The sequence below is a fragment of the Triticum dicoccoides genome, chromosome 6B, assembly GCF_002162155.2.
Source record: "Triticum dicoccoides isolate Atlit2015 ecotype Zavitan chromosome 6B, WEW_v2.0, whole genome shotgun sequence".
Taxonomy (NCBI): domain Eukaryota; kingdom Viridiplantae; phylum Streptophyta; class Magnoliopsida; order Poales; family Poaceae; genus Triticum; species Triticum dicoccoides.
This window is the reverse complement of record NC_041391.1, coordinates 75,392,564-75,455,549: the sequence shown is the minus strand read 5'-3', so window position 1 is coordinate 75,455,549 and position 62,986 is coordinate 75,392,564. Positions and strand designations below refer to the sequence as shown.

Sequence of the window (62,986 nt, the reverse complement as noted above, 5' to 3'; positions counted from 1 at the left end):
TAGCAACCAACAGGGAGGGGTTCCAGTTCAAATCCAAATGCAAATTAGACTCAACCTTCTTGGAGGCAAATAACTCAAGAGCCTTGTCTAGAGATTCCACAACCGTCTCCTTGTATGCAACCCAACGTTGCTCAGAGTTCACATGCATTGCCTTCCAACGGATGTGCATTCCAAAACCAACATTATGCCTTCCCTCAAACTCAACAACGTCACTTGGGTCCATCCAATTCAAATCCTTCCTCACTTGTTCCAAGACATCCGCATAGCTAGGACTACTCTCAAACACCATGTCAAGCTCATCCAGGTCCGGCTCAACATTGCCTTTCAAAAAGGCCTCTTTATCCACATGATGAACATAAACACATGTTCTTCCCATCCCTACAGTAATCAAAAACACACATATATCAAGTAAGTGCTTAACAAAATATTTGCACAAAATACATAAGTCCTAACATATATATGAAGCAATAACCCTAACCCCCACTTAACAATAACCACAACCCTAACCATAGCGTAACCCTAACACCAACATCAAACACACATAACCCTAACCCTAGCATAGTTTGAAGCCTAACCATACCAAATTAGCAAAGAAACATAACATGATTAAACACAAATTTCCAAATCCAAGCCAAAACTAGGGTTTCCCCAAACTAGCCAGATTTGAGCAAATGTGACAATTCCTATGGATTAAAAATGAGGGGATAGGAGGAGATTACCTTAAGGGAGGGGTTGGCTTCGAAATCCACGGTTAAATACTCCGGATTTGCAAGACTTGAGAGGGACTTGAGAGGGGGGAAGAGAGGAGGGCCGCAAGGCTCAGGGTTTGGGTGGGGTGGGGGTGTGTGGGGTGGGGTGGGAAGAGAGTGGGTGGGGCCAGCCTGAGTGACAAACAGACTATGCAGCGCCTAAGCAAAAGGCGCTGCACATTACAAGTGTGATGCCTAAGCGCTAGGCGCTGCATATTACAAGTGTGGCGCCTATGCGTTGGGCGCTGCACGATTGGTTGTGAGGCCGCCCCTACCCCTAGGCTGCCACGCTGGCCGGGCATGCGACACCCCAGAAAATGGCACTGCATAGTGCCATGCAGTGCCCGGCTATCGGGCGCCACACAAAACGGTCTATTATGTGAAAAAATTTCAAAATCAGGTCAGATCGTGAAACATACTCCCTCCGTCCGAAAATACTTGTCCGAGGAATTGATGTATCTAGATGTATTTTAGTTCTAAATACATTTATTTGTATCCATTTCTACGACAAGTATTTCCGGACGGAAGGAGTTTATATAAAAGGCAATTATAGACGTCTTTTAGATGTATATCACCGGGATCAAATTGCAATGACATATATTCCGTAATTCAAAAGAAAATGACACTTTTATTAGTATAAATATAACTCTAGACGGCAAAACATATCAAACAAAACAAGAATACCACTCTTGGAATATATAGCAAACTGAAAAGTAAATATTAGAACTTTTAGTTATTATCTTGATGTATAGTTGTTATATAACTTTAAAAATTGTAGTAAGCAATGTAACAATAACATTATCTAGTAATTTGCATAGTCTAGTTGTATGTTCGATATACCTTCAGATTTGGTCTAGCTATGACAATATGAGCCGTGGGACTGGATAGTATAGGATTTGATAGAAGCAACAAGTGCTTCATTGGGATGAGCCGGTGATGACGGTTGAAGGAGACACAAGAACGAAAGGGCAGAGCTTCCTTATGTGGCTGATGGCAACACGGCAATGCCCTAGCGCGCGCAGGCGATCAATCCCAGAAATCAGAACAGAAATACTAACAATCAGACTAAGGTTTGGATTCATGAAAGGAAATTACTGCTAATAGCTACAATCAGACAGCAGCTAAGGTGTGGAGTATTATTTATATAGACTGCTACCTGCTTGTATCCATAGGCCGGCCCCCCCATGCCTAGCTATATAGCGTCGTGGACTCGTGGTGAGCGACGGCGGCAGCGGCAGCGGCAGCGGCAGCAGCCATCTACAGTCAGGCACACGTAGATAGGATCAATCGATTGATCTGATCGGTAGCATTAGGGCTAGGACCTGGCCTCGACCAGCAAAACAATTACACACAGTAGGGCTAGGACCTGGCCCCTGCTCAACCCCCATGTCCCCGCCCCTGGTAGGAGCGTGCTATATTATTTCAAAAATGCAAAATAGAGCTCGAGCTCTATGGAGCTCTTTTTTCAAAAAAAAATGCCTCAGTTCCTATATATGTTTCATTATTCGAATTTAAATTTAAATTCATTTCAATTACTCTGCGATAGACTCTCTAAAATTTTAAAACATCTTATTTGGTACATAATTTGTATTTTCAGAATATCTTTGTCTGATGATGACTACCATGTAATTAAACCGCCAGTGGATAGCACACCCGACCACTATGGAAACCCATACATGGGAAGGAGCTGGATAAATAACTCTTACCTCGATAAATCAGAAAAAGGAGCGTACCTTCTTTCAGTTGACTACAGGATTCGAATTTGGATCCTTGGTGAATCATGTGGTCAGATGGACTGGACCATGAAGCAGGACATTGAGCTTAAGCATGTGCTATCACATTTTCGATTTGATCAACACGTTCATGGACCCTGGGTCGACATCAATTGTGAATTCTTCCGGTCCAGTCTTGCAAAATTCAAGGAGGAGGCTGAACAGAGCTTTGAGTGGAACTCTGACAACGATGATACTATTGACACTGGGTACGAGCCTGAGGAGTCTTACCCATTTCGATAGCTCCAAGGTTGAAGTCATAGGCAATATGTACCCAGCTTGTTATGATGATTTCGCCTATATATCTTGTGCACATCACGGAATCACTTCTTGTTTTCCATATACACCTTGTTGGATTGAAAAGTTCCCTCGAGACAGTTAGCTTAGAAGCTCGGTGCCAAACATTAATGTTTGTTCCAATATATTTGAGTAACTGAATAATTGTCTTGTACACGACGTTTAGTCATCTCTTCAGTTTTATACAGACATAATTGTTTCGCGGCCTGCATTCAATGTAAACCAACATTCTAGGCTCGAGGTGAAAACGCAGCGACGCGATATGTGTCAGGTATGTGATGTCTGGCTCTCTTGTTAAACCAACATTTAATGTAAACTTCGTGGAACTCCTTAACAGAAACCACGTTTAAAAGTTTCAAAAAAAATCAGAAAAAATGTGGAACATTAAGAGGATGATGTTCTATTTCATGTAAAATTTTAAGTAAAAACACATTACAGGATGTGAGCTATGGAAAAGACAAATTCAGCAATGAATAGTGACGTTACTGTTCAGCACTATTCAATGTTGATTTTATATTTTTCATAGCTCACATCTCGTAATGTATTTCAACTTGAATTTTTGCATGGCAATAGAACATCATCTTCTTAACATCCCTTTTTTTTCAGATTTTTTTGGAACTTCAAAACACCGTTTTGGCGTGGTTTTCACCGGTTTTCATCAAATGTTGGTTTCCGTATGATATTCTTCTCCTCTTGGGAATGCATCTCGGGAGCACTCTTTTTAGTCTTCTGCTGGGTGTTTCCATTCATAAAAAGACTGTTGGTATCATGATTGATTTCACCTGCTAGATGGATCACACTCATTCTTAATAAGCTCAGTGCAATATTTTCTAATCTCCTTAAAGTTGTAGTTCACGAAACAAATATATCAGCTGCTGGGCCACCATCCCAGTTGGGCTACAGAGCAGCCAGGAGGCCCTCCAACGTGGCAGGAGACACGAATAGATCTTCTACACAGTGGCACTGCTCTTTCATATATCTCATATGCAAATCCATGGCCTCCATCCTAGGTGGGGGTATTTTGGCAAAAACGCAGGGTAGGCTGAAGTCTAACGAAGCCTGCCTGGTGTATTCACCTTTGTTGACATGGCATGACTGTTTTTTGGTTTGGTTCTCACTTTGAGCTTCATGCTTGGCTCAAACTTCAGCTTCCCTGGCTGGACCTATTTCCTTTGATAATGGAACCTGACTTCACAAGCTTTGGGGAAGTTTTTTTTTTTGAAAAGGGGGATCGCCCCGACCTCTGCATCACAGCGATGCATACGGCCATCTTATTAAACCAAACAAAAAGATTCCAACAATGTCTCAAAGTCTCGAACTGAAAATAAAGAGATAAAAGCTCACACAGAGCCAAACTGGGCTAGAAACACAAACTAGCCAACAAAAGGACGCCACAACCGGCTGACTAAAGAGAGATAGGTAAACTAATTTCCTATCCTATTACATGGCCGCCATCCAAACCGGTTGAAGATATCTCGAGCTACCATTTCCCAGCAGATAGATCCAATAACCAAATGCTCCCTGGCCTCCATCTGAGTGAGTAGCGACCACGAACGGATCAACGCCGTGGTACGTAAGATAACCTGCAAAAAATGGATATGTGATGTTCTGTTAAAAACCAAATCATTTCTGCAAGTCCAGATAGTCCACAGCAAAGCGCATACTCCTACACGAATATGTCTCGCTAAGTCGGGCTCAATCCCATTAAGCCACGTCCCAAATAACGTGTTGACAAAATTTGGTGGAGTAATATTAAAAGCAATGTGGACCGTCCGCCAAAGAACTTTGGCTAGCGGGCAATCAAGAAATAGGTGCTTGATCGTCTCATCCCGATCACAGAAACTACACCTAGTAGGTCATGTCCAGTTACGCTTCGTCAGATTATCCTTGGTTAAAATAACTTGTTTATGGACAAACCACATAAACACTTTTATTTTCAAAGAAACTTTGACAGCCCAAACATGCTTGGAGGTAGGAATGAAGCTCGAATTGATAACATCAATATACATTGATTTAACTGTGAATACTTCAAACCTAGTAAGCTTCCAGCGTAATTCATCTGATTGTTGAGAAAGCTGAACCTCCATTAATCTCCCAACTAGATGGAGCCATTCTTCCCAACGATTACCCGCTAGCGACCGTCTGAACTGAATATTAAGGGGGTCGATTGAAAAACCGTTGCAACGAACACCTCTCATCGTTGAACAATGCGATATAAAGACGGGTATTGAATGGCCAAGGGTTCCTCTCCGAGCCAAGTATCCTCCCAGAACCGTGTACCAGCCTCGTTGCCAATACTAAACTTTGTCCTATTAAATAAGGATTGTTTGACTTTCATCAGTCCCTTCCAAAAAGGCGAATCGGTCGGCCTGACTGTCACCTGGGACAAAGTTTTAGTCTGAAGGTACTTGCTACGAAGGATTTGCGCCCACGTGGCATCCGTCTCACTGGACAGCTTCCACAGCCACTTACTGAGAAGGCATATGTTCTTAACCTCAAGATTCTCAATACCAAGACCCCCTTGGTCTTTCGGTCTACAGATGATATCCCATTTGGCTAGGCAGTATTTTCTTTTTAGTTCATCACGCTGCCAGAAGAAACGCGATCGATAGAAGTCCAGTCTTTTCCTGACTCCAACTGGGACTTCAAAGAATGACAGGAGAAACATAGGCATACTCGTGAGCACCGAATTTATGAGAATTAATCGGCCTCCGTATGACATGAGCTTGCCTTTCCAGCAACTCAGTTTCTTTTCAAATCGGTCTTCGATGCATTTCCATTCTCTATTTGTCAGCTTACGATGGTGGATTGGTATACCTAGGTAAGAAAAAGGTAAAGTCCCCAAATCGCACCCAAACAATTGCCTATAAGCCTCTTGTTCATCCTTGGCTCTACCAAAGCAGAACAACTCGCTCTTGTGAAAGTTAATCTTTAAGCCGGTCAATTGTTCGAAGAGGCATAACACCAGCTTCATATTTCTCGCCTTGGCCAAGTCATGCTCCATAAAGATGATTATATCATCAGCGTACTGAAGGATGGATACACCTCCATCAACAAGATGAAGTACCAAGCCACCTACTTGACCATCCTCCTTAGCCCTTCCTATCATGATTGCTAACACATCAACCACAATGTTAAATAGGATAGGGGACATCGGATCTTCTTGCCTTAGGCCTTTATGTGTCTGGAAGTAATGATCAATATCCTCATTCACTTTAATTCCAACACTCCCTTTTTGCGTAAACGATTCGACCGAACACCTCCTTCTCAGTGAACGGGGCAACCAGAATATCATTATCAGCAGCCGATAGTTGAGGCACATCCTCAGTCCTGGACTCATCGAGGGACACACAACTATCCTCCGGAGGTCCAAATAACTGCTTATAATATTCGATTATATAAGTTTTGAGATTGTCCTGCCCTAAAATAGTTCCTTCATATTGTTCAAGCTGAAAAATTCTCTTCTTTCTGTGCTTACCATTAGCAATCAAGTGGAAGAATTGAGTATTCGCGTCCCCCTGGACAACTTTGCATACCTTAGCCCGCAAAGCCCACTTCAATTCTTCTTTGTGGAGAAGTTCTTTCAACCTCTTCTCCGCCTCAAGTTTAACCTGAAGCTCTGCTGGTTGCAAGATCGTAGTTTCAGCTTTAACGTCAAGAGCCTGAATAAGAGAAAGGAGCCTATCCTTTTCAATCTTGTACACCCCACTAAGGTGCTTAGCCCACCCCCATAAGAAACTTCTCAAATGCCTTATCTTATGCTGCCACCGCTCGACCGAAGTCCTACCTCCTGCACCCTTAGCCCACTCCCGGGCAATTAGGTCCAGGAAACCTTCGCGTTCAAACCAGGCCATCTCAAAGGAAAAGGTATTTTTCTTTCCCACATGATTCGGCTCCCCTGAGTCCACAAACAAGGGTGTGTGATCAGATATTCCACGCGAGAGGGCTTGTATCGTTATGAGAGGGAACTTCTGCTCCCACTCAATGCTCGCGAGAACTCGATCAAGCTTTTCATATGTCGGGTTCGGCATAGCATTAGCCCAGTTAAACTTTTTGCCAGAAAGCTCAATCTCCCTCAGATCCAAGCTTTCAATAATGGTATTGAACATAAACGACCACCTGCCATCAAAATTATCATTATTCTTCCCCTCTCTCCTCCTAATGATATTGAAATTGCCCCCAACTAAAATTGGAAGTTGCTCGGATCCACGGATTCGCACAAGGTCCGCCAAAAACTCTGGTTTAAGCTCAGGCTGTGCGGCACCATATACTGCCACCAAAGCCCAGTTGAAACCATCAGCTTTAGACCTGACTCGGAACTTAACCGCGAAGTCGCCCATCACTACACTTCGGACTTCTAGCGAATCACATCTCACACCAAGCAGGATCCCATCCGATCTTCCTCGCGGAGGCAGACAATGCCAATCAAACTCAACACCGCCCGCAAGAGAAGAAAGAAACTGGGGCGCAAAGTTCTCTTGACCAGTTTCCGAGAGAGCAATAAAATCTATTCGATTCTCTAGAGATGCCTCAGCAAGGAACCTTTTTTTAGCCAAGTCTTTCAGACCTCTGCTATTCCAAAAGATTCCTTTCATAATTCATCATGAAATTTTTTGGTAGTCCGGATCCTAGCACTCCTACGAACCGCAGAATCGGGATAAATCTTCCGTTTCCACTTGCGCTTTGGTTTGCTAGGTTCTTCCACCCGGTCCTCATAACCGGGCTCAGCGTTACTAACCACTGCATTATCTAGAGGTACATCATCATCCTCAGACTCCTGGTTGGATGGTGCAAGATCCGCACACAAATTATCTAGCACTTTGACTCCTAACGCATCAATCTCAGCATCATTCATGGGTCTTACCGCTGCCAGATTACGAATAGTCTCTAAGGCACGCTCCGCCTCCAAATCTAAAAGATCATTCACCGTTTTGGAAATTTCACTATCAATTAGCCCCTAGCGAAACTCCTAATTGGTTTGCATTATTAATACTCTCCTCATCAGAAAAATGCAATAAAGAATTAGATATGTTGACGGACATACCAGTAGAAATCTCAGCATCACAAAGTTTGGCTGCCCTCATAGCGCACCTCTGCTGAATGTCATCAACCTTGGGAAGATCCAGGATGCGAGCACTCATCCGTCTCCCCAACGATACCGGGTCAGGGATCCTGCCGAACGCAACAACCTCCTCCTTAGTAAAACCTCGCGCTGAATCCTGCAAAGGGTCAACCAAGGTTACCGGAGAAGGCGGCAGCAAAGCAGGACCCACACCGAGGCCCTGGGCTACGGGCGAGTCGGGTGAGAGGAGTGCAGGGGCCTCCTGCCCGAGCCCTCCTCCCGCTCCACCCCTCAGCCCAGAGGAAGCGTCGGTGCCGTAGGAGACGCGGTCGTCCCGATCGTCGAAGAAGAAGGAAGAACCGAGGCCACCTGCCCCAGCTCCCCCCTCCCCAGCGCCACTGGAAGCATGGGCGCCGTCGCCACGACCGGAGAAGAAGTGGCCAAGGCCACCTCCCTCGGACCACCTCTCCCAGAACCAGTCAACGTCCTCGTATCCGGCGTCGCCGGCAGCTAGATATGGAGAAGAGGAGTCGGGGCCACCTGCCCCGGGCCCCCTCCCCCAAGCACCACCTCGGCAGCAGTCATCATCTCCGGAGCCTCAACCGCAGGTAAAGCGAGAGAAGGAGAAGCAACCACAGGCTCCCCCTAAGTCGTACGGAAAAAAAAACTTTGTGTTATATCATCATTTTTTGTAGGTAGAGTGTTATAACATCATTGTCCAAGCTAGCAGGCCACCGTTTGTAATCTATGAGGTGATTAGTTCGAGCAAGCAATGCCATGGCTGACGCTGCAACCACCATGTGAGAACGTGTAAATTGTCGCTAGTCCTTTGAAAAAATAGATATTGTTATGGTATCGTTATCGTTTCTGTAATAAAGATAACGGGAGGAGGCCTCGTGATTAAACTTTGATCTACAAAGACCGTCTTATAACAATAAATAAACCACCTGAATTACTCTATCATTTAGCTAAGCTCCCCCATTAGTAATGACCTTCTTTATCACAGTTCAAAAAAATTAGCTTCTCTCACACCACCAGGCCTTTTTCTCTACTATTAAAGTGGGATCGAACGTCGTGATGGTTCGACCTCCTTCGATGCCCCGCTTCAGAACCATCGCTCGAGCAGGCCAAAATCCAATGCAACTCAGCCCACATACGGGATCCACAGCCAAAAAACACAGGCGTTTCCTATTTGGCGCTGCAGGCGCCAGTTATAGCTCATTTTGCAAACTGGCGCCTGCAGCGCTGGGAGCTGGGCCGGCCCATCTAATAATTTCTGTTTTTCAAAACGAAAAGAAGTATGTAGTGCGACTCGAACCGGCGACCTCTTCCTACGAGCTAGCATCGACATACCACCGCGCCACCACACCTCACGTGAAAACATTCATCTTTCCGCTATTTTTATCTTTCCTCTTTTCTTCTCCTTCTTCTTTTTTTCCTTTTTATTCTTCCTGGTTCGCACTTTTTTGTTAAAATGGATGAACTTTTTAAAAATTTGTGCACTTATTTCTAAATTTGATGAACTAATTTTTTAATTTTGATGAACTTTTTTATAAAACTGATGAACTTTATTTCAAATTCGATGAACTTTATTTCAATTTTGATTAACTATTTCCAAATCGGTGAACTTATTTTCCTTTTTTGGTGAACTTTTTTCAAAATCAATGAACTTTTTCCAAAATCAATGAACTATTTTGCAAATTTGATGAACTTTTTTCAAAATCAATGAACTTTTTCGTCAAAATTGGTGAACTCTTTTCAAAATCGATGAACTTTTTTCAAATTTGTGAACTTTTTGTCAAACTTTTATGTATTTTATCCTAAATTTTGTGAACTTTTTTCAAATTCACGATTTACTTCAGTTTGTACGCACCTTTTTTAATTTTATGAGTTTTCTCGAAATTCACGTTTTTATATGGTGCATTCATTTTTTATTTTAGCATAAAATAATACGCATAATAGGCTGAGTATATAATAAAGCTCGTTTGTCCTCAAAATGATCGACGAAGGAAGTATGGCCTAGTGGCTGTGTTCGAAGATTTGGCTGCTGGGAGGTGCGGGTTCGAATCCCGGTTCTACCACATTTTTTGCTATCCGCGCTCGTCGCTCCGTTTCCTGGGCTGGCCCATTACGCGAGGCGTGTGAGCGCCAGTATCGCTAGCCAGCGCCTGCAGCGCCGAACAGGAGCTCCCAAAAACACAGCGGCTCAACCCACGAAACGAGGTCACCCAACAAAAAAACGGTTCGGCAATCGACCAAAAAACAAACCACCTACGAGCTCCATCGACCGGCGAACGCACGTCGCCAGGGAGAGAAACGCCAGTTATTCATCGCGTACGAGCTCCATCGACTCGCGAACGCACGACGCCGAGGAGATCAAATGCCAGCGCACGGGAGCTCCATCGACTCGCGAATGCACGCCGCCACGAAGTCGCCGTCCGGCCACGTCCTACGACGCCGAGGCACGGGACCTCCATCGACCCGCCCGCGCACGCCACCAGGAAGTCGCTGTTCGGCCACGTCGTACGCACGCGAGCTGTGCGAGCTGCAGCCTGCGCCGCTGCCACCGCCGGGAAGTCACCTCTGCTGTTGCCATCAACCTCTGATCGTCCTCATCATCCAAAATCCAAGAGCCCACCGTCCCAAGGTAACCCAGTCGCACAGCCCACCGTCGGAAGCCAACTCACGCATACCCATCTCCCCCACCACCGTACTTCTTCCCAATCACAGCCGCCGATCCAGGCAGACCAAGCTTCTTGACTTGGTTTAGTTTTTTTGGGCCAATTTGGTTTACTTGCATGGACGAAATCCCTTCCTCTCTTTACTTAACTCACTCATGATCCAACCCTTGTATAAAATAGGGTACAAGACATAGGTAAAGATTGTTGAAGGTAGAATACATAGGTACACATCGTATGGTGCTGAATATTCTGTACTTTTTTCTATAAATACAAAAACGATGTACATGATGTGCATATATAAGAAGGTCTTCTTAGATGTAGTTATATGGCATACAAATGAGTCTTGCATGTGATTGTGATAGGATGCTGGGTTTGTGAAGTGTGAGCAGTGGCCAACACATATATTCCTCATGTGATTTTGATAGCTTGGTGAGGAGCACCATGTGGGAGGGCGACCTGCAGGAGCGTCAAGTCGGTGGCAGCGACAGACGACGACGAGCCAGGTAATCTCCCTTACACTTGCACCCCATCTTCTCCCTATATCATGCACTCCCGCACCGGACCAAAGGAAAAGTGTAACAGAAATTAGAGAGTTGGAGGGTTCTCAGATTATCAGAGATTCAAAAGCCCCAAGGATAAATTTGGAGCTGCAAATGTGACATATATTTCTTGAAATATTCACATCATTTATTGTGACTGATTTTTCTTTTTGAAGGAACCAGGGACTAATTACAATTGTATGTAATCTTGATATATAGGTACGCCGACAGAGGTTGTTGGATGTGAACTGCTAATCACAACATCTTTGTATTTATTACAAACTCTATTTTTCTTCGATTAACTAGCATTTTGATGGAAAAGACAATACAGTATTTGGTTTCCAATGGTATCAATTTGTATCTCTGTTGTTGTATTCCATCTTGACTAGAGATTATGCTAGAATGAGTGAACTGCTACCATCCGACAATGTGAAGGTGAGACTTGTTTCTTTCCATTTTAGGTGTTATGTAAAAATTATTATGACATGCAAAATCTGAAACTGGACAGTCTTTTATTCGTGCAACTGAAATATGTGTGTATGGTGCCTTTTTGAATTGCCATGAAACTTGTACTAAGCGTCTATGAAAAAATGCCTTTTCTGCTGAGTAGTATCAACCAAATCCAAAAATAGTCATTGGAAATTATAAGTACTTCAGGAATTCTCAAGTGTGGAACAAACTGTATCAAGTAGGAAATCGATGCTTGATTTGCAAAATTATCAAGTTTGTTCCATAAATGTAGATTGTGTTGAAGGTTTCTTGTTTGTGGCTTAGATTTTTGAATTTTTCACAAGTTCAGTAGCAAACATGCGTGTACAAAAGTGTTTAGATGGCTGTTTGGATCAGTGCACATGTCCATGTAGATGTATCACTTACCTTTGTGGTTTTAAATGCACGTGTGGAATGAGTTGTTTAGATATGAAGACCAATTTTAATTAACATGTTTATTTAGAAGTTCTCCTGTAATTTGAGAAATCTTCAGAAGAATTGGTTTGACTATGTAATTAGAGACGCCATAATGAGCCGATGTTACACACAAGATATTGAGGTAGTAGGCATGGAAATTTTATTGTTACTAAGCACTGACGTGTTACAAAATGCTATTTTTCCTGATTGTTATGCATTATTTCTCAATAACTGTACCAAGCATACTTAGTGGTTGAGAAAGTAGTTGCGTTTTGGATTATCTACACTTTTTTCTCTGAAAGTGTGGAAATATATTACTATTTGATAAGAAAAAACAGGGCATAGTTTAAATAGGCTAAACTCATCTTACTGATTGTAGTTATCAAGCATATTGTGCAAGATTTCAGGTAAACAAACTTGGGCCATTGGACATAGGAGGGGTTAATTCTTATTGATTTGTGTTAAATGTCGTGTGAGCATATTTGACTTTGTGATCACTATGTCAACTTATGCCTGCCACAATTCCTCATGTTATAAATCTAATTTATGCTTCTTGAGTATGCTGGGATCAGATTTAAAGCGGATAACAACTACTTTATTGGTTGTCTCTCGCTTCAATGTTGGTTCCTCTGCTCAGACTAGCATGGCTGGTGTTGTACCCGTTGAGATGCACAATGCTCCATCGCAGCTACACAAGTGACCACACATTCTGTTTTCCTTGATGCTGATATAACGAAGGGAAAGGTTGCTAGAATTAACAAAGAATGAAACAGACGAACCAGGCCTCCGGTCAGATTGAGGGAAGGTGTTGCAGGTTTCAAAACACATTGAGAAGTGTAGAGGAGATAAAGAGAATTAGGCTCGTGGAGAAAGCCGAAGGAAGGGTAGAGGCGATGGGTACAACGGGACTAATGGAGGAATGAGTTGGATGACGAGTACAACAAAGAGGAATGGAGCTGAAGGTGGCATGACAACCAGATTGCAAAGGAGAGCAACATGATATTGGTGTTTGCTGAGTCAATAATGTGTACATAACTATCCCGTAGTATTACTATTTTGTTAAATTTGTAAGTGAGACTGAAAATTCAATTTAGCCCTCGGGCACCTATGCTCTTGCTTCCAATTTTCAAAATTCCCATTCATAAAAAAGCGCTAGAAAATTCACACTATAGTAATCTACATGTTTATCGAGCCTATAAATCTTCATAAAATAATTGAAATTAATGTAGTTTGTGCAAAAATAAAGGGTTGATCGTATTTCTACATATTTCTATTTGCATTCCGTTCACTGGTGCTTGTTATTTTTGCACATTATGCATATCTCTTTGTTATTATTTTTAACCTTTTGATTCTCCGGATGAGTATTTGTGGCCTGCATCGGGAGTGCCCTAAGACCAAAAAGGTTGGGTTTGTACAAGATAATATTTGTTTGAACACTCATAACCCGTGTGCGACATACATGATGTAACTTATAGTGATGATTCGACAAATATCTCTTTGTCTAAGTTTGTTACATATCCCGTGGCAACGCACGGGCATTCGACTAGTACGAACTAACGTCACAATAGGAATCATCACTCGAACCGGGCATCAATCAAATACCAGCTGGAATCTAACGCTAGAGACATATAATTCGTAAAATGGAGCAATGAGTGCTACAAAATGCCACAAAACATTTGCTGTAAAAAAAAACAGTGCCACAAAACATTACCTGGCTCAGTGAACGGTATAACCACATTAATGTTTTGTGGCACTGTTTTTTTTTGTAAGCGCCCCCTCAAAAAAAAAAGGTAACCAAGTCGCCAGCGTTACAGGCGTTTTGGCAAATGGGCGCGTACACCCTCCTCGCTGGGCCGGCCCGTCTAACTTTGCTTTCTCTATTTTTCAACAATAGAAAAAACTGTGGGTGTGCGCGCTCGCGACTCGAACCGGCGACCTCCTGTTTCGACCAAGGTTGCACTAACTGCCCCGCTACCAATCTTCACGCATCTACTTCCGTCCTTTTATGCGGCGTTTCGGTGCCCAGGCTCATCTGCACCCGGTCAGAAAAAATCAAAATAAATACTAAAAAAATTCAAAAAAAATTAAAAAAAATTGTGGTAGATAAATTGATGCGTGAGTTCTGCATCAATTTTCAACTCCTTTGGATATCGGAAAAGCTCTCAGCAAAAAAGATAAATCGGGTCAGAACAATGCATGAACAGTAAACTTATTAAAGACCCCAAATTTGTCATTTTTGCCGAGAGCTGCTCAGATGTTCTATGAGTTGAAAATTGGAGCGGGCCTCACGCATTAATTTATCTACCACACAAAAAACTTTTGGGATTTTTTGAATTTTTTTAGTATTTGTGTTGATTTTTTTCGTCAGTGTAGGTGCAACTGAGCCTGGGCTCAGAAGTGGATTATCGCATCTTTTTCTCCTTTTCTTCTTCCTTTTTCTTTCTTCTTTTCACTTTTTCCTTTTTCCTTTTTTATTTTTTCATCTTCCTAGTTCTGTGCGCTGTGTTTCAAATTCGTGATATTTTTTCTTCAAAATTTATTTATTTATTTCAAATTTGATGAACTATTTTTAGAATTTGACGAATTTTTTTTCAAATTCTGCGGACTTTTTTTTAAATCAGTGAACTCTTTTTCAAGTTTAAAAAAAATAATTCGAAATTCTAAGCTATAAAAGTAAACCAGACAGTATTTTGTGCAATAAATAGCACGGCTGCAATCGTTCTTATAATACTCGCAATGAATTCAATCACTAGAGCTAAGTAGGTGATGCGGAGCATCCCACGTTCATCTCCATGTACACTCTAACTACTCTTCAAGCTCCAAGTGGACATATGACGAGACCTCGAATATTCATCATTGGACACAAGGTGAACTCGCTCCTCTCCGAACCTTCACTTTCTACATGTGAGACATGGCTACTACCTCATGCATGGATCTTGCATATACTCAGGTACGACCGAGACGACCATGGAGAATCCAAGGACCGAGGCCAAGCATGGAAGAGAAGGAGGAAGAGAACCTGGCCGCTCCAGAACGAGCGGTACAACCGGTCAACAACCGCCCGAGCGGTACAACCGGCCGACTACCACCCAACAACCGGCCGCCTTTCTGTGATCAAGCGGTGCAAGGCCGGTACTGCACCAGATGTACCGGTAATTACCAAATGACCGGTACTACCGCCCCGACAACCGGTAAAACCGCTGGCCCCTCCGACGCCCATCTCCAGAAGCCAGCGCCTGACCTCCCAGCGGTAGTACTGCCCTCCTCGTCCGGTACTTCCGCCCTGCATGAGTTACCAACGGTACAACCGCCCACATGACCGGTACAACCGGCCTGTCTGCGCATAGTGTATTGGGCCGAGCCCGTGTACCCCTTCGCCCTCACTTACCCCTTCGTGGCTCTAGACTATATATACTCCTCCACCTCCTCCTAGTTAGGGTTAGCGTTGATTTAGCTCAATTAGAGATAGAGCTTCGCTCATCCATCGGATCTCCTCCTCGTGAGAGACCGCGGCCTCCTCGGAGAAGATCCTATCGGGATTCAAGACCCCCTCGTGGGAAGATCCCCTCGTGGATTTCAAGGCCTCCTCACGGAGAAGAACGGTTCCTTTGTATCCTTACCTTTGTTGATTGTGGATCATATGTATCTCTTTGTGTTCGGTGATCTAGCACTTGTGTGATTGATCTCTTGTCGGTTGAGTGTTTCTCTCGTTCCTCCCCGTGTTTTCCTCGTGTTCTTCCGCGCGTTCTTCGTGATTTCCCGTAGGATCCACTCCAAACGTGAAAGATCGTCCACATAGGGTTCCACCCTACATCATCTTGGTATCATGAGCCACGTTGATCACGTTTTTGGAGCCCCTACCCCGTGTTTTCTAGCTTGATTTTGTTGTTTTCGTCCTAAATCCAAAAATCCCCACCAAAAATAGCCCCCAATTTTTTTGATTTGTTGGTTTGATGATGTTTTGTTGATTTTGATCCGTGGATTTACTTGGTTTCAAGTGGATCTAGCATTCCCCCAAGTTTCCCCTCTTCTCATCCACGAAACCCATCCAATTTTGGCCCCGAAATCATCCATTTCCGCCCCAAAATCGCACCCTGAGTCGATCTGCGAAAAATCCCGACACGAGCGGTACTTCCGCCCCTCCGAGCGGTACTACCACTGAGTACCTCGAGCGGTACAACCGCCCTCACAAGTGGTACTACCGCCCCTCCAGTTTCAGCGTTCTGAGTTTCACCGTTTTGCCCATAACTAATTCATCCAGAGTCCGTTTTTGACGTTCTTTAGCTCGTTTTGAAGCTATTGACATCCCCCATCCCACAAAAATACCATCAACATCATTTGACTCCATAAAATTTTGTGAATATTAGCATCTTTGCCTAGGGCCACCACCATATCATCCGCATAGCCACCACTGATTTCCGCAACCTAACCCATTTTGTTCCATATAGCATTAGTGGTTGCTTGAGTATGATTCGAGTCTCCTAAGGTGTTTCGGCTACTTAGGGACAATTGCTTCTTCATCAACCACCACCACCACTTCCGCATAGGCGTGCCCACCATACACTTCCGCCACCCCCAACTTAACCCAATAGTTGTTTGAGCTTGTTTGAGTTGTGGCTTGTGTCTCCTAAGGTGTTTCGGCTACTTAGGGATGACAACTTCAACTCCGACACGTGTTTTTGCCCATCATCCCACTTCCGCATTGCCAAGGGCAAACCTCCACCGCTTTCCGCTACCACCATTTTGACATTTGACGTTTGAGATTTTGAGTTTGCGGTTTTTCCGTTTCCTAAGGTGTTTCGGCTACTTAGGGACGAGACTCCATCATCTTGGTATCTACATCAAGAACACCGCCACTCATCATAGCCACGGACGGTAACCTCCATATCATCTTGGTATCGTGATATCCCTCCATTGTATATTCCCTTGCCATTGCATTGTTAACCCCTAGCCCATTTTGCGTTACTTGCCCATCGAGACTAGCCATTTGAGTATTGCCGGCAACGTGACTTGTGCACATTAGTGATCATACTTCCCATAGCATACATACCATATCATCGTGGTGCATATATTGCTATCATATCTTGTGTCACAAGTTTGTTCCCGCATATACACAATTGCTATCTTGGTTTGTGCATTGTGCAAAAGTGGCCATAGAAAAAAAAGAGAAATAAAGCTTTTAAGCAAAAGAGAGAGAGAGCAAAGAAGCTTGTAAGCAAGTGCCATAGCATCATACCACATTGCACATAAGATTGTCATATACGATCATCTTGGATTATCTTGAGAGAAACACCGGGAACCTTACATACATAGCATACTTGGGATAGAAGTTTATCCATTTTGCATCTTATAGGTTGTGCACAAGTGTCGTATCCGCCTATTGAGCAATCGTGCTAGCGTCTCTCTTGAGTTGTGCAACATGAGCGTTTTCCGTGGATTCCACATTTTGTGCTCATTCCTTGGTTGCACGACCCCATTTATCTATCCGTGTGTGTGTTTCCGTGTGCAATTCATTGCTATTGGTCTACTTGTTTCGCTTGCAAATATGTGAATCTCTTTCAACATTATTGACTCTTGCTAACATTTTGCATTAAATTTTTGTGCCACTATCCTCACCGAGCTCCACTATAAGCTTTACTTGTGTAGGTGTGAGAACCGACAAGGATTGGTACCAATAGTGCTATTTCATTGTCCGCATTTGAGTGAACTTGATTCATTGTCAACATCGGTCAAGGTACATTGGTATAAGTTCTTCTCTTTCTCCCACTCATATTTGCTCGAGTCTTGTGATGGATAGGCAAGGCATTTCCTCTCCGGTCCTCGACAACAACGACGGCGTGAAAAACTACATCACCAAAGCGTCTATCTTCGATCTACAACGACAAGTGCAAAGCACACAATCAAGATTGCGAGAGCGCATAAAGAAGATCTCCATCGACATTCGTCACTCCGAAGCAAGGAGAAGGGACTACATCGACAAGAAGCTTTCCGCACATAAAGAGGAGCAAGATGCAAGGATGGAGGAGATTAGAGCCTTGATCAAGTCTTCTTCCCCTTCGTCATCTTCAAGGCGGCGACATTCAAGACACAAGTCTTCAGAGCGCGAAAAAGATGCAAGTGCAAATCGTCCTCGTCCACATCTACATGGCGACCACCATCACGTTCGTGATCAACATCGTCATGAAGGGCAAGTCACCTCCAAGCATCATGTGCACGACGAGGACGAACGCCAAGGAGCTCAAGCACGACAACGACATCATCATCATGAAGATGCTCCACAAGCGCAAGTGCACAAGTCCCAACAAGCCCTACTTCATGCCAAGTCCAAGCTTCATAAGCACAAGAGAAAACCGCGAGACGACCACCACCAAGACGGTGCTACGGCTACAACAACCACTTTGGCATCTTCGCCAAGTGCTATCAAGGCATCTTCGCCTTTGGACGTACGGCATCTTCGCCTACTTCCCACGTGTACGCCTACATCGACTTCATCAAGTCCAAGGCGACCACCTACAAGTGAGGGCGACACTTCCATCTTAGGAAGCCCCCCAAGGAAGATGGCCGAGCATGGGAAACTCCCTCCGGTCATGGAGACGAGCTACGAGGTGCCACATCATATGGGCCTCCAACAACAAGACGGCGACAAGACGGTCGATCAAGGGCCATCCCCTTCGACTACGGCGACAAGCGCGAACCTCTTCAACAACATGAAGATGGTGCCCATGTTGGACTCATCCTCCGAGTCAAGCTACGAGACCGCGCATGGAGACTTTTGCCACCATATTGAGAGTGAGAGTGACTTCACCACTAGCCCCATATATGAGGAGCCACACCAATTCCCATGTGAGGAGAGCCACCACCACCACCACTTGGGTGATTTGAGTGCCTCCACCATATGCGATATTGAGTGCACCTACCTTGAGGGGGTGAGTGAGCCACCGCCACATAGAGAGAGTGAGATAGTTGATGAGGCATATGAGGCCATTTCGCTTTCTAACAACTTAACCTCTACCTCTCTTGTGTTTTCTTCTTTGGTGCTAGGACCCATATATGATGACGCGCCGATTCGCGATGACTACATCCTCCCTTTGGACACGACGATGGCCATGGTGGAACATGATGCACCCCCACATGGTTCCATCAAGATGAAGATGACCACCATTTGGTCTTTCCCACCTCACCTACACCACTTGAGTGGAATGACAAAGGTAACAAAGGTGACGGTGATGCTCTAGTCCCACTAGTGGACATTCTTAAGATTGATTGCTTGCATGATGTTTACCCACCTATTACCATGCTTCATGCTAGTGAAACTTCTTCATGCCTTGACTTACCTATTTATGATGAATATGATGATGAGCATGTTGAGTTGCCTAGTTGTGATGCTATGCTTCATAGGATATCATGTGAAAATTCTATTGGTCACATCATGTTTGATAATCTGCTTGACTTGTCATATGCTATGCATGAGATCAACCATATGTCTTATTTGCAATCTCTTCATAGTGACTATGCATATGCCATTAAAATAAACCCAATTTGCACATATGGCATAGATGACAAGCCCATGGTTATTGGCATTTGTTTCTCTTATGATGATATTGATATGCTCCCTTTGCATCATTTATCTAATATGCCATGCCATGACCACCTAGCTTTGGATATGCATTGTTTACCATGTTGTCCATTTTCTCCATATTATGCTTTCGATATTGCTAATGAGGAGACCCCCATAGTTTCCTCATACATATTAGGAGATCTTGATGCATTTCATACTTTGCATGATTCCCACAATTGTGTGCACCATATGCATTCCATGAATAATAATGCTCTAGATATTTCTCATGATGCATTACATCCTTTGAGTCTCCATTATGACATACATCATAACAAACCTCTCATGATGGATGACATGTTTCTATATCGTGCATCTCATTTATTTGAGCATTGGATATTTTGTACTAACCGACACAAGCACGTGCGCATCATGATGGATGATGTGTACATATACCATGCACACACAATTTTCTCTTTGTCTTTGTTTTGTGTAGGTACTTATGAACACTCGTCAACCTCACAATCCCATGAGTTGACGAAACGAGCTCTTGAGAGCAACGATAACTTGGGATCCTGTGGACTATCCTTACCACCGTTCCCTTCGCGCAAGGACTACGCGCATCTCTTTTACTTGTCTCTCACACGGCTATGGGCTATTTACCACTTGTCACCTTATGCACATACTATCGTGTTCACTTTGCATGTTATACTTGTTTCTATGCATTTGCCATGCAATTGTGACCCTTGCTTGCATGTACCCATGATGCACCATTATGATACTCCTATGTGTATTTGCATGCTTGGTGGAGATCCTTGTTGCTTTTGCCATGTTTATCATGTGCCCCATGCTATTAATGCTTGTTGTGTTAGTAGAGTCATGATGCCCCATTGCTATTTACATATGGTATCTCGCCAATACATTCATGCTATTTTCCTCACATCTTGCTTTCATGCTTGTGATATGACATATGAATTATTCATGCCCATTATTTGCACCAATGACATGCTTGCCATGATTCCTCCTAGTATGTTGCATCTTCGCACTACTAGCTTGCTTGACTTGATTGATATGATTGCTTGCTATGTTGCATCACCCATGTTCCACTATTACTTGCTTTCTTGGGTTGATGACATATATGCTTATGCCTCTCACATGATATATCTTGATCATTGTCTCTTGTGTCCATTAGTTGCCTCTTTCATATCCACTTGTATTGAGTGCAACCATACTATGCTTATTGATTTCGGAGACTTTGACACCTTACTTGTGATGCATACTTCTTTCCTTAAGCCTCTTGTATTTGGTTGTTCTTGCATCATATGCCTCCACACTATGAAATGCTTCCTTGTACCTTCTTATGATGAGCATGATGCATACACTTGTTCGGTATATTACCACTCGAATGATAGGTTTTGCATGTCCGCTAACCTCATTTGTTTTTCCGAGTGTTTGTCATGTCCTTTCGTTTTGAAGGATTCACAAGGCATTACCGTCATGAGACACATTGGTTATGTGAAGGCATACACGATGTGCGACACCAACATTTTCGACATCTCATAAAGGTGAACTCCTTCTCTTTGAGCCATCCTCAAATACACATATTGGATGGGTCACTCTTTCATTGTTGTTTCCTTCTTGTTGTCTACATGATACATCTCGTGAACGGAGGAGCGACATTGGAGATTGGCTACATGGACCTTAACATTGAGGAGCGCTCGCACTTAGTGGATGCACCTTCGGTCTTCCACTCATGCCTCGACATCGAGCTTTGGTACACCAACACCTCCATATTTGTTGATAGTGCTCATACATGTCATGCTCGATGGACATATCATACTCACCACAAGTTTGCACACTATGCATGGATTGACTCACATTATGCTTGCCTTGTTGCATCTATTTCCATGTCATCCATGATATATGAGCTTGTGCATTTCCTTAGCAAATTTGTTGTGATCTTCCTTGATGGCATATTCATACATCATGATCATATTGTCCACCATCAATTGCATGATAGCTTACACATATTGAGCATCCATTGCCATATTCATGTTATTGATAAACCGTCTCACTATGACATCATTTTGCACCGTGGTTGCATTGCTCATATTCATAACACATTTGTGTACACAATGATTGCTTTTTCTCCCATGAATGCTTTGCATCTCATTCTAGATCATCTTGATAAGCTTCATGCGCTTTATCACGACCTATCTTGCCGCACGGACTCATTATTACATGATGGACACTTTGTGTGCGCTAACCATTGTATTTCCGAGTGTTGCTTGTGTTTGCTCTTTTTGCATGTCTATCACTCCGGCGACACCTTGAACTACTTGGATTGCGCCATTTCTTCAACTTCGCCCAACTACAAGTCCGTCCACGACAACCGTTTCCATGGTGATGAGGATCACGATCTGAGGTCGGATCTTTCACAAGGGGGGGGGGGAGATGATGCGGAGCATCCCACGTTCATCCCCATGTACACTCTAACTATTCTCCAAGCCCCAAGTGGACATATGACGAGACCTCGAATATTTACCATTGGACACAAGGTGAACTCGCTCCTCTCCGAACCTTCACTTTCTACATGTGAGACATGGCTACTACCTCATGCATGGATCTTGCATATACTCAGGTACGACCGAGACGACCATGGAAAATCCAAGGACCGAGGCCAAGCATGGAAGAGAAGGAGGAAGAGAACCTGGCCGCTCCAGAACGAGCGGTACAACCGGTCAACAACCGCCCAAGCGGTACAACCGGCCGACTACCGCCCAACAACCGGCCGCCTTTCTGTGATCGAGCGGTGCAAGGCCGGTACTGTACCGGATGTACCGGTAATTACCAAATGACCGGTACTACCGCCCCGACAACCGGTACAACCGCTGGCCCCTCCGACGCCCATCTCCAAAAGCCAGTGCCTGACCTGCCAGCGGTAGTACCGCCCTCCTCGTCCGGTACTTCCGCCCTGCATGAGTTACCAGCGGTACAACCGCCCACATGACCGGTACAACCGGCCTGTCTGCGCACAGTGTATTGGGCCGAGCCCGTGTACCCCTTCGCCCTCACTTACCCCTTCGTGGCTCTATACTATATATACTCCTCCACCTCCTCCTAGTTAGGGTTAGCGTTGATTTAGCTCAATTAGAGATAGAGCTTCGCTCATCCATCGGATCTCCTCCTCGTGAGAGACCGCGGCCTCCTCGGAGAAGATCCTATCGGATTCAAGACCCCCTCGTGGGAAGATCCCCTCGTGGATTTCAAGGCCTCCTCACGGAGAAGAACGGTTCCTTTGTATCCTTACCTTTGTTGATTGTGGATCATATGTATCTCTTTGTGTTCGGTGATCTAGCACTTGTGTGATTGATCTCTTGTCGGTTGAGTGTTTCTCTCGTTCCTCCCCGTGTTTTCCTCGTGTTCTTCCGTGTGTTCTTCGTGATTCCCCGTAGGATCCACTCCAAACGTGAAAGATCGTCCATATAGGGTTCCACCCTACATCAGTAGGTCAGGTGGTTAGCCTAACACATACACTAGTGTAAGGGTGCCTACTCGATTCCTACCAGTGTATTCACCCTTGTTGGCATGGCGTGATTGTCTTTTGGTTTGGTTCTAAATTGGATGCTTCATGCTTGGTTGAAACTTCAACTTCCCTGTCTGGGCCTATTTCCTTTTGATAGCGGAACCCAACTTCACAAGCTTTGGGGAAGTCGTACGTGAAAGAAAAACTCTGTGCGATAGCATCATTTTTTGTAGGAAGAATGTTATAGCGTCATTGTCGGAGCTAGCGGGCCACCGTTTTGTAATCTGTGAGGTGATTAGTTCGAGCGAGCAAAGCCATGGTTGAGCTCGACGCAACAACCACCATGTGAGAACATGTAAATTGTCTCTAGTCCATTGAAAGAATAAATATTGTTATGGCATCGCTATCATTTTTCTGTAATAAAGATAACAGGGGCGGCCTTGTGATTAAACTTTGACCTACGAAGGCCGTCTTAATTAAAAAAAGCGCCTGCATTACTCTGTCGTTTAGCTAACCTCCCCCATTAGTAATGAGCTAGCTTCTTTATCACAGTTAAAAAAAATAGCTTCCCTATCACCACCAGAACTTTTTCCGTACTAACGTCATAAGCACCATTTTTTATCACTCAAACCGGGCATCAATCAAATACCAGCTGGAATCTAATGCTAGAGGTATATAGTTCATAAAATGGAGCAATGAGTGCTAGAAAGTGCCACAAAACATTAATGCGGTTATACCGTTCACTTTGCGGTGGACAAATTCTTGGTTTAAACTAACTTTTACTCTAAATTAAACTGCGTTGCGCTGTCAATGAAAATTTACTAAATCCGCTTGATAAACTGTTTTCTCTCTCTATCTCGTTAGATGCCTCTAGTCTATTGAAAAATAAATATTGTTATGGCATCACTATCATTTCTATAATGAAGATAACGGGGACGGCCTCGTGATTAAACTTTGTTTTACGAAGGCTGTCTTAATAAAGAAATCACCTGAATTACTGTCGTTTAGCTAACCTCCCATCATTAATGAGCTTCTTTGTCACAGTTTTTTTTAATAGCTTCTCTATCACAACCAGACCTTTTATTTCAAACTAATGCCATAAGCACCATTTTTATCTCTCAAACCGGGCATCAAATCAATACCAGCTGGAATTTGAAGCTAGAGGCATATAATTTGTAAAATGGCACAATGAGTGTTACAAAGTGCCGCAAAACATTAATGTGGTTATACCGATCACTTTGCAGTCAACAAAATACTTGATTTAAACTAACTTATACTCTGGATTAAATAGCGCTGTGCGGTAAATGAAAATTTACTAAATCCGTTGGATAAACTATGTTCTCTCTCCGTCTCGTTAGATGCTTAGAGCAAAGCAAAGCCAACTTGCGAACGTGCTCAGCTCGCACTTCCAGCCGAGCTCCTCTTTTCTAATCTCTCATTTGTTATCTTGTGCTTGTGCATGCATGATGCAGCCACAGCCTTAATTATAATGTGCACGCCATCACTACCTATTGACACAAACAAACCCCCACCAGACACCAGCTAAGCGAAAATGGAGGCAACGGTGCTGAGCGTGGGCAAGTCCGTGCTGAGCGGAGCGCTTAGCTACGCCAAATCTGCCTTGGCGGAGGAGGTGGCCCTGCAGCTGGGAGTACGGCGTGATCAGGCCTTCATCACGGGTGAGCTCGAGATGATGCAGGGCTTCCTGATGTGTGCACACGAGGAGGGGCGAGAAGGCAGCAGCATGGTGGTCAAGATCTGGGTGAAGCAAGTCCGCGACGTGGCATACGACGTCGAGGACTGCCTCCTGGACTTCGCCGTCAGGTTAGATCATCAGCAGTCGTGGTGGTGTATCCCCCAAAGGCTGCTTGACCGGCGTTTTGTGGCCAAGGAAATGAAGGAGCTCAGAACCAAGGTGGAGGACATCGGCCAGAGGAACGTGCGCTACCGCCTCATCAAGGAATCATCTGGGCAGCCATCGTCTGCCACTGCCACCATCAGCAGTGAGGTGATACTTCACGTCGCTGAAGCCACAACACGTGCTGCGCTTCACCGGGAAAAGGAAAAGGCGGATCTTGCCGAGCTGATCACCAGAGATGGCCATGGGTCGGTGATCGCGGTGTGGGGAGCAAGCAGCGATGTTGGGGTCACATCTATCATCAGAGCTGCCTATGATAAGCCAGAAGTAAAAGGTAAGTTTCAGTGCCGAGCCTGGGTAAGGCTGATGCATCCCTTCAACCCAAATGACCTCTTTGTCAGCATGGTGAGGCAGTTTTACCAAGATTCATGTGATGAATCTGGTAAAGCAATTACGCAAGGAGGAGGAACAGCCACTGGACTGACAGTTCTGAAGAAGATGTCGGCACTAGATCATAGTTTGGTCGATGAGTTTAATCGGTATGTGACGGAGAAGAGGTACTTGGTTGTTATTGCTGATGTGCATACCATAGAAGAGTGGGACTGGATCAAAACATACTTCCCAAGCATGAACGGGAGCCAGATCATTGTGTCCACGCAGCAATTTGAAGTTGCAAGATTGTGCACTGAGCAGCCGTACACGGTAGCGGAGATTGAACCAAAATGGTCATTCGACAAGGACTTGTATGTCTTCTACCACAAGCACAAGGTAATCAAATCCTAGTAACATACCTCCTCTTCATCTTAATTTAGATAATCGAATGTTATTTTTTCGTATATTAATGCAACAAGGTGATAGATAGGCATGTACCATATATATTTATCTCTACTATTAAAGGGGGATCGAACGTCGTGATGGTTCGACCTCCTTCAATCCCCCTCCTTCGCTCCTCCCCTCGAGAAATCCCGCACCTAAAAGATCGCTAGAAAAGAATCCACATTCACAACCAACCAGCCTCCCACCCCCTATGATTCCCACTTTTCAGGTAAGATAAAAAGAAAAAGAAAAAGAAAACGCTCCCACGATCCCTAAGGCGCCCGCTCAACACCCCCACGACCCTCCTCTTTCACTTCCTCTCACGAACGGCCTCCGTCTGCTCCGCCGCTGGTTCCCCTTCTCCATCTGCAGTCACACGCCCACACCACACCCCTGTTTCCTCCTTCCTTCGGGCGGTCACCTTTGCTCCTCCGCCTCGCGAACGGGGTCAGTCGATGTGGCCAATGGAGTTTGCGAGCCCCGGCAGGGCAGAGTCAACCGCCAATACACGATCCACCGGCACCCTCCGTCGCCCTCACACAGCGCCAGCCGCTTCCCATGTCTCTAGAGAGCATGAGTGGCCAGGGAACAATGGAGTAGCCGTGGCCTGAGAAAGAGAGCACAACGATGGTCTAATTCCTCTATGTCTATCCATGTTGCGTTGTGGTAATCTCTCTCTCTCTCTCCCTCTCTCTCTGGAACACACATCACACAGATTAATGAGGAGATGAATCAGAGCATCTCGATCATGATCCGTCTCTGCGTGGTGATCAACCCTCATCTGGTCTGACGTCCCAATCGTTGTCGTTTGGATCGATTTTCTTCAATTTGGCCGATAGGGATCGGAATGAACTGGAGGGATGATGTTCTTAGCATCCTGCTACAACGATGCGGATATACTCATTGATCTAGCCCCACTCGCCCCGACTGCCAGGACGCCCCCAAGTCGCTCTTCAAGCTGCAGGCACGCAATCCTCTGTTCCTCAACCTATTTTTCTTCTGCATTATTATTCACGTTTGGACACCTGCATGGTCAAATTAGAACACAAGTTGGTGTCCATAAGATTGAAAGCACATGTGGCTATGTGTGTGTAAGAGTAATAATGATAGGCAAAACCACAACAGAAGTATCAACCCATATATCTGGAACATCCTCTGTGCCTGTGCGTACAAAAAATCAGAGTCCCAAAAGCTGATGGCCAGGGCAAGACCGCTCGTCTCGGCTTCGCAGAATCGCAGCCGAGGGCGACGGTGACGGCTGCCAGCTGCTCGTGGGGCTAGCGGAGGGCGCGGCTGGGGCACGTGGTCGATGCTTGGGACATCTGCGGAGCGGCGTGCGCACGAGTGTAGGGCAGCAGTAGCCAGGGTGGCAGGAGAGGACCCAGGACACGTTGTGTTCATGTAGTTTTCCTCTTTGTATCCTCTAGCTCTGACTACGGTTTCCTCATGCATCCTGTAGCTCTAAGAATGACTTGTGCAGATAAAGATGAAAAATCTAGGGGAAGATTTTGGTGAGCAAGAAGAACAAGGTAATTTATTTCTGGTCAACAAAACAAGTTTGTTCCTACACTTTCATGTTATGATTAGTGCTTATTCACTAACAATGGAAGTACTGATGGGTATAGCATGGTCTGACCAAGAGAAAGAATACTTTTCTACAGGCTATTTTATTAATGATAATGATAAAATATCATCATGGAATATTAATATAAGATCATAGTACGTACTTTCTTTGCTTGATATATGTATATTACATTCTGTATGTATATGCTCATGCCATCAAAAGTCTTTATTTCCTAGAGATAAAACAGCTAGCTACATTATCACACATTTTATATGTTCGTTTACACTAATGATTCTAATATTTGTTTAGCAATCTTTTGCAGATTTTGAGGTTGCCCCATTCCATATTGTTGAGCTTCGTAAAAATGGAGAGGGGACTTGTTGCGGATTCATCATCTATGATCTCACGTTTCAAATTTCTCATTCCATTTTTTTCAAACATATTGAATGAGTTTGACTCTTAGTACTCTTACATAAGTGCCAACATTCATAATGTAGTTATACATGAGTTTATCATTATAATTCAAATACGGTTTTCTAATCTTTCACAAGTGCAACAAAACAGATAAGATATGCTACTGAGCTTTCATATTGGACCGTCAATGCTACTTATTGTAGATATGTTGCTACGCTCTTAAGCTTTCATATTAGGATTTTAACATTCCTTAAGTACTTCCCTTTAATTACTCCTAGCCTTCAAGGTATGATGATCAAGGTCATGTTTCACTAATTAACTGATGGATTTGTGCAAATATTTTGGGATCAACTGAAAAGAAAATTCAACTTCTTGATTTCCCAATTTAGTGAACCAGATCAAAGAGTTGTGTAGCCATTAGATGGACAGCTTCATACTGGCGTAAGTATTCATGACGCTGTAATATAAGGCTTCTTTACCTTCTACTTATATTTGCTACTGTAAAGGAGAAACCATCTATCTTGGTGTGCCATTGTTTTTTTTAAGGGAAGGTGTGTTATTGTTATATTTTGTAAATTGTAACCAAGCATATGAAAGATTTGGTATATGGTTCTGTTGGTCAAAAGTCATTATTCATGTTTCAAGGGGATGACATATACCTTTAAGCAAAACATGAAGCAAACTTTTGCTTTAGGTACTCCCTCCATGAAATATAATGTCCCTGACTTTGCTTCTGCGACTTTGGTCATTTCTATATACAAAAGTACATGCATTGGACATGTATAAATTGTATTGTCTTATTTTTCATGCAAAACAATTTTATTTCATATATGTTTATACTAATTTTGTAGACATACAATAAGTGATAATAATTATTAAAGTTGTGAGATGAAAATCAGATAAGTAGTATTAGAAAGGAGGGAGTACTATTTATTGGCGTCATTTAATATCTAAATATTTTGTTTCAAATAAACTGCCAAATTTAGTCATTAACTTTTCTTTCCTGTGGCATGCACGTGCCTCTAATCTTTATGGCGTTGACCGATGTACCTAGACTGTACATGGAATCCTAATGATCTTCACTGCCAATTACACCAGGTAACAGATTGCTTCAATAAATCTTTTGTCTGCGACGCAATTAAAATGGTGTGACGCGGACAAGGAAATGAATTGTAAAAGTAATAGAGTTGACACTTAAGTTTCTGATTCAATTTTAGTCTTTGAAAGTCATCATAAAAAACTTATTCATAAAACTTAGCGATCATAGAACTTCTATGATACGCCTAAATAAATAATGTATTTGCTATAACCAAACCGATCAGATTATCTTATACCCAAAGTAAGCACATCAAACATTGAATAGTGCAATGATTTGATTGGTTACATCATTATTTTTTGATATCTCCCGTGGCAACGCACGGGCATTCGACTAGTTTTTTTAGAATGAAGGCTCGCGAAGAGCCCGCTTTGAATTAACGAAGCCAACAACCGGCCGAGGTTACAACCCAACTTACACGCGACAGAAACTGGTACAATTGGGACGAAACTGGAAAGCAAATCCTATCTACGCGAGAACAAGCTGCCAAAACAACTTGCAAGAGGCAGCACACTCCACACTAGGATCATAGAAACAGGCCTGAACAAACAGAGCAGACAACACCGACCGTCGAGGAAGAACCTTGCTCGAGAAGCACTTCGGGAAGGAGGAAACAAACATCTTCCTTCTCTGGCACCGAAGGGGGTCCCTACCCCCTCGCCATGGCTCGTGGAGCCGTACCGTCAGGATCCAGAGAAAGCTCACCCGAGAGCTGGAATAATGTCGTCCTCGCTTCGCTAGGTGACCACCGGGCGACCCCCTCAATTTGGGAAGTGCCTGCAGATTGCACCGCCACAGGAATATGCCCAACTAGTTGGAGAAAATTGCTTCAAGTCGTCGAACGATGAAAGGGAGGCAGCACACCCCACCCCTCACCTGCAGACCCTCCCATCCAAACCCAACGTCCCTGGCGCCGCCTTCAGGAAGGTTACGGTGCACGAGGCGCCGCCGACGCCCGATCCGCATCGGATCTTAGGCTTTCACCCGGACATGGGTCGGAGTGGAGAGATGGTGTCCTCAGCAGCGCCCCCAAGGAGTAAAGCGGCGCCAAAAGGCGGTGTCGCCGCTGCCGGCTAGCCAAGGCGGCCAAGGTTTCCCTTGGACCCCGATCTGCTCCACCAAAACACACCGGAGGCGGATACGGCAAGATCCACAGTCAAAACGGGGGCTGGGAGGGGAAGCATGGAGGGAAGGGGGGCAATACCTTAAGATCTGGCACGGGAAGCTCCGCGCCGCGCTCGACCACCACCTGCGGCTCGCCATCCTCACGGCCGAGCCCTCAGGCCAGCCGTCCACCTGCGCACGCCACCGGTCGCACGACGGCGCCGCCACGCCAACAGGGGCTGCCGCCCTGGATCCGAGGGCCTCCGCGAAGAAGGAGCGCCGAATACCCCGCCGCCACCTTCCCCGGCGCCCGCGCGGGCTTTCCCGGCGGTCGTCTCCGGTGGCTGCGAGGGGGGAGCGGGGGTGGCGGCGGGGGCTAACCCTAGTCGCCCCCGAGTCGGGACGGGAGAGGGGGGGTCGGTCGAGCCCCTGTGTCACCGCATGTACCATATATGAACTAATAAAATTAATACTATGTCGATGAATCAATATGCAGTATTTATTTTTATTTAGATGCCTAGCAGTTAGCTTAGTTCGCCTAAATTAATCCATTTGGCTGAACTTGTGTGCAGGTGGAGGCTCAAATCAAAGGAGGTCACAAGGCCGAGTCCAGCTCAAATGGTGAGATCACAAGTGCTGAAGAAGCTCCTCGTGAGGAACAGCAGCACGCAGATCAGAAGCTCACTAGTGCCAGTGCAGTGGCAGCCGCTTTGGAGGAAGATCGGCTTATCAACCGGGTGGCAGCAAAAGCTACAGTTATTGAGTTACTCAGTCAACCTGGCGAGGTGATCACCATTTGGGGAATGGGAGGTCTTGGGAAGACTACTCTTGTAACAAGTCTCTACCAACAAGAACTCAGTGAAAGATTTCAGAGGCGCGCTTGGTTCACAGTGCCGCATTCTCTGAACCATCTAAGCCATCAAGAATTTCATGAGGACTTGCAACGGCAATTGAAAGTGGATTATCATGGAGACAAAGAAAAGCCTGAAGGACAGCAAAATGACAATGGAGAGGAGACTCAAACAACGGAAAACAAAAAAACTGTTGAAACTTTGGCAGAGATTTTATCGAACAAGAAATGCCTCATTGTTTTTGACGATCTATCATCCATCGAAGACTGGCAATGGATAAAGCAGCTGTTGCCATCAAGAGAAAATACTGCCAACAAGATCATTGTCACCACTCGGAAACTGAATGTTGCCGAGTCATGTTCGCAGATAGAAAGCCAGATATACAATCTCGAGCTTCTTAGTGATGAGGATGCTCTCCGCCTATTTGAAAAAAAGGTAATATACAAGACATCTGACATAGTAGAAGCATTACTTCGAACTATTTTGTTTTTAAGATGCCTCATATTTTCTTGCATACAAATATTATACTGATGGGTGGGGTAATCCAGCCTTATTTCGTACAAATCATTTTTTGAATTAATTTATTTTCATCTGTTGTTTTTTGCAAGATGGCCGTAGTAAAGACACCTTCCAAACATATTTTACTGAGAAATGCGGTCCTCTACAAATATATTTATGTTACCATATTATATATAAGGCACTACAGAGTAAATTTTATAATGGGCGCTGCTACGCGTCCGCCGGCAGATGTACTGAAATTATCCGCCGCCTGGACAGCCGTTTATTCCTGAGCTGTTAGCCCTCCGATCTAGTGTGCGTGTCCGCCGGCAGATGTACTTAAATTATCCGCCGCCTGGACAGCCGTCCGATCTAGTGTGCGCGTCCCCGCATGCACCCCTCATTATTCCCGTAACGACATGTGCGTTGTTGCAGAAACAATACAACAAACTTGCCCCCGGCCCCCACAGAGCTGCGCCCAGCACGGCGTCCGTCACCAACCCGCCACCAAAATCAACCCGCCGCCAGTGTGCAGGAACTAAATTGAACTCTCTGCAACACCATGGCGCACCATATCGCGCGTCAGATGCTTTGGATCGCAAATCGAGCTCACTGCGCGGCCTCTACTCTAGCATGACGGCGACGAGCTCCCATGCCGGGCACTCCTTTGACGATTTCTGCAACTGAAGCTATGTTTCTGAAACATGCTCGTGTTGCAATACTTGGCCCCGTACGCTCTAACATCGTGCGCTCCTCCAACGCTTTCTGCAACCCGAGCTATGTTTCTGAAGCAGACCCCTGTTATAGAAGAAAAAAATCTTCGCAATCGAACCATTTTTTTTAAAACAAGACCTCTGTTACAGAAACTTTCTAAAACTAGACCCTATTGCTGGAAAAAAAAACTTCACTACTGAATCTTTTTTTTAATTTCTGAAACAAGACCTCTATTGCAGAAACTTTCTGAAACAATACGATTGTTGCAAAAAGATTGGTCGCACAAGATTTGTGGCCAGCATGAGCGCTCGATCAAGATTGATCCGACGACTATGCAGGCGTCAGACGCTGCAAGTGCATCCATCGGCTTAAGGATAGCGTTTTCCTTTTAAACTACGACACATCTTTTTCGTATAACTAGGAAACACAAAACAATTTCAGTTTGTGCTTCACTGAGACACGTGTTGGTCTTACTCGCATGATTATGTCCCTTTACTCAGAAGCAATCCATGTTACTGGGTTACTGCAACTTTATGCCCTACACCCCTATTTCATTCAAAAGCTTCTCTTCTCTTAACGAATAAAAACACACCTTACATTTAGAACAAAGAGAGTCTATTTTTCTTTGTAGTTAGCCCAAATTTATGTCACTTCTCATTTTCATGTAAATGTATATGTAGCTTTATGGTTTTATATTGTCCCGTGGACTAATATTATGTACATTCAGTGTTGGTCTTTGTGGGGTCCATATATTGGACATTTGCAAACTTTCGACATTAGTGTACTTGGTTTTTTCCACACGCAAAAAAGCCATTAGTAATATTTGGAATTACACTTTTTTTTACTTTGTGAAAGTAATATTGTTGGATAGGCCTAGTAAAAGTGTTGCCGCTTAACTTATTTTCAATTGTAAGTATTTGACCATCAAGAATCAATTGGTATTTCTATATACTACCTAAAAGAGACGGAAGGTTCCGTCTCCCCTATTACGTCGACCCACCCTTCGTCGATCCCCCTCCCCACGCGACCGCTGGTTTTCCCGATTTTTCTCTAAAAAAACGGAAACAACAAGCGCTGGTTTTCCCGTCCTGGCCTAATCTTTCCCCGCTCCCTTGCGACGAATGCCCTAACTAGCGCTACCCTTGCCCGCCGCCACCGCCACCGCCTAAGACATCGCCTACCTCCTCCCTCCTCCCCTACCGCCACATGATCCGATGCCAAGGAGGACGACCGTCCTGTGATCCAGCTATGGCCGCCCGAAGTCTTGTTGGGAATGAATCGATCGGCCTCGTCCCAGCCGCCGCCAGAAGAGGCTATTTTACATACGCCAAGGTGAAGATGCCAACGGCACGGTCACCTGGTGGGCGCGCCCCAAGCCGAGGAGTGGTGTGTCAGGCCGTAACCGCCGCAAGGTCGACGCCAATGTCATGCGCTTCATCTGCAACATTACGATGCGATCCACGACGACGCTCCCCGGCGGTGTTGACGAGTGCACGGTGTGGCACGATGTGCTGGCGCTGCTCTTCTCGGACCGCAGGTACACGGGCAACTACTTGCACGCGTACACAGACGCGATCCTGCTGCTGATCCCCATGGCGAAGCAGTACGGCGGGAAGGTGCGGTTCCTCGTCTCCGATCTACAGATGTGGTGGATCGGCAAGTTCCTTCTGGTCTTCAAGAGCCTCTCCAACTACGACCTCGCCGCGACCAACCGCACATGCTGTTTCCGCCAAGTCCAGTCCAGGTGGGCATCAACCCGCTCTGCACGCCCCATGCCTACTCCATGGTCGATTTCACCCGGCCAGCACATGCGCGGCACCTACGGCCTCCCGCACGGCCTTGCCGTGCCAGCCGCCGCCACCCGCCTGCAGGTCCTGCTCATCGCCCGCGCCAACACGCGACGGTTCCTGAACACCGACGAGATCGTGCGCGTTGCGTAGAAGCTTGGGTTCGAGGTTTGTCTGCGAGGGCACGCACGAGCGTCCGCGGAGCTGGCCAACACCTGCAACGTCATGCTGGTCGTGCACGGCGCCGGGCTGACCAACATGGTGTTCCTGCCCACGCGAGGATCCAACGCGGTTGTGCGGAATCTCGTCGGGGCGAATCCACCCTGCCTCGTCCTAGCCGCTGCCGGTGGAGCCTATTTTGCATAGACCAAGGTGAGCATCCATGTCCGATGGTGCGAATTTTCATGAGCACTTCGTTCCGGCCATGCAATCTTCGTTGATTCGGAAAGATGTGGCTGTCTGTTTAGCTAATTCAATCTGCCATTGACCATGCTAATTCTATTTATATTCAGTTATATTAGAAACAGCATGAACATGCTGCTCCTTTTTCCAATATAATCACAATACTTTTGTGTGGAGAGCTCCGGTGTCAGCAGTTGTGTGGAAGCACGAGCTGATTTGCGACTGGTCGGAGGTTAAGCTTCACAAACCTATGTGGGAATACGTAGGTGCTATCTTGTCCGCGCAAGAGCAAGTTCACAGTTCATAAACTATATTCGTGATGTGTGTGTATCACAATCGGTAGCACCTCTACATGCCATGGAGGCTACGCACAGTTCATAAACTATATTCGTGATGTGTGTGTATCACAATCGGTGGCTACGCGAGACTAAAGGAGATCATCCTCCAGACGAGGATTAGTGCATCGCATTCAAAACTACCCACTGCATAATTAGTGCTGCACTTATATGTCAGTAATCAAGGTATGCCCATATCTCTTTTTTTTTTTTGAGGTTGGTATGCCCATATCTATTATATGCATATTTTGTTACTACTATTATTATTTAGCAAGTTCTTGTTCTTTCCATAGGTTGTTTGAACAGTTCATGTCCGCCTTGAGCATGCAAAAATGTTTTTTTTTCGGGTGCAAAAATGCTTTTCAATGCCTCTTAGTCACAAATCACATCACGCACCCTATCTCTATTTTTTGGGTAATTTAAAATAACTTATTCTAATGTTATTTGGTCGTTCTCAAATTTTCAGCAAAGAGGGAAGTTGGTGCTCTAGGCCGAAGTCAGAATATTGCTAAACTAATTCTTTTCGTAAGCTACACAGAGAAAAACATGAAGTTGATGAGTTGTGTGAAGATGAAAGGAAGCCCAGGAATATACTGTGTTCAGCGGTGACCTTTGAGAGTGCATGTAGCCCCTACGTAGACTCTCCAGAAAAGTTGCTCTTCATTTTTTTTAAGAGAAACTATCACAGTGGGCATAACTACAGAAGCGGCGATGCAATGTTTTGTACAGTTTAACCATGACTATTCTTTTCAAGCAGATATACGGTGAACTAAATTATGTATCTTCTTTGCCTTTGAATTGGATATTTACTGTGGTTCCATCTTTTGACTCAAATATGCATCAAGGAGTTCAATAATGTTGTATTTTTTATCATATACTGTGCACCGACAATGCATAAGAAAGTAGATATGAAGGACGACTATTTTATTAGTACTTTGATGCCATTTGATTGTAACACTAAAGTAGGTTTTGTTGGTTTTTGAGTGAAAAGATAGTTCATGGTAGAACAAGCTGCCTCGGATTAATTAGGAAATGAGAAATTTGCATTTCGGTGATGATATATTTTTTCTCCATAGCAATGCGTGTCTATTTCAACTAATACATGTATTGCACATGTTTTATAATGTAACAATAGGATGGTAAAGAGCTATTGGTTGATTTATTATTGAAAGCATGACCTAAATATATCACCCATAAATACATTAATGTGTTCTCCCGTTGCAACGCACGGGCAATTACCTAGTAAATAGAAAAAATAGGAAATTAATGAGTTATGAAGCACACGAGAGTAACCCAATAAAAGAGGAAAGTACATTTTAAACCCGAAACTATTATGCTTGGTCTGACTTGAACGTTGAGAAATAAGATCGCCTAAATCAAACCCTAGACTTTCGCAGACCATTCAAAACGAACCATATACCGGTTTGGAAAAGTGGTTTTGCGTTCTGGGCCTTTCAAAACATATAAGGATTCTCGGATGAAGGAATGATAACATACCTAAAATTATGATTATTCATGTCATGTGCAAAAACAACAAGAGAAATTCATTTATTTTTTGTGTCTTCATATAGAAATATTGGGTGATGATTTTTTTCCCGGTTCTTACTTTATGGTATCCTCCACTATTTTAATATATATTTTTTAGAGGACCGCAATTGTTATAAAGCCTAGCATGGCTAGGTCAAGAGATAATTGAGCATGCCATATCGCTGTTAAGATTCCCTTTATCTATAAAATTTTCACAATCTTCAGAAATGTTGAAATACAAATCACTGTCTAAAACCGGGCTAGGGTTAAAGTTAAATTGTTTTATAAAGTTCAGTTTTAATATGGGTGGTTTCAAAGTTCAGGATTTAAATCCGATTAGACATCATAATCTGTAGTTTAAAATGGACTTTCTCGAAAAATGAATACTCGGCATGAGAATCTCAACAGACGCGCACTTACACATTGAACTCGTGCAGATATTAAGTACCACACACGGGGGAAATACACTTTGGTTCCTGGTTGTATATACACCCTATACGGGGATTTTTTTAATAATTAAACAAAAAATCAAAATAGTTCAGAAGTTTCTTTTAGAATAAACTTGACTTTCTTTTGCACTAGTATGTAAATTTTCAACAGAAAAAAAAAGCAACTTTGACTTCAGTGCAAAAAAGACAAAAATTATTTGCTATTATTGGTCACTATTCACACTATTTTGACCAAAAAATTGACTTTTTTTAAAAAAAGAAGTCAAAGGAGGATTTTTCTTTTTGTGGAATTTTTCTCACAAGTACAATGGAAGGTCAAGTTTATTTCAAAAATATTTTCAGAATTTTTTGACTTTTTGTTAAATTACTAAAAGAAGAATCCATGTATGGTGTAGATACACCCAGGAACCAAACGTTTGCGTCCCCACACACGGTGTCAACCCTGCTGTGTAGAAACGAATTAAATACCACACACGGTGCCAACCCTGTTGTGTAGAAACGAATATTCCTCCAACAACAAGGACACATAACCATCTTGACGTTCCCGTCGACGACGAGGTGCCTACGGTGACTTCGTAAATTTCAAGATGATATATGCCGGCTCAGTCTTTCAGAAGTGCTCATAGGGGTAGAGTGTGCGTGTGTGCGTTCATAGGGGTGAGTGTATGCGCATGTATATGATCGCTTGCGTCTGTACTGTGTTAAAAAAAAACCATCTTTCCGTGTGTTGGATAGTGAAGAACACTATACGTCACAATTGTATACTCGAAACAAAAATTGGCAACGAGATGTTTGTACTGGCATAGCATTTCTTCTCTTAAAAATGAATTATATGCAGTAAGTGAGTACTCCCTCCGTAAAGAAATATAATAGTGTTTAGATAGTTATCTAAAGGCTCTTACATTTCTTTACATAGGGAGTACTTTGCTAGTGTTTACAAAAGAGAATGAACTTTATAAGCAGGCCAAAGTAGAAGAAATGTCATATGAAAAGCTATATCATCTCACCTGGTTTTCTAAATCATATGAATAACAGGTATTCAAGGATGCTAAAGAGAGGGAAACTTATGGCGACATTGCAGGCCTAACTGAGCAAGCAAATCTTGTACTGAAGATGTGTGACGGCCTTCCTCTTGCTATATCCACCATAGGTAGCTTCCTGGCAAGCAAACCTAAGACTGCTGTAGAGTGGAGGAATTTGAACAGACATATAAGTGCAGAGCTAGAGATGAATCAAGAGCTTGGGATGATAAAGACAGTCCTTGCTTCAAGTTACGACGGTTTACCTTATTATCTCAAGGCTTGCTTCTTGTATTTATCCATTTTTCCGGAAGACCACCGCATCAGATGGTCTCGTTTGGTGAGGCGTTGGATTGCAGAGGGATACTCAAGGCGAATACGTGACAAGACTGCAGTTGAAACCGGGAACAGCTACATCACCGAGCTTATCAGCAGGAGTATGGTCCGACCATTACAAGGAGATATGATTGCAAGTGGGAGGAACGGTTTCTTGGACGTCCATGATCTCATCCGTGACATTGCAATCTCAAGGGCAACAGAGGAAAATCTTGTTTTTACGCTGGAGGAAGGATGTGACTTGAGCACCCAAGGCAAAATCCGTCACCTTGCTATAAGCAGCAGGTGGAGAAGAGACAAAGATGTATTTGAGAGTGCACTGGACTTGTCTCACTTAAGATCACTGACAGTATTTGGAGTGCTGGAGGAATATTTCATTTCTGTTAAGATGAGATTACTCCGAGTACTGGACTTGGAAGACACAAAGGGTCTGACAGATCAGCACCTCCATCAGATTGGGAAGCTTGTTCACCTAATTTACCTTTCTCTACGAGGATGTGATGGGCGCTTACGCCTTCCAGATTCACTGGGTAATCTGAGGCATCTACAGACACTGGATGTAAGAGATGTATGCATAATAAATCTACCAAGAACAATTGTCAAGCTTGACAAGTTAAGTTATCTCCAGGTGGGCTTTGTACCAAGGAATGATGACAAGGGAACAGGAAGATGGGTTGACGAGGAACGCATAGAGCAGGCTATCCTTGACAGCAAGTTCAAACCCTTACGATTGAACAAATGCAGCTGCCAGAAGATCCTCATAAGCACCTGCTGCTGCTGCTGCTGCTTTCCGGTGATTTTTGTATTAGTTCGCCTCTTTTGCTTCCTGGTTAACTTACTAGTTGTCCTCTGGTACTCGCTGTTTTTCCTTCGGCGTTTCTTATGCGTGCTTACAAGAGATGGTTGTGCCGGGTTGCCTGCTTACTTTATGGGGATAGATCCATCTGGTGTCAAATTCCCGAGAGGAACTGGGAAACTCAAGTCCCTGCACACGGTGGGTGTTGTCAATATCGACGGAGAAAATGCCATTCTTAAAGAGCTCCAAGATCTTACCGAGTTGCGTAAGTTAAGAGTGACTGGTCTGAACAAGAAAAATTGCAAAAACTTCTGTTCGACCATCGCCAATCTCAAATCCCTGGAATCTTTGTTTGTGCGGTCAGAGGGGAAGCCGGGTCTATCTGGCTGCTTTGATGACGATGACCTGTCCGAGCCTCCAAAGAACCTTCAAAGCCTCAAGCTGTACGGCAACTTGGTCAAACTGCCGGCATGGATCATGAAGCTCAGAAATCTCGTGAAGATGGAGCTACGGAGCAGCTGCATATCTGAGGAGGAGGTTTATACCACGCTACAAGTCCTTGGCGGGCTACCAAACCTGGCAATCTTACGTCTGCTGGGTGGGTCGTTCGTTGGTCAAAGGCTATGTTTGAGCTTCCAAGGGAATGCATTTCCAAGCCTCAAGGTGCTGGCGCTGGATCTCCCGGGTGGCATCGAATTAGTCAAGTTTGAAGGCGCAGCAGAGACAAATAAGCTTGAGCTGCTGCAGGTGGCCATGGAATTCAGTTGGTATTCGAGTAAGAAAGAAGCTTGGATGTTTTCTGGACTACCATCTCTGCCAAGCCTGAAGGAAGTTGTACTCAGCGGTGCCACGAAAGATTTCATGGATGGCTTGCGAGCCCAGTTTGCTGGGAAAACAAACCAACCCATTCTGAAGCTCAAGAGTCAAGCGGATTGATTCAAGCTGCTGTCTTTCCACAGCGGGTATTGTGCTCCTTGCATTCTTAGGAGTTTCCTCTCACCACCCAGTCTGTAACACCTCAACTGTTTCCCGTATTTATTTATGTGTCAAAAATATTTAGTGTGTGTGTGTGTGTGTGTGTGTGTGTGTGTGTGTGTGTGTGTGTGTGTTTTCCTTTGTAAGCATGCTGACGATATTATGTGCTTCCTAGTTACTCGTACTACTTCATGGGAATAGCTAATAAATATTCCAGTGTTTTTCACCTCAGATTTGCATACATATGATTATTCTATTGTAAGGTGCAGATCCTCTCTTCTTATTCTACAACAACTATGCAAAATTGCCTTTTCCATTTTCTTTTTTATTATATCCACGCTCACGAATGTTCCTGCCTACTTATTTCGGACAACTAAATCGAGCGAAATCCAATACCACCGCCAAACTCAAGCTTTGTCCTACTCTTGTCAACTCCAACTCAAGGCAAGTGTCATGCATATGCCTCCTTACCTGATTGGACTTCAGTTCTACCGAGATCTGGACTTGTTGTCGACCCTTTCAACTTATTATCCGGCAACTCTGTATGTTCCCCACGAAGCCAGGCCAGCCACGAGATGACGCTTGCCACAATCAAATGGGACTCTTGACTTGTCCAGGGCATTACCAAGACCAGAGGGCTTGTTGAATCCGTAGCTTCAGTCGAAGTGAGCTGCAGTACTGTCACATCCCTAGCTTCTGGTAATGCTCTAGGTTAGCTTCATGTGTGCATCATGTCTATATTTTCGAAACTTGAATTGAGGAATTTTGGAAGCCTCAAAAACTTAAATAAAAGAGGGGTAAAAACCCTAGAAATCTCATTCATTGCTCCAAAATGCTCTTCTTAAATGTTTGATAATTTTTGGTAAGGGTTCTGGTCCCAACCAAAATATTGAACATTTTTAAGGAATTATTTTTGGGACTTTGGATTTAATTCATTAGCTATTTGAATTTGAATTATATTCATATAATTAGAATATAATTTCAAATACCCCTGAAATATTTTATAAGCTTTTGGAAAAGTCCATCTAGCTATATAAAATATTCAGAGGAGTTTTTGGCATTGTTTAAATTATTTTAAATTCAAAACAGTGGCAAAATAAATTAAATAAAACAAAACAGAAATAAAAGAGAGAGAGAAGGAAGTTACCTGGCCTCACCCGTGCAGCCCACCAGAGCCGGCCCAGCTCCTCCAGTGGCCCAGCTGGCCAGCCCATCTGGCCGGCCCAGCCCACCTCCTCCCCCTTGTCATCTTCCTCCTCTGCCAGGAGGACGAACAGAGGCGAGGCGTGGCGCGCGCCCGAGAGGCCTCGGCCACCTCCTGCTTCCCCCTGGCCACCTCCTGCTTCCTCTCGTCGCCCTGGACCCCGTCCGCAACGCCACGCACCCTCCCAGGCCTCGCACTCTCCCCGTGCCTTCTCCCCCCTTTCTCTGGCTCCCTCTCTCCTCCACCGAGCGGAGCCCCGTCGCCACCGACGCCGTTCACCGCGGCCACCACCACCCCCTCTCCTCCCCGACGCGCTCCCGAGCTCCGCAGTGCCGCCCTCGACCTCCTCGACGTCTCACGCGACCAGAAGGGCCCCGAGCAGCCGCCATCGTCATCATCTCCAAGCTTCGGCCCCGGCGCCCTTCTCCGTCGATTCGGCCACTCCGACGCGCCCCGAGCCCACTAACCCTCCCTGCAGCTCCGCGGTGAGCCTTTGACCCGATTCCCCCTCTCCCCGTGCCCTACCTCCCTCTCTAGCCGCCGTTCACAACGAGCCGAGAACCCCACGCCGCCGGCGATGTCGCCGCCGTCACTGCAGCCAGCAAGGCTCGAAACCGAGCACGGCACCGTGCTCCTAGCATCTTCAGGAGCTCGGTGAGCCCCTTAGCCATCCCTCCCGTCCTCTGTGGCCTCGCCCCGCTCGAACCCGAAGCTCCGGCCGCCGCACTTGCCATCGCCGTTGTCGGCTCCGGCCACCCCAGCCGCGGCCACAGCCACCGCTGGACGCGCCGCGTCGCGGACGTTCTAATGAGCCAAACCGCGCGCCAAACCATCGCCCCTAGCTCGAATCCGAGCCGCGCCGCCGTGCGGAATGGTTGCCGCCGGCGATACTCCGGCGACCGCCGACGTGGCATGCTTAATAAGTGATAATGGCCCCACTAATTAAACCCACAGCCACTGACAGTGGGCCCCACCCCTGGTCAAACCCCAGTCAGCGCTGGGTTTGACCGGGATTAGCTCCTGTGTCACTGACGTGTGGCCCCCACACGTCAGGTTTGACCGGACCAGCCCCTGTTGACCTGTGACGTCATGCCAACGCCAGGCTGATGCAATAATTCCTTTCTGAAATTTAAATAAATCTTAAATGATTTAATAATTCCAGAATATATCCTAAACTTCAATAAATCATAGAAAATTAACCGTAACTCCAAATTAAATAATTTATATATGAAAAATTATCAAAAAAATTCAAGGAATCCATCTGTACCATTTTCATGCATGTTAGAACAACTTATAACTGCTGTTTAGCACAAATCATTTAAATGGCATTTGAATAATCACATATGGAGTTTGAATTTGAATCTTGTATTCAAACCAACTTCATTTAACCTGTTGCTAGTTGCATTAGCCCAAAACACATTCATTTTGCCATGTCATGATCATGCATCATATTGTGCATTGCATTGATTGTGTTCCCTTCTATGTTGCCGGTATTTGTCCCCTCTCGATAGACGTGATACCGATGATGTGATCGTTGACACTGATGAAGACTCAATGCTATCTTCAGAAGTGCCAGGCAAGCAAAACCCCCTTGTTCATTCCGATAAAATCCCACTCTCTCGCTCCTGCTCTCTTTTACTGCATTAGGACAACATCGATTCATCTGTTACCTGTTGCGGTAGTTGAACCCCTTTATCCTTTGCATGACCTGTCATTGCCACAGTAAATAGATGAAACCCGCTAGCATGAGTAGGAATTGTTTGAGCCCTGTTGTGCCTACTCATTCATGTTTGTTTGTCATGCCTGCTACTGCTTAGAGTTGAGTCAGGTCTGATTCATCGGGGATGAATCAGAGGTGTGTGAACATGTCCTACTGTGTGTGAGCTAAGTGTGTGAACACGATTTGGTAAAAGGTGTCGGTGAGAGGCTATGTAGGAGTACATGGTGGGTTGTCTCATTGAAGCCGTCCTCAGGAACTGAGTTCTGTGTTTGTGATCCATGATTCAGCTACTACCATACATTGGGCCCTGAAATATGACCCCGCTCGACTTCTTATTCACCCTAGTCCTCTGTCCAGGAGTTGCAAGTAGTTTCTGGTGTTTGTAGTATGCTGGAGGCCGTGGACAGCGCTGACCGTAGGGGTGGGCTGTGATGCGGTAGGCACGTGGCCGGGTATACCGGGCGCCCGTTTGGTGTCACAGAACCCTGTTCACATCGTTTGGGGTTGTGAGCGAAACTCCGGCCGGATCTCCTCATGGATGGAACCCGAATAGGCGATAAACCTGGACTAGAGACTTGAGTGTTTAGGTAGGTCGTGGTCTACACCCACGTTGGCTTTCGCTTGAAGTCTGCCGAGCACATGTCGTGTGCAGACGCTAAGTGGTGGAAACATGTATGAAGAAGTACACCCCTGCAGGGTTAACATCATCTATTCGAATAGCCGTGTCCGCGGAAAAGGACTTCTGGGTTGCTTATATCAGTTCTTAGACAAGTGAAAGTGGATACTCTAAAATACGCAAGATAAGCGTGAGTGCTATGGATGGCGTTCTCGTAGGGAGACGGGAGCGGATCCATAGTGGTGTATTGATATGGTGAATATGTGGACTCGTGTGCGCCACCTCAAAAGAGTTACCTGCAGTCGTAGTTCAGGATAGCCACCGAGTCAAAGCTGGCTTGCTGCAGTTAAACCCCACCATCCCTTTGTTGATAATGATGCATATCTAGTTAGTTCTGATGTAAGTCTTGCTGGGTACATTTGTACTCACGTTTGCCTATTTTATGTTTTTGCAGAGAGACTTCGGTCTCACTAGTAGTTCCACGTGGACTTCGACGTTTAGCTTGTTACCTCAGCTACGGTCTTGAGCCTCGGCAGGATTTGGTAGATAGTCAGGCTTCTCAGCCTTTTTCAGTTATAGATGTCTGTACCCAGACATGATAGCTTCCGCTTGTGCTTTGATTTGTATGCTCTGATTGTTGGGTCATGAGACCCATGTTTGTAATATCTCGCTCCTCGGAGCCTATTGAATAAATTACTTGAGTCGTAGAGTCATGTTGTGATGCCATGTTGTATTTGCACATATCGAGCATATTGTGTGTATGTTATTGAAATGCTTGGTATGTGTGGGATCTGACCATCTAGTTGTTTATCTTTAGTAGCCTCTCTTACGGGGAAATGTCTCCTAGTGTTTCCACCGAGCCATGGTAGCTTGCTACTGCTCCGGAACACTTAGGCTGGCCGGCATGTGTCCTTCTTCGTTCCTGTGTCTGTCCCTTCGGGGAAATGTCACGCGATGAATACCGGAGTCCTGTTAGCTCGCTACAGCCCGGTTCACCGAAGTCCTGCTAGCCCAGTGCTACAGCCTGGATTCACTCGCTGATGACCGACACGTTCGATGCTGGGTCATGGATGCCTGTCCCTGTAAGTCTGTGCCACTTTGGGTTTACGACTAGCCATGTCAGCCCGGGCTCCTTATCATATGGATGCTAGCGACACTGTCATATACGTGTGCCAAAAGGCGCAAACGGTCCCGGGCAAAGGTAAGGCGACACCCGTGGGAATACCGTGCGTGAGGCCGTAAAGTGATATGAGGTGTTACATGCTAGATCGATGTGGCATTGAGTCGGGGTCCTGACATCGTTGGTATCAGAGCTTGACTGCCTGTAGGATTACCAAGCCAAACTGGTCGAAGTTGAGTCTAGAAATTCTTTAGTTATATAAGGGAATTGATTGTGGGATGGAACGTAAGGCTCTTTTTACTCCTTATACCTCATGGCCTTCTGATCTGAGTCATCATCTTCTCTTCTACGGGGATTAAGAACTAGGCTATCTCTTCTTTCTATCAGGATCACGTGTTACTAATCCGTAGACTTATAGAATTGTTGGACTTAAGCCTCGTTTCAGTACCTATTACTTCTGTATGTTAATCGTTGATCTCGGAACCTTGATATTGTGCTTCTGAGTGGTTATGCCACCATTTTTGTGAATGTCTCAAATCTTTTCTGAGCATTTACAGCCGTTATGCTGTCCGAGTCATCCCAGGTTTCTAAGTAGTTTGATGCATTTGCAAATCCTTTCTTCCCGTTTCAATGTTCCCATGGGCCAGATTAACCACACTAATCAGTAAGTTGAGGTACTCCGTTACCTTGACATATATGTTGGAGATATTATTATGACCCTAGGTGTCTTAGGGGATCACCTAGTAATTTAGCCATGATTGGTGTCCCAGTGTGATGATTCTGGCCTTTATCCTCGAAAGCATTCCGTGATGCTACTTAGTAGTAGGTATTCTACTCCTGGGTTCTGAACCCGAGATTCACTCTACCTACTTCATGTTGATAGTAATTGCTAGTGCCTTTAGTATATTAGTAACCTTTGCGATAGTCCTCGAGGTCCGTGGTATATCGTTCTTCCAAATACCATGAACCATTATGGCAGAAGTTTGTTGGATCAAAAGATCACAACAGGCCCTCTATGAGTTCTCCATGCTATATTGTGACTCTGCCAGCTCAACCTTTCTGCATGGGTTATCCGGAAGAATTATGTTGAACTTTGTTCGGCATACCAACCCATGTATCCACAACTCAGAAAATCGTATGTTCCTTTGAGTTGTTCTCTTTAGTTGCATTCTGACCCTCGTCTATCAATTGATAGTCAAGAGTATGCGTGCGTTCGTTTATCGATGTCTATTACTCTTGTGGTCCGTCAAGCCATTCTATCGCAGAATGACTAGGAGAAACAAACTCCAGTACCTCTTCCATATCCAGGATTGGGTCAAAGAAGTTGTGCTCCGCAGATCAAATTGCTAATCCAGCTTTTGTTCTGTTCTACCTTGGAGTATTACCTTATTTTATATCGAGATTGTTATAGGAATTGCACACCATCCTATGAACTCTTGGTACAGTGATACTTCTTGCCATCATTGTTCATTCCTCGGATCCTGTGTTATTGTAACCGGAATGCCGACAAATGAATTATGGTGTATGAAGTCAATACTGCTAGCAACTCTATTGCTTGGTAGTTAAATGGACGATAACCTCGTTCTTAGCGTGTTGATTGTTGAATCGTCACCCTAAGACTGATTGTGCTACCTAGTCCCTATTTCTGGTGCACTCCTCGACCAATGAGTTAGGAGTTATTTCAAGTCCTCACTCATTTGATCATGTCGTCTTGCCCTCAAAGGCAAGATTGTTCTCAAGTTTAGTAACATACCGGTGGTTCGTGATTTTCTGAATATCTTTTCAGAAGTATTACTAGGTTGTCACCTGACCGCTATGTTGAGTTCGTGATCAAGTTGGTTTATTTCCTGTAGACCACTCCTTCTCCAAGAATCCGTGTTGGATACCCTGAGCTAGTTGGTTAAGCTAGACAACAACTTGGAGAGTTGGAAGATAAAATCTTGCCTGACTTAGTTCGTTCCAAAGGGATATTCTTGTGTAGTGTGTGTTGAAGAAAGATGATATCTTCATCGATTGGTCCCTGTGATCAGTTGTTGGACCTATTGTCTTATCAATCCTTTGATTTGAGTGTGGGCCATCGTCAAGTCAAATCAGTACCAACGATGCTCGTAATGTTGTCTTATTCGTGGTTGATCCCTCGAGCATACACCATTACATCTTTGGTCTGACCAATGCTATCACCGTGTTCACTTAACCATGGAATTCCTTTTAAAAGGAAACCTAGATGAATTGTTGTTGAGCCCATTGACAACATCCTTATCTCCTCCATGATTTTGTTGAACATTAAGCTAGTGTCGGAAACTTTTGAAAGCATTTGTTCATGCTAGCTCATGAAGCATATGTTCGGATGTAAGAAGTGACTTCCTCTAGTTCATGTGCATTTGATGCAAGTTGCCGCCGTGGACTCGAGAAAGTCAATGTTGCTTCCTCTGGAATCATCGCAAGTCAGTCATGCACACGTGCGAAGAATTCTGTGGTTTGAAGACTTGCAACCTTCAATCTATATGTGTCCCGAGCACACCAAGCCACTGATTGATTTGTTCAAGGAGAAGGAGTTCCTTCATAAGAGCTAATCCGGACTTATGAAAGAACTTTGATATCCTCGTTGATGGTTCCCCCTCCTGAACTCGGTAGTGTTTTATTGTAAGACTACCATGTGGGCACGCTTGTCTGGGACAACGTGTTCACATGTTTGTAGCAGAACCAGCTCATGTTTTGGAGCTTGCTATCGTAGTTCATCTTCCGAGAATCCCGCAACGTCATCTCGTCGATTTGTGTTGCAAACTTTCGTTTTTCTTCCTAGACTCGATGAGTCTGGAATATCCTGACACCAACCAGATCTGAATCTCAGGCAGATATGATGGTTTGGAACATTTCTCAAGAACTATAATATTGGTCTCGCGATAACCGATAAAGTGGATGTCATGGCCAACACACCCAGCCGGAAGACCTGTTATTATAATATCTTGTTTGAGGAAGTTGGCCACCTCCCCATAGGGATTTCGTAGGATTTACTCCCTAGTTGCCCCTATGGATTTTGAGATCCCAAAGTCCGACCTTTTACTTGATGTTCTAGTTATCAAACCATATCTATGAATGGGATACACTAGCACATCAAGGAGAACATTAGAAGCGGAGTGCGAAATGTCTCTCGGTCGATCGTCCAGATTTTGTTCCTTGGCTCGCTAAGGTGAAATCTGAGAAAGTGTTATCCTCCTTTGCATCTGCATCGTCCATCGCTATTCATCATGGTAGTATGTTGTGTTGTCAGCATCCTTGACACGGATGTTGATAAAATCTTGATGATTATGGAAATGCTCAAGTTCTTGAGAGCACGCACAAGCGCTACGTGTTATCATCGGCTCTAACTGGGATTCCTCTCAGTTTCCTCGGCAATGCTATGACCTTTTCAACCAGTGAATTAACTCTCTAGTGTTGGGTTCTTCCCCAGTTACCAGAATCATTCCCAGCATTTGCATTTTGTTCCCAGCTTACACCGCCAATGTGCCATTCTACCATGGGTCCCTTCCATTTCCGGTGATAAGCAAATTCATCCATTACGTTGTTTTCAACAAGGTAATCCACATCATCCAAGTCCGAGTATGCCATTCTACCGACCCCCTCCAAACGATCGTTGTGAACTGCCTTAGGCTGGTATGAAGAGTTTCAATGTTCTCTGAATCAAAAGTAATTCTTTTGCCACTTAAGGTAATAATCTATGAATCACCCTCCTCCAGGATGTTTCGTCGTGGTATCATGGCAACTCAACTCCTCGCAACGTTGGCAACCGTTCACCACCTTCTTAAGCGTGAAAATTGTTGTCTACCTAGTGAACCCTCATCATTTGTTCCACTCCATCCCTCTAGATGTGTGCTTCGTCTCTCAGCTCGAGAGGTGTTGCTATGTCTCATTCTGTGAGTTAGTCCTGAGTTGTTCGATCTTCGAGGAGATCGACCCTTCTAGAGTCTCTTTATCTCCAGGTCATGTTGGCAGGATTTCTCAGAGCAAGACATCAAGACAATGATGGTGAATGAATCAACGTTCAACTGAAGTGCACCCTGGATCGTGAAGATTATACTAGTTGCGTTTACCCTTCACCTTACCCTACGCTTGAATCTCGAGACGAGATTCTTGTTTAGTGGGGGTGAATTGTCACATCCCTAGCTTCTGGTAATGCTCTAGGCTAGCTTCATGTGTGCATCATGTCTATATTTTCGAAACTTGAATTGAGGAATTTTGGAAGCCTCAAAAACTTAAATAAAAGAGGGGCAAAAACCCTAGAAATCTCATTCATTGCTCCAAAATGCTCTTCTTAAATGTTTGATAATTTTTGGTAAGGGTTCTGGTCCCAACCAAAATATTGAACATTTTTAAGGAATTATTTTTGGGACTTTGAATTTAATTCATTAGCTATTTGAATTTGAATTATATTCATATAATTAGAATATAATTTCAAATACCCCTGAAATATTTTATAAGCTTTTGGAAAAGTCCATCTAGCTATATAAAATATTCAGAGGAGTTTTTGGCATTGTTTGAATTATTTTAAATTCAAAACAGTGGCAAAATAAATTAAATAAAACAAAACAGAAATAAAAGAGAGAGAGAAGGAAGTTACCTGGCCTCACCCGTGCAGCCCACCAGAGCCGGCCCAGCTCCTCCAGTGGCCCAGCTGGCCAGCCCATCTGGCCGGCCCAGCCCACCTCCTCCCCCTTGTCATCTTCCTCCTCTGCCAGGAGGACGAACAGAGGCGAGGCGTGGCGCGCGCCCGAGAGGCCTCGGCCACCTCCTGCTTCCCCCTGGCCACCTCCTGCTTCCTCTCGTCGCCCTGGACCCCGTCCGCAACGCCACGCACCCTCCCAGGCCTCGCACTCTCCCCGTGCCTTCTCCCCCCTTTCTCTGGCTCCCTCTCTCCTCCACCGAGCGGAGCCCCGTCGCCACCGACGCCGTTCGCCGCGGCCACCACCACCCCCTCTCCTCCCCGACGCGCTCCCGAGCTCCGCAGTGCCGCCCTCAACCTCCTCGACGTCTCACGCGACCAGAAGGGCCCCGAGCAGCCGCCATCGTCATCATCTCCAAGCTTCGGCCCCGGCGCCCTTCTCCGTCGATTCGACCACTCCGACGCGCCCCGAGCCCACTAACCCTCCCTGCAGCTCCGCGGTGAGCCTTTGACCCGATTCCCCCTCTCCCCGTGCCCTACCTCCCTCTCTAGCCGCCGTTCACAACGAGCCGAGAACCCCACGCCGCCGGCGATGTCGCCGCCGTCACTGCAGCCAGCAAGGCTCGAAACCGAGCACGGCACCGTGCTCCTAGCATCTTCAGGAGCTCGGTGAGCCCCTTAGCCATCCCTCCCGTCCTCTGTGGCCTCGCCCCGCTCGAACCCGAAGCTCCGGCCGCCGCACTTGCCATCGCCGTCGTCGGCTCCGGCCACCCCAGCCGCGGCCACAGCCACCGCTGGACGCGCCGCGTCGCGGACGTTCTAATGAGCCAAACCGCGCGCCAAACCATCGCCCCTAGCTCGAATCCGAGCCGCGCCGCCGTGCGGAATGGTCGCCGCCGGCGATACTCCGGCGACCGCCGACGTGGCACGCTTAATAAGTGATAATGGCCCCACTAATTAAACCCACAGCCACTGACAGTGGGCCCCACCCCTGGTCAAACCCCAGTCAGCGCTGGGTTTGACCGGGATTAGCTCATGTGTCACTGACGTGTGGCCCCCACACGTCAGGTTTGACCGGACCAGCCCCTGTTGACCTGTGACGTCATGCCAACGTCATGCTGACGCAATAATTCCTTTCTGAAATTTGAATAAATCTTAAATGATTTAATAATTCCAGAATATATCCTAAACTTCAATAAATCATAGAAAATTAACCGTAACTCCAAATTAAATAATTTATATATGAAAAATTATCAGAAAAATTCAAGGAATCCATCTGTACCATTTTCATGCATGTTAGAACAACTTATAACTGCTGTTTAGCACAAATCATTTAAATGGCATTTGAATAATCACATATGGAGTTTGAATTTGAATCTTGTATTCAAACCAACTTCATTTAACCTGTTGCTAGTTGCATTAGCCCAAAACACATTCATTTTGCCATGTCATGATCATGCATCATATTGTGCATTGCATTGATTGTGTTCCCTTCTATGTTGCCGGTATTTGTCCCCTCTCGATAGACGTGATACCGATGATGTGATCGTTGACACTGATGAAGACTCAATGCTATCTTCAGAAGTGCCAGGCAAGCAAAACCCCCTTGTTCATTCCGATAAAATCCCACTCTCTCGCTCCTGCTCTCTTTTACTGCATTAGGACAACATCGATTCATCTGTTACCTGTTGCGGTAGTTGAACCCCTTTATCCTTTGCATGACCTGTCATTGCCACAGTAAATAGATGAAACCCGCTAGCATGAGTAGGAATTGTTTGAGCCCTGTTGTGCCTACTCATTCATGTTTGTTTGTCATGCCTGCTACTGCTTAGAGTTGAGTCAGGTCTGATTCATCGGGGATGAATCAGAGGTGTGTGAACATGTCCTACTGTGTGTGAGCTAAGTGTGTGAACACGATTTGGTAAAAGGTGTCGGTGAGAGGCCATGTAGGAGTACATGGTGGGTTGTCTCATTGAAGTCGTCCTCAGGAACTGAGTTCTGTGTTTGTGATCCATGATTCAGCTACTACCATACATTGGGCCCTGAAATATGACCCCGCTCGACTTCTTATTCACCCTAGTCCTCTGTCCAGGAGTTGCAAGTAGTTTCTGGTGTTTGTAGTATGCTGGAGGCCGTGGACAGCGCTGACCGTAGGGGTGGGCTGTGATGCGGTAGGCACGTGGCCGGGTATACCGGGCGCCCGTTTGGTGTCACGGAACCCTGTTCACATCGTTTGGGGCTGTGAGCGAAACTCCGGCCGGATCTCCTCATGGATGGAACCCGAATAGGCGATAAACCTGGACTAGAGACTTGAGTGTTTAGGTAGGTCGTGGTCTACACCCACGTCAGCTTTCGCTTGAAGTCTGCCGAGCACATGTCGTGTGCAGACGCTAAGTGGTGGAAACATGTATGAAGAAATACACCCCTGCAGGGTTAACATCATCTATTCGAATAGCCGTGTCCGCGGAAAAGGACTTCTGGGTTGCTTATATCAGTTCTTAGACAAGTGAAAGTGGATACTCTAAAATACGCAAGATAAGCGTGAGTGCTATGGATGGCGTTCTCGTAGGGAGACGGGAGCGGATCCATAGTGGTGTATTGATATGGTGAATATGTGGACTCGTGTGCGCCACCTCAAAAGAGTTACCTGCAGTCGTAGTTCAGGATAGCCACCGAGTCAAAGCTGGCTTGCTGCAGTTAAACCCCACCATCCCTTTGTTGATAATGATGCATATCTAGTTAGTTCTGATGTAAGTCTTGCTGGGTACATTTGTACTCACGTTTGCCTATTTTATGTTTTTGCAGAGAGACTTCGGTCTCACTAGTAGTTCCACGTGGACTTCGACGTTTAGCTTGTTACCTCAGCTACGGTCTTGAGCCTCGGCAGGATTTGGTAGATAGTCAGGCTTCTCAGCCTTTTTCAGTTATAGATGTCTGTACCCAGACATGATAGCTTCCGCTTGTGCTTTGATTTGTATGCTCTGATTGTTGGGTCATGAGACCCATGTTTGTAATATCTCGCTCCTCGGAGCCTATTGAATAAATTACTTGAGTCGTAGAGTCATGTTGTGATGCCATGTTGTATTTGCACATATCGAGCATATTGTGTGTATGTTATTGAAATGCTTGGTATGTGTGGGATCTGACCATCTAGTTGTTTATCTTTAGTAGCCTCTCTTACGGGGAAATGTCTCCTAGTGTTTCCACCGAGCCATGGTAGCTTGCTACTGCTCCGGAACACTTAGGCTGGCCGGCATGTGTCCTTCTTCGTTCCTGTGTCTGTCCCTTCGGGGAAATGTCACGCTTTGAGTACCGGAGTCCTGTTAGCCCGCTACAGCCCGGTTTACCGGAGTCCTGCTAGCCCAGTGCTACAGCCCGGACCCACTTGCTGATGACCGACATGTTCGAAGCTGGGTCATGGATGCCTGTCCCTGTAAGTCTGTGCCACTTTGGGTTTACGACTAGTCATGTCAGCCCGGGCTCTTTATCATATGGATGCTAGCGACACTTTCATATACGCGAGCCAAAAGGCGCAAACGGTCCCGGGAAAAGGTAAGACGACACCCGTGGGGATACCGTGCGTGAGGCCGCAAAGTGATATGAGGTGTTACCAGCTAGATCGATGTGACATCGAGTCGGGGTCCTGACAGCGTTGGTAGCTTTAGTTGCATTAGCCCAACACACTCATATTGCCATGTTTCATGCATGCATCATATTGTTGCACATTGTTTGGTGATGCCTGTGTATCGTTATCCTTTACGACAGGATCTGTCCCCGAGGAGTACCGTGACTACCCTAACGAAGAACCGTATCCGTGCATCGAACCATCAGGCAAGCAACCAACCATTTGATCATATCGATACAATCCCATGTTCTCGCTCCTGCTCTCTTTTACTGCATTAAGACAACACGATTCAAACTGCTGTGTGCTACGGTAGTTGAACCCATTTCCTCTGCATGACCTGTCATTGCCACAGTAACTAGATGAAACCCACTAGCATGTGTAGGAGTTGATTGAGCCATATGTATGTGTTGTTCCTACCTTGCTATGCCTGCTATGCTTAGAGTCGTGTCAGGTCTGGTTCATCTGGGTGATGGGCTAGAGTGAAATGATTATGTCGGTAATGAGAGTGGTGTGGTGAACACGATTTGGTAAAGGTATCGATGAGAGGCCATGTAGGAGTACATGGTGGGTTGTTTCATTGAAGCCGACCTTAAGCACTGAGATCTGTATGTGTGATTTAAGAATCAGCTACTACCATGCATTGGGCCCGAAACCAATGGACCCTCTCGACTTCTTATTCACCCTAGTTCTCCGTCCAGGAGTTGCAAGTAGTTTCTGGTGTTTGTAGCCTACTGGAGGCCGTGGACAGTGCTGACCGTAGGGGTGGGCTGTGATGCGGTAGGTACGTGGCCGGGTGTACCGAATACCCGTTAGGTATCTCGGGAACCCTGTTCACATCGTTCGGGGCCGTATGGGAAACCTCGGCCGGACTCCCTGCGGATGGAACCTGAATAGGCGATAAACCTGGACTGGAGGCTTAGGTGATTAGGTAGGTCGTGGCCGACACCCACGTTGGGCTTCCGCTTGAAGGTTGCCGAGTACATGTCGTGTAAACGACGGTAAGTGGTGAGAGCGTGTATGAAGAAGTACCCCCTGCAGGGTTAACATGATCTATTCGAATAGCCGCGTCCGCGGTAAAGGACTACTTGGTTGCTTATATCAGTTCATAGACAAGTGAAAGTGGATACTCTAAAATACGCAAGATAAGCGTGAGTGCTATGGATGGCGTTCTCGTAGGAAGACGGGAGCGGATCCATAGTGGTGTATTGGTTGGTGAATATGTGGACTCGTGTGCGCCACCTCAAAAGAGTCGCTTGCAGTCGTAGTTTAGGATAGCCACCGAGTCAAAGCTGGCTTGCTGCAGTCAAACTCCACCACCCCCTTTGTTGATAATGATGCATGTGTAGATAGATCTGATGTAAGTCTTGCTGGGTACATTTGTACTCACGTTTGCCTATTCTATGTTTTTGCAGAGAGACTTCAGTCTCACTAGTAGTTCCGCTTGGACTTCGACGTTTAGCTTGATACCTCAGCTGCGATCTTGTGCCCTCGGCAGGATCTGATCGATAGTCAGGCTTCTCAGCCTTTTTCATTTATAGATGTCTGTACTCAGACATGATAGCTTCCGCTTGTGCTTTGACTTGTATGCTCTGATTGTTGGGTCATGAGACCCATGATTGTATTATCTCGCTCCTCGGAGCCTATTGAATAAATTACTTGAGTCGTAGAGTCATGTTGTGATGCCATGTTGTATTTGCACATATCGAGCATATTGTGTGTATGCTATTGAAATGCTTGGTATGTGTGGGATCTGACCATCTAGTTGTTTATCTTTAGTAGCCTCTCTTACTGGGAAATGTCTCCTAGTGTTTCCACCGAGCCATGGTAGCTTGCTACTGCTCCGGAACACTTAGGCTGGCCGGCATGTGTCCTTCTTCGTTCCTGTGTCTGTCCCTTCGGGGAAATGTCACGCGATGAATACCGGAGTCCTGTTAGCCCGCTACAGCCCGGTTCACCGGAGTCCTGCTAGCCCAGTGCTACAGCCTGGATTCACTCGCTGATGACCGACACGTTCGATGCTGGGTCATGGATGTCTGTCCCTGTAAGTCTGTGCCACTTTGGGTTTACGACTAGCCATGTCAGCCCGGGCTCCTTATCATATGGATGCTAGCGACACTGTCATATACGTGTGCCAAAAGGCGCAAACGGTCCCGGGCAAAGGTAAGGCGACACCCGTGGGAATACCGTGCGTGAGGCCGCAAAGTGATATGAGGTGTTACATGCTAGATCGATGTAGCATTGAGTCGGGGTCCTGACAAGTACACACCTTAGCAGCGAACAAATCATGCATAATCATCAGTATTCAGTAATAAGGAGTATCTCTTTCGCAAAAAAGAAAAAAGAGTAATAAGGAGTATCTCGTCATGCAGTACAGGCACGCATTTCTCTACCAGTCCTAACTAAGAGAGTAAGAGATGCATAAATCTAGAAGCAGTTCCAGAAGCACATCTTGAAGAAAAATTAAAATTAAATGCGAACTAACAAAGGGTGGGTACACCTCAGACTCGTTTTACGGCAATTTCGACATGGCATGGGTGAGAGATCCAGCGACCGAACTCGGCCGGGCCGCACGCGTCGGTTCGCTGCAAACCTCCGACATTGAAATGGCATCTAGCTCAAATAGATAGATAGATGGGGTTGAGGAATTTCTGAACGCGGCGTACCCATCGCATTACGGAGGGATGGGCCTGAATCTGTTGGCACGCCCACGTGCCAGACCGGCGAGCCATCGGCGCCCCGCCTTCGAGCGCTTCAGTTCCACCTAGGCGCCGCCGCCGCCGGGAGGGGAGAACAGCGTTGGGAGGAAGAGCAGCGGGGCAAGGTTCGTTCTGCGTCGCGTCCATGGCCGAAGCTCGAGGCGACGATTCTCGCTCTTGTTCTGATGTCCGGCCCACTAAGAAGCCCGCAAGTTATTAGAAACCCGCCAATCCACATTGGTATGTGAGTTTCGGGTACCCAGGGCGGAGCCATTTGCCGGCATTTCCTAAAAACGGCGCCTTAAGCGCCCCTTAAAGGCCAACCATACAGGGCGCGCGCGCACACACACCCTCTCCCCGCTGGGCCGGCCCATTTCCTTTACTTTTTTCTGTCAGCAAAAGGTTCGCTAGAGAGGTGGGATTCGAACACAAGACTTCCTTTGTTTAGCGTGAATGCAGCGACCAAGCAGCCACCCTCATCTAGTGTGACTGGTTCCATCGTTTTTTTCTATTGTCTTCTTTCCTCTTTCTTCTTTTCTTCTGTATTCGTCTTTTCTTTTTTTCTTTTTTCTCTGTACCTTTTCTCAAAAAATGAGTGAACTTGTTTTCTGTAATATCCGTTGAACATTTTGCGATATCCATTGACATTTTCTTAAAATAAGCTGAATATTTTAAATAATACAGATGAACTTATTTTAATATACGATGAACACTTTTAAAAAACTAGGAATATATGCGCTGAAGAATTTTCGGGCACGTACTGAACATTTGTGAAAATACGTTGAACAATTTGCGAATACACATTGAACATTGTGTAATATATACTGAAAAAAATCAAGGAACATAGTGAACATTTGTATACTCATTGAATAACCAAAACCAAAATAGAAAAAAAATCCTGAACATTTTAAATAATACACGATGAACATTTTTGAAACAACATGAATATATGTGTTGAACAATTTACGCATTCAACATTTAGTAAAAACGTTGAAAAGATTCATAATATACGATGAACATTTTTATAATACACAATGAACATTTTTGTAATACACGATGAACATTTTTATATGCAAAGGTGAACAACTTTCATAATATACAATGAACATTTTTCTTAATACAATGAAATTTTATGTAATACACGGTGAATATAAATTTACCAAATTGAGAAATTGTCCATCAATTGTGAAAAAAATCAAGAATTAAAATAAAACCGTCGAACCAGGAAGAAGAAAAACGAAAAAAGAAAAAAGAAAAGTGAAAAGAAGTAAAGAAGTAAACGATGTTAGAATTTTCGTGTGAGAACTGGTGGCCGGTTGGTTTGTGCGTGCTAATTCGAACCTGAGGTCGTGTGTTTGAGTGCAACCAGATCCGCTTTTTTTGTTCGTTTTGGAAAACAGAAAATAAATAGATGGGCTGGTCCATGCCAGGGAGCGCGTGAGCGCCGGTTTCGTTCGGTGGCGCGTAGCATGCCAGTTAGGGCATGTACAATGGTTGATGAGGTAGTCTTATCTTAAGTCTTGCATGTGATTTAGAGATGACAAAAAGATTTGCCTACAATGGGTCATCTCTTAGCCTTATCTTCAATAACTAGCAATTCTTAAAAATATGGTGAGACATATTGTGCTAAAAGATCACCTCTTGTCTTCTCTTAAATAAGAGAAGACAAGTCTTTTCTTATGAGTTCTTTTTCCTCCACATCATCATCTATCCTACGTGGCACTCGTAAGATAGCACCATTGTACATGTCCTTAGGAGCTCTCCCATTTGCCGCACGTTGCAAGACATCGGTTTGCGATTTCGTGACTGCACGCAAAACTTTCGTGACAGCACGCGAAACTTTCTGTTTCCGATTTTGGGCCGGCCCATTTCGTGACTGCACGCAAAACTTTCTGTTTCCGATTTTGGGAATGTTCCATGGGTTTTCAGTCGGTTTATTTCAGTTTTGGGAATCTTCTAGAAGACCCAGAACCAAGTTTTATTTTTTTTCCTTTTTTATATTTGTTTTTTCATGTTTCTTTTTTCTTTCCTTTGTCTGTTTTTTCAGATTCCTCTTTTATTTTTCATTCCTATTTCATTTTAGTTTTTCTAGTTCAAAAAATGATCAAGAATTCAAAACATTTTGCCTTTTCCAAAATCTGTTCCTTTTTTCATAAAATGTTCCAGTATTCTAAAATTCAGAAATTCAGAAAAGTTCACAAAGTTCAAAATTAGTTCACCTCTTTCGAAAAATGTTCTAAAATTTCAAAAAAAAAATAGTGATTTTAGAAAAATGATACAAATTCTAAAAAGGTTATGTTTCAAATTTTGTTCATAAATTAATAAAATGTTCGACCTTTTAAAATCTATTCATGTACAATATGTTTTTATAATTTTCTAAATTATTTTATTTAGAAAAATGTTTAGAAATTTCAAACAATTATCTAAATATCGATCAAATTCCAAAAGAGGTTGTGTTTTCAAATTTTGTTCATGATTACAAAAAATGTTTGCCTATTAAAAAATATTTTCATGTTTTTTCAAAAATGTTCGGAATGTTTCTGCCCAAAATTTCACATTTTTTCTAAAAATATTCAGCATTTCTAAAAATGTTCCCATTTTAGAAAACTGTTCACAATTTTTTTAAAATGACCATTTTTTCAATTTTTTGGAGTTCCAAAATATGTTCCCTCTTCAAAAATTGTTCAAAGTTTTCCAAAAAGTGTTTGTGTCTTCAACTTTTGGTTGAGAGTTTAAAAAATGTTTGTGTTTGCTTAATTTTCATTTGGAATTTCAAAAAATGTTCCCGATTTGAGAGAAAGCGTTCATGATTTCGACAAATGTAATTTAGAAAAAAAATGTGTCAATTTTGTAAAACAATTAGCAAATTTGAACAGTGTTTGCGTTTCAGAAAATACTCAGTTCTCTATAAAAAAATTGCTTTCAAATTTCTGAAAATAATTCAGATCTGTGTTGCCTATTGTTTCTTTAATTCTTGACGCTGCTGCCTAATCAGATCGCTGGTTTGATTCCTAGCGATTCGAAATATCTTTTGGAGCTAGAGAGATTCGCTTGCGGTCATGGGACGGCCCAGTCAGAGACCGCCTGTGCGAAACTACGTCGCTTTGCCGCAAAGAGCGGCAAGTAGGAGCTCCCGCAAAGGTCTTCTTTTTTCTTGCCTGAAGCATGCGTGGGGCGACCGGCAGCCGCCACATGTCGTGTTCAGGAATTTCTTTGAGATTGATAATTTTTTTATTTTTGCACGTGTTTTTGGGCTTTAATTATTTTTTTAGGCCAGCCCATGAGCATGGGATTTTTTCTTACTTCTATTTTTTTTCTTGGTCGGTTTTTACAGAGGTTTTTCTAGTCGATTTTTATTTAAAAAATGCTGCAAAATTCAACCAAAATGTTTGCAAATTCAAATAAAGTTCATGAATTCAAAAATGATCGTTGAATTCAAAAAAAATCGTGAATCCACACAACATTCACAAATTTCAAAAATGTTCACGAATTCAAAAAGTGTTCAGGAATTTCAAAAAACTCAATGAATATGAAAACTATTCGTGAACTTAAAAATAGTTCCTGGTTTTGAAAAGTGTTTGTAATTGGAAAAAATCATGGTTTTGAAAAAAAATCATGAATTCAAGATTTGATTATAATTTCACATATTTTATGAAAAACACACACAAATTTGTAAAATGTGAATATTTTTTGTAATTTGTCAACAATTTTTGAAATTCCGACCGTACTCTAGAAAACACAGACATATTTTGAAATTGTGAAGATTTTTTTAAACCTGAACAGTTTTTCAAAAAGCAAACATATTCTGAAACTCCTCCTCCAAGAAAGAAAGTTAGGGTTCGTGCCTCTCGCCGGCGCTGGCGCAGGTCCGCCTCATCTTCGGTGGCCTTAGGGCCATGGAGGCGCGGTGGATCCTGACAAGGGCCGGCGGGAGGGCTCAGTTTTTAGTCTTTTTTTTTAATCTTGTTAGGGTTTGTGTCCCACTCAGGAAGGTGAGACGGCGGCGGCTCCATGAAGATGGAATAAAGGTCACCCCGTCTAGTCCCCATTCCGGTGGTGTGTCTAGCATCGTTGGTGGGCGTGTGGAGGTGTGTCTCCGGCAGATCTATCTTTGGTGGATTTGCTCGGATCTCGTCATTGTTCGTCTACGTTCGTGTATCTTCGGTTTGGATCCTTCGGATCTACGTTATTTTTCATCGGCGACGGTTGCTGTTCTGGGGTGTTGGTCCTATGGGGCCTTAGCACGATACTTCCCGACTGTCTACTACAATAAGTTGTGCCTGGCTCCGGCGATGGAGGGCGATGACGGCGGCGCGCCTTCGGCTCGCTTCGGTGCTTGTAGCCGGCGCTAGGTGGTCTACGAATCTGGATGTAATTTTTATTTCCGATATTCATTGTACTGCCATGATTGAAGATGAATAGATTGGAAGTTTTTTCGCAAAAAAAAAAAGCAAACATATTTTGAAACTTCAAAAAGTACTTAAAGATTTTGAAATATGTGAATTTTAAAAAACATAAATATTAAAGTGAAACAGAAAAAAAAGGAACATACAAATTAAAAGAACAAAAAAAAGATCTCGCTGCTTACCTGAGTCTTAGCCCACGTCAGTCGACGAGTGGGCGAGCACTAGGTGTCTGTTACTGTGCATTTTGAAAATGGGCGCTGAAGAACTCCAACCTGGGCCAGCCCATTTAGCTATTTTTTTTCTTTTCTGTTTAAACTAAAAAACAAACGCATGTGCGGAGACAGTCCTACAGTCCTTTCTTTCGGCTTTAAAGACGCAAAAAAGAAGGCGAATCAAACTTTCGATCTCCTGGACCAACCGTCGCTGCATTAACCAACAGGCCATCTGCACTTGACGTGTTTAGTTGTAGGTTTTCCCATTTTTTCCTTTATCTCTTCCTTCTTTTTTTCTATTTTTATTTCATTTCCATTTTACCTTTTTCTATCCTGTTTCTATAATACAGGAATGTACGTTTCAAATTCATGAACTTTATTCTAATTCGATGTTTTCTTTCGAATTCGATCTGATGAACTTTTTTCAAATTCGATGACCTTTTTTCAATACCGACGAACTTTTTTTTCAAATTTGATGAACTTTTTTCAAATTCAATGAACTTTTTCTAATTCGCTGAACATTTTTCAAAAATTATAATTTTTTTTCAAATTCGATGAACTTTTTTAAAATTCTATGAACTTTTTCGAAGTTCAATGAATTTTTTTTCAAATTCGATGAACTTTTTTTCAAAGTGGATGAACTTTTTCCAAACCGATGAACTTGTTATCAAATTGGATGAACTTTTTTCAAATTCGGTGAACCTTTTTTCAAATTTTGGGAAATTTTATGAAAATTATTGTACAGTTTTTAATTCACGTTTTTTTTCTTCCTTTTTTCGGTTTTTTCCTTTTTTTAATCAACAAGGCTTTTTCGACCAGCGCTTGCAAGAAAAAAAAGGCTACGAGCGAGCGAGTAGCGATCGAGCGAGCGAGCAGCAGCGGGTCGAGCGAGCAGCGATCAAGCAAATGGGCCACGGTCCACTAGGGTCGCGCGTGAGCGCCAGGACAGCGATCGGGCGCTGCAGGCGCTAACGAGGAGGTCTCGCGGAGAGTCAAACCAAGGATCTCTTTGCCTGTTGTCCCCAATAAACTGCACCAACCACCTGACAACGATTTGCTGTAATAACTTCTCCCTTTTCTTCTTTTTTTTCTTTTTTCCTTTTCCTTTTCATTTTTTTCCATTTATATTTGTTTTTTCAACTTAAATTTCATGAACCTTTTCCACAATCAATGAAATTTTCTAAAGAAAATGATGAACCTTTTCTAATTTATGACCTTTTTACAGAATTTGATGATTTTTTCTAAAATCCATGAATTTTATAGAAAGTTCTGCGAAATCGATGAACTTTTTTCAAACTTGATGAATTATTTTTCAAAATGTATTAACCTTTTTTTTCGAAACCGCTCACCATTTTTCAAGTTTGTTGAACTTATTTCTAAATTGATAAATATTTTACAACATTTGATGATTTTTTCAAATGGATGAACTTTTTTCAGATATTTTTTTTAAAATTGATGAATTTTTTTCATCTATGAAGGACTTATTTTTTGCAAGGTCTTGACCTTTGTTTCCAAATCCGTGAACTTTTTTGAATTCATGATTTTTTTTCCTTTTTGTGTTTTTTCCCTGTATTTTTCGTTTATGTTTTCAAATGTGAACATGTACATTGGCTGGCTACCAGGGTGGCATGTGAGCACCAGGGAGCTTCCATGATGCCTGAAGCACCGAATACATGGCGGTTTAAAGGTTTATGTGTACGCGGCAAACACCCACTCGAACTAGTGTGCGAGCCCATGTAAACTAAATGGCACCTGGTATTTTCTGGTTTCGGAAAGATTTTAGAAGCATTCGATCATTTCTTTGTGGCCTTTATTTATTTCCTTAATTTTCTTTCTCTTTTTTATAATTAATTTCAATTTATTATTCTTATTTCCATTTTAATATAACTTGAAATTATTATAAAAAACAAATTCTTTAATTTTTTAAAATTAGTGCACTTTTAAAAAATTGCAAATGGTTTTCAAAATTCATGAAACTTTTTCAAATTTGTGAAAATTCTATACAAGTTCGAGAACCTTTTTAAGAGCATGCCCTTTTTCCATGATAAATGAACGTTTTTATATTGCATTAAATTTTTGTTTAATTTAGAAAATTTCTTGAATAGTGTACATTTTTTAAATGATGAACATTTCCTAAAAACTGTGAACGTTTTTCAAAACCATGAACAGTTTTCATATACACGAACATTTTATTCAAGTTTGTGAATTTTTTTGAAATTGCCAATTATTTTGAAATTCAGCAACTTTTTCCAAATTTATGAACACTTGTCAAATGCGTGAACTTTTTATTTAAGTTTGCAAAAGAATTCAGATGTGAAAAAAAATTCAAATTCATGCACTTTTTTCTAATTCATGAATCATTTTCCAAAGCCAAAATATTTTTGATTTCACCAAATTTTATAATACTGAAAAAAAATCCCTCTAGCTATACATAGGATTTTTATTTCCAAAGCCAAAATGTACTTGAATGTAATGTTTGTCGTATACTTATAAATGTGCAACGTATATCAAAACAATGATCAACATGTACACTAATAATGTACAATGCATATTGAAAAAAATGCAAATGTGTTGAAAAAAAGAAAAAGAGGAAAATGAAAAAATTAAGTCGGTGAACAAACATAGGAAAACAAAGAGAAGAATTGACAATGCAAATGCAAATGAAAAATCCCGACGAAAACCGTTGCAAACAGGAAAAGGAATAAAACGGAAGAAAAAAACAAGCCAACTCAGGTCAGACGAGCTACAGTTGGGCCCTCCCTTTAACTGTTCGTGAGAGGCAAGGCCAGTCTATGGGCCAGTTCTTTTCAGGCAAGATTCTACAGAATCAGGATTCTGGAAAATTCTCCCAAAATCTGCTTCTCCCAGAATCTGTCGTCGAGTTCTTTTCAGAGATTATAGTTTGGGATTCTAGAAATTGTTGTGTGTTGAAATGTCTGTACTATCCTTAGACAGAATTGAGGAGGGCCAGGAGGACAGAGGGGTGAGGAGGAGTTGAGGAGGGAAGCTGGCCAGCGGGGGCGGCGATGGCTTGGCCTGGCCGGTGGCGACGCGGCAACCCTAGCCGCTGCCGCGAAGCTGACGGGGCGGGGCGAACTG

The 62,986-nt window shown here is 44.1% G+C and overlaps 1 protein-coding gene across 1 annotated transcript; it reads left to right on the top strand.

Moving 5' to 3' along the window:
* The first annotated feature begins 24,639 nt into the window (after nucleotides 1–24,639).
* On the top strand, nucleotides 24,640–39,603 carry LOC119324816 (disease resistance protein Pik-2-like). Its single transcript, XM_037598583.1, has 3 exons — nucleotides 24,640–25,713; nucleotides 30,512–31,225; nucleotides 37,538–39,603. The coding sequence occupies exons 1-3, from the start codon at nucleotides 24,640–24,642 to the stop codon at nucleotides 39,587–39,589; spliced, it is 3,840 nt and encodes a 1,279-aa protein (XP_037454480.1). The 3' UTR covers nucleotides 39,590–39,603.
* The last annotated feature ends 23,383 nt before the right edge of the window (nucleotides 39,604–62,986 follow it).

What these genes read in the sequence shown, in the direction of transcription:
- LOC119324816 (XM_037598583.1), top strand. Translation starts at nt 24,640, where the DNA reads ATGGAGGCAACGGTGCTGAGCGTGGGCAAGTCCGTGCTGAGCGGAGCG. An exon ending in TCTTCTACCACAAGCACAAG is followed by an intron (nt 25,714 to 30,511) that starts GTAATCAAATCC and finishes ACTTGTGTGCAG; the next exon opens with GTGGAGGCTCAAATCAAAGG. An exon ending in TCCGCCTATTTGAAAAAAAG is followed by an intron (nt 31,226 to 37,537) that starts GTAATATACAAG and finishes TATGAATAACAG; the next exon opens with GTATTCAAGGATGCTAAAGA.